The sequence below is a fragment of the Carex rostrata genome, chromosome 15, assembly GCF_964058835.1.
Source record: "Carex rostrata chromosome 15, lpCarRost1.2, whole genome shotgun sequence".
In the NCBI taxonomy this organism is placed as follows: domain Eukaryota; kingdom Viridiplantae; phylum Streptophyta; class Magnoliopsida; order Poales; family Cyperaceae; genus Carex; species Carex rostrata.
In genome coordinates this window covers 1,190,241-1,242,194 of record NC_135932.1, presented here as the reverse complement: position 1 = coordinate 1,242,194, position 51,954 = coordinate 1,190,241, and the positions used below count along the sequence as shown (strand labels likewise).

The window sequence follows — 51,954 nt, the reverse complement described above, 5'->3', positions numbered from 1 at the left end:
TCAAATCTGGATCAATTTAAAAAAAAAAAACGTATTTTTTCCATCAAAAATTTATAATTTATAACAGTAGGGCTTATAGTTTAATAGGCATCGTATTAACCCAAATTTATAATTCTAAATTGACTCAAGTTTGACGGCCATTTTTATTAATATCCTTAAAAAAAACTTAATTTTAAAAATAACCCTACATTTAATTTTTTATTAAAAATGTCCCAACCGCCAGGCCCACGGGCGGCCCAAAACACAAGCGGACCGCCCGTGGTTGGGGCGCTCCATACCAACTAGCGGAGCGCCCCATGGTCTTTTTTTTTTTTTTTTTTTTTTTTTTTAGAGATCTTAGTATTTTGATTTGAATAATTTTGTGAAAAAAAAGTTTTCTTATTTAGAGTGTATGCCAAAAAGTAAAATATTTGATATATTTACGAAGTGATGTCGTAAATTTTTATAACTTTGATTATTTTTATTTTTATTTTTTTGGTGAACTTTGATTTTATTTGTCAGTTGGATATCACAAGTCTAAATATAACACTAATAAGGACTTGGCCTTTATTATGGTTTTTATAATATATGTATAATATACACATATACACATACACACATACACACATACACACATTGTATTGGATCCTGAGATAAGGATATAAATTTTATACAAACATTGTATTGGATCCTGAGGAGTATATGTTATGTTTTATTACATGAGATTGCATGTATAAAAGGCTTTGTATATATATATGTTGCATGAATTGTAATCTTCTACCTTTTTTTGTTACTAACTAATATCAAATTATAATTGTAGTATGGACCAAAGCAAAAATGTATGTGTATATGTATACTAATATTATTTGTTAGTTGGATATCACAAGTCTAAATATAACACTAATTAAGGACTTGGCCTTTATTCAAAATAGTAGTTTACAGCTACTAAAATAATATGTGTATATATGTAGCTTTGTATATGTATATGTATATATGTATATGTGTATATGTATATGTATATGTATATGTATATATATATATGTGTATGTGTATGTGTATATGTGTATGTATATGTATATGTATATGTATATGTATATGTGTATATGTGTATGTATATGTATATATATATATGTGGCTAATTTGCTGCCGGCAGCATTTTTGCCGGCGGTGATGCCGGCCTTTTTTTCATTTTTTGATGTCCAAATAACAAATCTAAACCGTTAGATGTTTAATCTATAATATAATCTACATGGAGACAAAATTTTACATTTTTTGAAATTTTTTTACTATTTATTAAGCTAGTTTGAAAACTGCTGATTTCAATGCTGCAGAAATTTACTGAAAACAGCAGTTTTCAAACTAACTTAATAAATAGTAAAAAAATTCCAAAAAATGTAAAATTTGGTCTTCATGTAGATTATAGTATAGATTAAACATCTAACGGTTTGGATTTGTTGTTTGGACATCAGAAAATGAAAAAAAGGCCGGCAGCACCGCCGGCTAAAATGCTGTCGGCAGCAAATTAGCCGGACCCTATATATACATATACATGTATTATATTATATATACATATACATGTATTATATTATATATACATATATTATAAAAAAAAATCCAAATGAAATTTATAAACAAAATACCGATCGTTGTATGCTTACTGTTTGCTCGGAGATAATTGGATTATTTGATTATTGTCGACATATACCATTTGCTCTGAGATAGGCAAACGAATACAATAAATAGTAAATGCATTTTAAAATAATTATATGAATAATTCTTGAATAATCTTTTAGACTTTTGACAAAACAAAATACCGATCATTGTATCTACCGTTGACCGAAATTTATAAAAATAGAAATAAATAGTAAATGCATTTCAAAGTTGCGAAGTAAAATGCGTTTGTACTTCACGCCGTATTTTTATTTTGAAAGTCCAAATGACCGATCCGAACCATTAGATGTGATCTCCATATTGAAATGTGCTTGGAGACCAAATTTTACATTTTTTGGAATTTTTTACTATTTATTAAGCAATTTTGAAAACTGTCGTTTTGCTTTGAACAGTAAAAACAGTAAAAATTTATGGACCATCGGATCAGCGATTTTCAAAATTTCTTAATAAATAGTAAACAAATTCCAAAAAATGTAAAATTTGGTCTCCAAGCACATTTCAATATGAAGATCATGTTGAGCGGTTCGGATCGGTCGTTTGAATTTTCAAATCGCAAAATATGAGTGTGAAGTAAAATAGTCGCTTTACTTCGCAACTCACCGTAGCCCATCTCGTATATATAATATATGTATATGTATATATGTAAATGAGTTTATAAAAAAAATGGGAAATTTCATTTCTGAAATTTTTTTTCCGGTTTTGGGACCAAAAATCGGAAAAAAATTTTCTGGAATTGGAAATCAGAAAATTTTTTTTCCCGTTTTGGGATTGAGTTTCCGGAATTTTTTTTTTCAGTTATTAATGTTGAAACCGGAAATTTTTTTTTCCGGTTTGGGTAGTTTGAAAATACGGTCAGGGTTTGAATATTTTTTTAAATTTGATTTATTTTTTGGATATAATAAAAAAATCAGAGTAAATTAAGTCAGGGATAGACATTTGTCAACCTTTCACCAATTTTGTTTTAAAAATATATAATTATATTTATCGAGCCTTTATAAAAAAACATAATAAAATTACAATTGAACTCTCTTACAAAAGTTAACAAGAAAAATCAGAATAAAAAAAAAAAAAGCAGAACTAGGATTTTCTGCACTTAGATCAGTAGATATATATTGAGCCTGGAGGATTTTCTATGCTCGTGCTCAGATTAATAGATTGTGAGTCTCCATAATTTATCGTCATTAGCGCACAATAGTGTTGTTGTAATCAAAGCAAAACTGGGGTATCCAGGAAAGCCTTCGTACTCAGATGAAATTTGTGTCTGAATTATTTAAAAAAAACACATAAGAAGAAAATAGGAAGAAAGGAGAAGAATAAAGAGAGGAGAAGAAAGAGGAGGAAAGACATCAACGTTAGCGCATTATCATTATTATCAACCATAACGTATCTTATTTATACATAGATATAATAGACATACAGTAGAGTTAAAACAAATTTACTACACCTTCATCCGAATCTGAAGAGTTGAGATGAAACAAAGAGCAATGAGACAGAGCGACGAACAATAATCAGATTCGTTAAATGGAGGCATCTACTTAGAATATGCTTCTATTTCTGTATTTTTCTCAGATTTTTATTTTATTTTATAAAACTAGACTTAATATTTAAAATAATGACAAAATTAGATCTCATCCTTTTAATTATTCTGACTACCCCTGAATTCACCTATTATGATATTTTATTTCTTTCATAAAACTTATCTATTACGTTCATGTTCATTCAATCTTTTTTTTTATGGTTCGCGGCGAAATGTTCATTCAAACCTTTACTGCGCTACTATAAATTCTCAGGCATAATTCCTTTTTGTTAAAATATTTGCCAAATCTAAGTACGACACTTGTTCTAATAAGCAAAAATATTGTTCTTAGCTTATGTGCTTAATCATGTTTGCTTCTAAAGAGGGTGTCGTACATACAAGAAATAATGTGATCTATAAAAAAGATTATGCACTTGCATGTGTTAAAAAAAAAGGGAACTAAAAGAACTTGATAGGTGCCATTTCATTATGAAAGGGTTCTTATATTGGGTCCATTGGGATCGATGGTGGCCCACCACTTAGGTTGCATGGTTCTTTTTATAATAAATCGTGTTATTTTTTATTCTTCCTTTTCTGCTAGTGGTTTAGGTCCTTAACAATGAAATTAGGCTCGATTCAACAAACACTAATAAGAAACTGGCGGTGGCGGGTATGAAAAGTTGTCATCTGGCGGCTGTCTTCATTCTTATAAGATTCACAAATTACTAATATTTATGGGGTGTTTGTTGTAAACTAATAATGTAGCAAAATAAAAAGTATGTATTTGAAGACGCATGTATGATAAGTTTTCGGTGTTTCCTCAAATAACTAAAATTTGGATTTTGAGTATAATAAATTACAAGATAAAAGCCCTATTGAAAACATTGTGATTGTGTAATCATAGTCATCATCAATTTATAACGTTCAGAGTGTGTAACACCGTGAAAAAAAAAAAATAATAACATAAAATTTTAAATGCAAATTGAATTAAAAGCCTAAGTGTTAAATTAAATTGTATATATATATGTATATTCTTCTTTTAGTAATATCAAACAAGTGGAGGGTCTATTTTGAAAAATGTCCAAAATGCATGTAAACAATTCAACCCTCTCTTTCTCCCTTCGTTGCTCCCTTGTGTGTTTGCTGCCAAAAGAAAGAGAAGGAGAGATCATCTCTTCTCTCTCAAAAATCCACCAAGAAACCTTGAGAAATTGAAGAAAAGAATGGAAATTGTTGAGAATCTCTCTCTCTAGTGGCCATCTAGCTTTCCCATTAGTACTGCTTTTCTCTCCTCTCTCATCAAAAATCTGAATTTCATCTCCATTGCTAGGGTTTTGCTCAAATATGAAATGTTTGTATAAATGATGAGTAATCTATCTCCATTATGCTTCTAGGTTGTTAATTTAGTGATTCTCTTCTCAATTTTATCTTAACCTTGATTTTCTATCTAGGGTTTGGTTCAAATCCGAAAATTAGAGAAATATTTTGATTTGTCTAGTCTAATCCAACAAACAAAGGTGTTGATTGGTAAGTTCTTCTCTCACTCTCTTAAAATATGAAATCAATTTGGTGTTGATCTCTTTTCTTTGTTCCATCTTTTGTGTATTGTGATAATTAAACAAAGTCATAATATTTTTGATGAAGTGCTAATATTGTCTCTGAAAGGCCTAGTATTTATTGTGTATGGTGATAATTAAACAAAGTCATAATATTTTTGAGGAAGTGTTAATATTGTCTCCGAAAGGCCTAGTATTTATTGTGTATGGTGATAATTAAACAAAGTCATAATATTTTTGAGGAAGTGTTAATATTGTCTCCGAAAGACTTAATATTTATTGAGAAAGGCTTGATCATTTATTCCAAAATGGAGGATACTGATTGAGAAAGTATCTATATTGATTTGAAAAGTCTTCATATTAAATCAAAAGGGATTTTAAATCGGAAGGCTATTAAATAGGTCTCTTTTCTTTGTTCCCTCTTTGGTGTAGGTTGTTGTTCAATTGGAATCCTAAAAGGTGAACTTTGCATATTCTATGATGTCCAACGTATTGAATCAAAATAGCAAGTGTTGATGAACAAACTTGATTTACCATTAAATTTGTGACTGCACAGTGGGCAGATTTTTAGGCTGATTAAGAAGCTAATTTGAATGGGCAATTCTAAATCATTCTGGACAAATGAAGAGTCTATTTGATGCGTCTCGGAGTCTAGTTTCTAGTGGTTCAAGTTTCAAGTTGTTTGGAGTTTCCTATAAAAAGTTATTGCAGCTTTAGTAACCAAGGGTCAGAATTTAGGGCTGCTGTCTATAATTCTGTTTTTCATTTATTTTGTGTTCTTGTTTACTCTTTCTCCAATAGCGCTCTCTATTTTTAACACCAAGAAGGTGGATACAAAGTTATATGGATTATGTTAAGGAAAGTATATATGTTAATATAGGTGTAGGCTTGGTTGAGCAAGATTTTGCGGGATCTTTCGAGACGTCCGAACCATAAGTGCGAGATACGCTCTTCATAATCAGGTGCGGGGGTTCACGGGATCTGTTTTGGATTCTATTACTTAGAATTAAGTAACGGTACATGTATATATATATATAGAGTAAAGCTAGCGTGTGACATGCTCACCAATAAAGTTTGGTGAGCATAACTCCAAAAGTATATCGGATCAACGTCAAATGTCAAATCCAAACCGTTGAAATCCATGTACTTCATGAGTGATGCATATACATGCAAAATTTTGAAAGTTTCGAGTTTATTTGCTACACGGTCAAGTGGTCAAAGAAATGAACATTTTATTATAAGTTATTTTATATATTCAATTTTTATTATTTCTTTGACCACTTGACCGTGTAACAAATAAACTCGAAACTTTCAAAATTTTGCATGTATATGCATCACTCATGAAGTACATGGATTTCAACGGTTTGGATTTGACATTTGACATCGATCCGACATACTTTTGGAGTTATGCTCACCAAATTTTCTTGGTGAGCATGTCACACGCTAGCTTTACTCATATATATATGTGCTTATATATATATACCGATTGAATTGTTAATTGACTTATTGTGCATGACCTCATGTTGGATCTCTATTGTTAGCATTATTTGCAGCATTGCATGAAAATAAGTAATGATATAATTGAATTGATATGATATTGTTGATCTAGCATGTTGGTATTGTTATTCGATTGATTGTTCTATCGTTTTGATAATTGAATGGAACCACATTACTGAAATGTGAAGAGGGCAGAGGATAAGTTAATTGTGAATGAAATGAGTGAATTGTAGGGACAATGTCTAGCTAGCTACTACACTTTGTCTCAGGGCCCATATGCGCATACGGTGAATAAACCTAATTGTGGAGGGTATCGGTAACCAAGGAGAGAGGCAGAGCTAGGTTAACTGATACCAAAAAGGTAGAGTATAGCAGGAGGATTGAAACTGTGGATAATTGATTGTTATTGGTCTCTCTTTGGAAGAGTGACAAACCGTTGCATGATCGGGAGATATGCAATCCTAAATTGGAAATTGACGAATTGATATGGATGTTTGACTATAAACCAGACCAGAGAAATGTTAAGCCAAATGAGATGGATAGTCGATATCTATCAATTGTAACCGGACTTAGCAATTGTATCTGTTATACCAAACCATTCTATGAATTCTTCGATTTCATTTGATTGTGATATGAGTTGGATTTCAATTGCTTCTATAGGTGTTGCATATGCATTTCTTTTATCGAATTGTTGAATTGAAACTCGTTGCGGGTTTATTTAGTTCCGGTAATGGATTTCTTACAAATCCAGTAGCTCTGACTAAATTCCGCACTGAGAAAACGGTTGACAAGTTTTCTCACCCCCTATCTGTCACACCCCGCGGCCACGGATCGTAACAGTCCCCCGCCGTAAGCATACAATGCCGTGTATGCTTACAAGGCAATTAACAATTCAAACCCAACAACAAGCAACAAAAACAAGTTTCTAATATAAAATCAGAGTACACAGTCTGGACAGTAAATAATACAACAAAAGTATCTCATCCGGATACCAACCACGAGGCCTACCCTAAATCTATACCACCAAAACATATCTAGGGTCATATACTGGTAAGCTACTAAGGCCTACTCCTCTCGTGCCTCTCCGGAATCAGTCGCACCAGTACCTGTAAAATAACCGGGAGGGTGGGGGTGAGAATAAATTCTCAGTGCGAAATTTGCCACAGTTTAGATTATTGGACTTGCAATCAAACTCTATATTCAACAATGAAACCCAAACAATAACAATGCAAACAGATATATGTATAATCATAAATAGCAGAATGCCAATACTCGACAACAATTTATCAACCTGAAAACAGTTTACGGAATTTACAAGATGGATTTCAAAACACAACATATATTTTGGCTTAACTCGATTCATAACTCAGTTCATTAGGGCTTGTAGCAATTACAAATGTTCTCTCGAGCTGAACCGTTATCAAACCCACATCTGTAGGGTTACAGACGCCTACAGATGGCCAACCAAGCTGGACCCTTTATCAGACACTCATCTGCAATTGCTGTTTGGCTTAACCATTACCTAAGGTCCGGTTACAAGTCACCAATACAGGTCAACTTGACAAATGCAATCACACGGAATCAAAGTTACCTATACAGGTCAACTTTGTTAAATCTCAAGCAAATATATATATCAAAGCCACACATACAGGTCAGTCTCGCAAAATCATAACAGGTCAAACGCATAAGTCAGCAGCGTCACCCTATCCAGCCACCTAAACAGGTCGGCCTGGCAAATTCTAACAGGTCAAACGCATAAGTCAGCAGCGTCACCCTATCCAGCCACCTAAACAGGTCGGTCTGGCAAATTCTAACAGGTCAAACGCATAAGTCAGCAGCGTCACCCTATCCAGCCACCTAAACAGGTCGGCCTGGCAAATTCATAAACACAGGTCAACGGATAGGTCACCGTTACCTTATCCAGCCACCTAAACAGGTCGGCCTGGCGGATTCATTCACATCAAGAACAATTAATAGAACTAATCAAATAATAACCATACCAACATGCCAAGTAATCTTAACCAAACAATTCAAATCATTCTCAGTTATGCAAGAATCAATCTACAGCATGAATTCCAAAATATGCAACCATTAATCATTCAACATGACAAACGAATAAACAGTTTAATTCCTGAAAATAAAGTATCAAACAAGTCCAAGAATCCCGCACCTGAATAAGACGAGCGTACCGCTTAGCTACGGATCGGGCGTCTCGAATTGCCTCGTTAAGTCTTGCTCGACCGAGCCTACCCCTATATTATACGTATACTTGGTTTAATTCGGGTTCAGTGGTCTATACGTTTACTTAGGGTTTGTACAGTCCTAAATCAATTCTTATGTTTTGGTATCGATTCTTTTCGGTTCCTTCTTTCTTATTAAAAATCTCATATAACGGTGCACAATTGCATCTAGGCCCTCTAGCCATATACCCTTTCACTTTGGTAACCATCAATCACCGTTTCACTACTTTGGTTCTCGGATCAATTCAATTTACCGATTGGTTAAACCCTAATTTGGTCAAAACCTCAAATCAGCCGTTAAACGTTCTAAAAATTCAAGATCAGGAAGCAACCCTACCGATTACAAGTCTAATTGGTCGGGTTAAACAAATCAAATCACGATTATGCCAACTTTCAATTTTGGCACGAAACCCTAGAAATCAGATTTCACAAATCGGAAGAAATAGGGAAAAAGATTGACAAACAAACTAGTAAGGAGTGTAGAGGAACTAGTCCTCGAGCAATTTGAACACAAATCTCGAGTTTAAAACGAGAATCTGAGAAATCGAGAAAATTTGAGGTTTCGAAAGCAAAAAGGAGAGAAAGAAATACCAAATAGAAGGGTTCGGAGAGATCCTCGGCTGCTTTCTGGTTCCAGACTCGATTTCTCGCAACAATCGGGAGTCTGAAAGAAACGGAAACTCACGGGCTCTTTTCCTTCTCTCTTGGACGAAAATAACTTAAAAATGGGGAAATGATGGAGGAGAGAGAGAGAGAAGCTTTGATTTGGATTTTAGGGTTAATTTTACCCTGAATGCGGATGTACCCATCCGCACTGCGGGTGGCTTGATCCGCACTCGAGACTTAGTCGGTTGTCAACAGAATCCAGGAAAACTCCGAGCCTAGTGCGGATGAATCCCACCCGCACTGCGGGTCAACCTCATCCGCACTCACTACTTAGCCGATTTCAGGAAAATTCAGTGCAATACAGAAATTCATGAGTGCGGCTGGACCCATCCGCACTGCGGATCCCTCACCCGCACTCACTACTTAGTCAATTTTAGACACAAGTCCAGAGAAAGTCTGAGCCAACTGCGGATGACTTCCACCCGCACTGCGGGTCCATCCATCCGCACTCAGTACTTAGAAAAATGCAGACCAACATAGAATGGCATGAGTGCGGATGCACCCACCCGCACTGCGGGTCAATCTCATCCGCACTGAGCCTATAAAGTTCCGAAATCTCGAAATTTCGACGCGGTTTCGATTCACACTTAACTTAATTATTTTGGGGAACCTTAATTAAGGTTTAAACTTCTATTTTGTTAACATGATTTATCGATTCCTTCTATTAAATCATTTGAATTTAATTGTAAAAATTTCGTAACGTAACACTATCCCCTCGGGGACTTTTTTTCTTTTGTATGTGTTTGCAGGTAAACGCGAATAGAAGGGATTCGAGTGCTCGACCAGTGAGGTTTAAGCCGCATAGCGATAGGGTATGCCTCACATTGAGTCCATTTTGATGTCGATAGGGTTTTGGTATGGTATTTGTGTATAACCATGTTATCGGACCGTGTCGAGTGGTTTTGTAAACCTAATTGTATATTAAACGTTTACTGTGATTTAATATGAATTTTTTTTATGTTTTAAACTGTGTATAAAATGTTAATGGGAATGGTTTATATTGATTTGGAAATATGGGGATCGATCGATTTGAAATCGGGGAAAAGAAATGGTAACCCTTGCGGGCCGCAAGGAGAAGGCAGACTTTGGGATTTTAATGTGATTCCGGGCCGTAACCAATGGGCTTGCGGGCCGCAAGAGGTGTGCAGAAAGTTGTTGTTTGTTGTTTCAAAGTCTGATTTAAATGGGAATTGATTTGGGATTGTTTAATCTTTCAATTATATAGTTATTGCACGAAGTTATATATACTATTGAGTATACTTTGATAATCTATAAATGTATTTGTATAAACATGATTTTAAATCAAATTAAATGATAAGTGGTGATGTTGTAAACCGATATTATGTTAGGTTTACACCGTAATTGCCTTGTGAATGTATAGTCATTTATATATTCACGGCGTAACTGCACGACCCCTTGTTCCGGGGTGTGACAGAGTGTAACAACTAAGATCGTATTTCTTATATCATTGAATGGATAGATTTTTTTTTTTTTTTTTTTATCAATTTTCATAAAAAGAATAACCATTTTATGTATGATAGGAAAATCATTCAGTCTCGAACTTTTCTTGTGCCCATAATCTTTTTATAAATTACTTGGTACGCATGTCCATACTCATGAATTTGTATCATTTGTGATAATTCGAATTTTAAGTTATTAAAGAAAAAAAAAATCCAAACTGTTTGTTTCGAATTGAAACTTAATTTTAAATTGGTTCGAATTGACCTGAATAATGATTATATGATTCGAAATTAAAAAAATATATGTTACTGCAGACGATACAGACTCTGTATCCACAATTGAGACGATTCGGACTTAATGCTCCAAATATGGAAGCAGATCACCTGCCCCCCGGGGTTCAGGAAAATCCTGCCCCCTCAGTCACTGCGGGGTGGGGCCGGATTTAGGGTTTAGAGGTTTAGGATTTAGGGTTTAGGATTTAGGAGGTCCACCAACAGTGACTCTGGGGCAGGAAATACGATTCAATCCCTCCAAATATAGCGATTCGGAAAGATGAGCAACCAAGGAGCAATTCCGAAATATTAAAATCAATATGGGCTGACAAACAAAATATAAAAGGCCATATGGGCCGATGATAAATTATGTTATTATTTTTTTCCTCCTTTCTGCTAGTGTTTTAGGTCCTAAAATGAAAATTAGGTTTGATTTAACAAACACTAACAAAGTGTTGGGTATAAAATGGTGTCATCCAGCAGCTAACTTCATTCTAATAAAATTCACAAATTACTAATAGTTTATGGGGGTTTGTTGTGAACTAATAATGTAATAAAATAATAAAAGGAATTTATTTTTCATGACGCATATATGAGAAGCTATGTTGTATGGATACAGAAACGGGTATCATATCGCATATGATATGAATATGGATATGACAATTTTCAAAAATCTCGGATCCGATACGTCAATCATATATTTATTTTTATTATTTTTATTATATTATTAATAGCTATGTAAATTAAATATTAAAAATCCTGAATAAAGTATTTTGTATAAGTTAAATATAATAGCTGCTGTATTGTAACAACAAAATTAAGGTGATATAGTGGTTAAGGGGTTGTTGCATTAATCATAATTTTCAGGTTCGAGTTCTGCCGTTGGCACCAATTTTGGCTCAATTCACCTATCTACGTGCGGTTCACAGCTTGCGGTGCATCAAAATTGAAATCGAGAGAACAAGTCTAGTCCACATGGGGCACACAGGTAAAATTTAAAGTGTATGTTGGCGTATCGGCTCCGTATCCAAGCGGTATCAACACATTTCAATGCGGTATCAAAGACTGTATCAAGAGGGTAGGGACACACCAGCTCACCCGATACGTCAACTGACATATTTGATATGTATCATGGACGTGTCGGTGCCCGATACATGTCAGACACGGATACAAGGGAGTATCAGGGTAATATAAATGAGAAATAACGAACATAATGTTCCAAAAGTGTTGAAAACTAGGGGTAACAAAAAGAAATTCTTAACTGGTGAGTCGCTCGAAATGGACCCAGAGAAAGCTTGTAATTAATTAGCATTTGATTCAAGTTCGTTCTGATATGTGTTGAGTTCAAACTTGACTGAGGCTCGCTTGGTTTGTTCCTCAAAGATGCAGCTCTTTTCCAACTCTTTTGCAATCCCCCACGAAAGAATGATTTTTTGTTGCAAGAAGAAATCAGCTCATTCATGGCCCTATTCCAAAAAATAGCCTATTACATAAAAGTAACGAACAGGCCTAAAATATGAAAATCCACATGGGCCGATCACTAAGCTTTTGATTTTCTCTACTAGTTATGATAATTTAACCGATATTTGATGTGAATTAATGGGCTTTGTTATTAAACCTAGAATCAAATCTTACCTTTACTTGTTTATCAGAAATAATTAAAATGAGGAGAATATACTGGTGTTCCCGTCATTTTTATTTATATCTAATATTTAATACATTTTATTAGAAATAACTAATTTTTGAATTTTTTTTAAAAATACCGAAACTGCAGCAGTTTTCTGTAGTTTGAAATTTTTATTCCAAACCGCAAGAAAATATTGTGAATATTGTAGTTTGGGATTTAATTTTTTTTTTTCACTATAAAAACCCCGTTGCACTATATCTCTTTGAATTTTGAAAATAATAATTATTATTATCGTGTAAATGACATATATTGAACAATCATCGATAATTTTAATGATATTTCAATAATAAATGAAACCGTAATCCATTAAAAAAATAAGCAAACACACACAATAAATAGTAAATGCATTTTAAAATAATTATATGGGTAATTCTTGAATAATTTCTTAGGCTTTTGAAAAAAACTAATACCGGTTAAAATAATAAAAGTTATGATCGTTTAGAGAGCATGGATGCGTCACCGATGTTTTGGCAATGGAACATCGATGCACTTCTGCTGTCGTTAAGCCGGGCATAAAGTATCGGTGCATTATCGGTATTTTTGCACGGAAGCATCGTTCTTTTTGAAAAACTTTAAACATCCATAATTTTGGCTAGGAAAGTCAAATTTGCGCGTATGACCCCAATTCGAAAAGTAGGGGATGAGACGGATCTGAATTTTTGCAATTTTTGATTTCGTTAGGTGCCCAGGCACCTAACGGAATCAAAACTGAAAAAAAAACGTAGTTTAGTGCCTCAAAAATTCAGTTTAAGCTTTTTTTATCCACGGTAGACATACAACGACCGGTATTAGTTTTTTTCAAAAGCGTAAGAAATTATTTAAGTACCATATATTTATTTTAAAATACATTTACTATTTATTGTGTGCATTTGGTTATTTTTTTAATGGATTACGGTTTCATTTATTATTCAATGATCATTAAAATTATCTATGATTGTTCAATATATATCCTTATACGGTAATTATTATTATTTTTTAAAAATTGAAAGAGATATAGTGCAACAGAGATTTTATAGTTAAAAAAAAAATTAAATTTCAAACCGCAATATTTTTTTACGGATTGGAATAAAAATTTTAAACTGCAAAAAGTTATTTGCAATTTGGATATTTTAAATATTTTTTAAAAAAAAGTTGATAGTTTCTAATAAAATATATTAAATATTGAATATAAATAAAAATGACGGTCTGGTGCCATGTCCTGCAATACTGTCACGATTGGTCCCTTAATTTTATATTTTTACCCTTTATAAATGCATAAAACGTGGCTTATCCATTTATTATAATCTGTATTGGCCATGTCATATCCAAAGAACTTTTAATGAGTAGAACTTCCTAGAAGAAACAATAAATATTAACTTAAAACAATTCACATATATCCCGCTTTATTTTATTATTTATCATCCTGTAATAATTTTTTTGTTTGAAATCTTCTATGTTAATTATTTAAAATATAAATAATAATATTTAATTGTTATTGACTCGCATGAGTTTCATTTTATCTTAGACGGATTCAGAAAAAGAATATTGAGTATCTCTGTGTAAACGAATTTATGATAAATTGGTCATACGATTCATATATTATCATTTGCCAATTTAGAATCATATTCTTAATTGTTATTGTTTAAAATATGAAAATTAATTTAAAAACATGTTGGTTTTATCTTGATTGATTTTTATAAATACTCCCACTAATAATCTCCTTTTTTTTTTTTTTACAAATTACCAGATCAACAAAATAACCACATAAAACCGAAACAAATTTCATATCCAATCAGCCTGACGATCGGATGATTTCAAAATAAGACCGTATTATATTTAACATATAATTCTTAGCAGATGTGGATATACTATAAGGCATGAATTAGCTCTCGTATCTAGTTAAGTTAGAGGAATAAAATTATAATATCCGCCACATGCTACCAAAAAACAAAGCATTATTTATCAAACATAATTTAGAATACATGATCTCTCAAATACTACAATAATAGTCCGTACATGAATTATAGGAGAAGGAAGAAATGGACTCAGAACGAGCGAGAGATCTAATAACCTCCCAAATGAAGAACCAACAAGGCTACAAACTGCCCATTGATTACTTAATTTAATTTATTTCTCTTCAACTCGGCCATTATTTTTTTACACAAACGAACTCAGGGAACAAAAAGTACCAAATTGACCAATACGTGTCCCACGAACCGACACTATGCATCCACGTGATGCACATGTCCCTTCGATCCCTTCATCCGACGGCTCAGGCGCACCGATCCGGACTCCTCAGACGAGCAGTAATCGCGCACGGCGGTCAGCTCGTAAGGCGATGTGTCGGTGGCGAGCCACTGCTCGACGGTGAACTGCTGCTGAGAGCATCCCATGTGGGGCCCGGTGGTAGTGACCTCGACGTAGTTGCAGTACCAGCCGTGGTGATCCCCCGACCCGTCGGAGGTCAGGTTCATCCAGCACGGTGTAGTTGACAAGCAGGGCCCACGGCCGGAGAAAATGTCGAGATTGCCCCTCTCGAAGTAGTTGTAGCCGCTCCCCATCAGCCCGCCCCACGAGGCTATGTCAGTGATCTGCACGCCGTAGCCATCGGATCCAACCAAGGCCACGTCGATAATGGAATCCGTGCCTCCCTTCCAGATCGAGCCTGTGCGTATGAACAGCGTGTACACGCAGTTGTAGTCGTCGTTATCATCGTTTGAGCCAGGTCCGATCCTCTGTAAAAAGACGCAAAAGGAAAAAAAGGTGAGAAGAGAAAAAGTTGTAAGTGTAATTCAAATGCGCAAAAGGAAAGAAAGGTGAGAAGAGAAAAAGTTCTTACCTTTACGAGCGAAGAGGCGGTGGAGAGGGAGAGGAGGGAGAGGAGCAGGAGAGAGAGGGGTATTTTGGGAATGGTGACCCTCATGGCTACGAGGTGTTTGATGAAATGTTTTAGTGTTATGGATGAGAGGAGTAAGATCCAAGAGGAGCTAAAATAGATAGAACATAGAAGTGGTGCTGGTCAGCTGGTGGGGTCTACAGACTTAATCATGTGTCGAGACTCGACTGCTCGAGAGCCAAGTGAACAATTTCTCTGCGTTTTTAGATCCGCAGTTGATATCATGTGCCAACTGCCAAGTGAACATTTTCTTAATGTTTAGTTGGTTCGTGTAACTGTGTTGATCCGCAGCTTTTCGTGATGTACTCTTTCTCTTTCAACCTGCGGTAGATTTTGAGAACCCATAATCTTAAATGTCATTCAATTTCGTTTCCCTTGTTATCCCATGTAATAATTTAGTTCCAATTCATCTAAGAGAGAACATTTTTCGCTGAGATATTGCTTGGTCAATTATTTGAAAAAAAAATAGAAGAATAAAAAAGTTTCAGACACATGTGTAGTCAATTAAAGAATTAATTAACATGGATGTTAAAAAAGAAAAGAAAATGTGCACTTATGGAATACCTGACCGATAGTAACTAGTAAGTCATGCAGTTTGATTGAAATGATAAGAGTCAAAACTCTAAAAGATGACATGTGGTTATCTAGGATTGGCTAGTTCAGATCATTATCGCAACATGATATTATTTAAGAAAGACATTAGTCTTAAAGCCGATAGTATTATTGTGTCGGCAAAGAGGGACCATTTTTTTAAATGAGAAACTGATGATCGCAATTTTCTAACAGCAAAAATTTATTTGAAAAAAATAAAAATCATTTTTAGGATGTAATCGGAGAATCTTATCATTAATTATAAATTGATTATAATTAATAATAAGAAGATTATAATTAATTATACGTGATATAATTAAATTATAAATGACGTATAGATGACAAGCAAAAATCAATGGTTAATTTATAAGCGTGCACGACACGTTGTATAAAAGTTACCGAAACAATAGTCGCAAGAAATATAATTATTCATAACAATTATATAGATTTGTTTTGGATTTTAAATGTTAATTATGGATTAATATTTTGGGCTTAGAGCCTATTAGAATTAAAGCCTTAATTAAAATTAAAAATCCAAAGTCAAAACCCAAAACAATTCAATACATATTGGACCGAGGGCAAAATGGTCATTTCACCCCCTAGCTGACTTTGTGAGGGGTATTTTGGTCTTTTTGAAACCGACCCTATGGGGTTATAAAAGGGCATGCGATGGAGAGAGAAAAATCACTAATTCACTTGATATCGTGTATGATCGATTCGATAATCTATTTTCTCTCTTTCTCGTTTTCTCTCCCAAATAGTGTTTCGGTTAGAAAAAAAAAGTTATACGTAATCCACGTATAATCTTGCGAGTTGTTGAATAGTGTTTTTGCAGGATTCGTGAATAGTGTTTTTGTGAAGCTTGCGGTGATAGGGCCATGTGCCCAAGGCCCTTATAGAACCAACCTTGGGGTCACAAATGAAAACTTGGGTTGAAAGCCACCTCAATGAGATCAACCCAAGGACAAACAAAAGACCCAAGATGAAATAAATATAGGTGGCCTAGTTACACGGCCCAACCCTAGATGGGAGCATTCCGATCCAAGGCTTGGCCCAGAGTCGGCTTAGGATCCCCTCTGACAGTTCTGACAACGCGAAATGTCAGAGCTAGAGAAGGCTATTTAAGGTGAACAGTTCTATTGAATGGGGGGGGGGGGGGGCACTTTCACTACTTGAGACACGGCATAGGATAAAGTTATAGTGTCTCACAATTATCCTCGGGTTCCAAACTTCGACTTAGACACCCTCGGGTTGCAAACCCCGACTTAGACACCCTCAGGTTCCAAATCTCGACTTAGAAATCCTTGTCTGTCTCCCCGAGACGGGACGTAACACGCCCAGTCACAAAACCCATTACGGACCTCGAGTCTTACTTGGACTTAGGCCGTATCAACCACTGTGGGGTCAAATTCAGGCTAACTCTAAAATTCCTAGATGGTACACAACCCCCCTGTGAATCAGCGATCCGAATAATAGTCTCCTTTTTGGAAGGGTTATAATGAGTACAAGAGTGTAAACGGATCCTAATTATTCACGCTGAAGTCTGAATATTTTGATCGAATTCGGATAATTTTTGGTGATGCTAAATCACAGCGAATATGCAGAACAAATCTTCACGGATACAAATGAACTATCCACTCGCTCTTTTCAATTCTCCAAGCGGAAGCTCCTTGTATATAGCTCTCTCTACTCTCTTGTTCGCACAGAATATATGCTACAAAGTTTCAGTATAGCAAGCTATACCTTTTAAACCTTTGTTACACTCTGTCAAATCAGATAGCAAGTGTACTATCCTATCGATAAGTATGCTCAGGTATCGATCCACAGGGACGGAAGAAAATAACCGGACTTATCCTAAAGTTACTTAAAATTCTAGAAGTGAGAGAAATTGAATTGGTTTAATTCTAACAATTCTAATGATTTATGACAAGTTTAAAAAAGCAATAAAAAGAATTAAAGTTGTTTTCAATTAATAAAAAGGCGTTTCCAGGGTTCAGATTTCATTTCTGTTCAGCCCCGAGGCATACGGCCCGTATGGCTTCCCATACGGCCCGTAGGGGACCCCGAGTTAATGCTGCAGCTACTGTTTTCTGTGTTGATACTAATGTTTAGGGTTTCTATCGACCAGATCTAGATACCTAACCTCAACTTTCGCATTTTGGCCTAGTACCCGATTACCGGACTCAAATACTTCCCTCTTAGATGCGTTAAACCTCAACTTTCGCATTTTCGCCTAATTTATCTAAGTTACTTGTTGGTTTACTAAAAGTATCCAAGGACTTTCGCCTCAAGGAAAGTTTCACCTTTCGGGTACTCCTTGGTTTAACCCTACTTCATATACTTTATTCGGTTGGATTAAATGTCATAGACTTGGCTCCTAACACTTAGATGTGCGCATTCATCTAACGGGATGACTAATCAATTCAAGCAAGCACAAATAAAGCAATCAAAATACTACTCAACAAGGTAAAAACAAAGCATTCAACACAAAATCCAAGTAGCATGCAAACAAAACCAAACTAGAAACTACATCTTAGCCCTAGAAACAAAGTAAATTAGCTACTCATGTTCATAAGATAACACAAATAACAGAAAATAAAAGAGTTCATGACAAAACAGTGGAGAAATCCGAAGATCCGTTGCAAACTCGCGTTTTTCACTTCTCTTCCTCTCCTCCTCCTCTTGTCTTTTGCTCCAAGAAAGCTTGTCCAAGTTCCAGTGGTGAATCTCCCTTTTTTTGGTGAGGAAATATCTCATTTAATGCCCCAGATCGCGTCTCCAGAGGCTTCCTTTTCGGCCTCCTTAAATTAAGCTGATTTCAGATTCCAGCTGGATTTTCCGAATCTGCGCCCTACGGGCCGTATGGGACCCCGTACGGGCCGTATGGGACCCCGTACGGGCCGTATGGGACCCCGTACGGGCCGTATGCCTGTGCTTTGTCTTGGAGACTTTGTGCCTCTGTTGTGGAACCTTCTGTGCAGTTGGGCAGATCTTGTACGGGCCGTACAAAATGTCATACGGGCCGTACGAAAAGTAGTCAGATCCAGTTTTTCGCCCTCTTTTCTGCAAAATACCAAACAAAGCATAGCAGTACCACATTTCATCGAAATATAAGTAAAAAGTCCATATTTATAGGCTTTAAAGCACAGGTTTCAGTGTAAATTAGGGCTGTAATTTAGATATAATATGGAGATATCAAATTCCCCCAAGCTTGAACTTTGCTTGTCCTCAAGCAAAAATCCCAACATGGGTATAGGGTTGATCTTTGGATTACCTAAATGCAGATAAATTCCTAAATGTGAAAATTTACATGAACTGCTCTTATCAAGAATCATGAGAATCTTTTTGGATACAATTTGGATTTTCCTTGATCAATTTTGATTCACCCCACTAATCGATTAATCAAACTTCAAATTCTGAAATGTTTCAATATTTGCAAAGCTAATTACCCGAATTGATCAATATTTCATTCTTTCACTGAAACTATGCCCTCGTTTGTGGTGATTTTTCTTCTTTTAGCCCCCCCAAGCTTGGAACAAGCTTAGGTCAGAAAGTCGCGGACTTCGTGTGTTGATGTATGCAAAAGTTATTTTCTTTTCTAAATTTGGGAGACGAGCTCAAAGGCGCCCAATAGGACTTATTGCCAGTACTCTTATTTTCTCCATCTTTTCATTTATTTCATCACTTTTTTTTTATTATTTTTATTTTCGCATACACCATGAATACACACATCTAATGGTATTTATTCATACCAATGGATATCCCAATCTTTCTTTATTTAAAACTCATTTCCCTATTTAAAAGGCACAGTTCAGCTTCAAAAATGGCTTTTCGATACAATTCAAGTTTTCATCTTTTCAAGTTTTCAAAACATCTATTCCTAATCAGTTCTTTGATCAATTATGGGGTTAGTTCTAAATTTTTTCAAGGTCATCCCAAACACAACCAAAACTTTTCACAAAAGTCCCTAATTCAAGTAATAACGCAAATTTATCACCTAAAAATATAAATTTTTGAAAAATAAACAAAAAAATAAACATGACCTAAATGCAGATACAGTTTTCTTCTATTCCACCCCCCCAAGCTTGAATGAAGCATTGTCCTCAATGCTTGAATTCACACAAGAAAAAGTAAATAGAAGAAAATATGGAAACTAACCAGACATGGAGTGAGGGAAGAGGCAGGGGCGCCTCACCGATTGGTGGAAAGTGGGTCGGGTGGATCTGGGCGAAGTGCCCACTTCTGATGTGTACGGACTGTGTGGATACATGTGGTTGGTTGCGTGCTTGTCAGCTTCTCGATCAAGTCCCCGATCACAGTTTGCTGAGCTTTCATTACAATACCTCGAATCACCATTTGCTGAGCTTTCAAATCCTCCAAGAGTCTGAGGTTGCGAGCCGGGTCGAGGTCTGCATTTAAAATCACATGACAAGATTTATTTGGGTCTGCGAACTCATACCTGAGGTTAGCTGGAAGAGGCTTGAGCTCAGGAATCGGCGGCTCTGTTCGGGCTTTGACGCGGTCCGCGTCAGGTGCACTCGGCCCGCGTGCAGACCTCGCGTCAGCTTCATCCGACCCGCATTCTCTGTTTTCCAAGTCTTCGGACTGTGGCACGCGGCCCGTGTGGGATTCATCCGGTCCGTATTGCTTACGAGATTGTTCCTTGGCCAATTGATCGACCACATCAAGCCAGCAGCATGTTTCTGTTTCGGAGGGGCACTTCGTAGCTCGGTTGAGGTTGAACTGGACTTTCTCATCTCCAATTCGCAGAGTCAAAGTCCCCTTCTCCACGTCAATGAGTGTTCGAGCTGTCTTCAAAAATGGCCTTCCCAGAATGATGGGGATTTCCTTGTCCTCCTCCATCTCCATGACAACGAAATCAACCGGTACATAAAACTTGCCGACCAGAACCGGCACATCCTCCACTACGCCAAGTGGTACCCTGACAGAAGAATCAGCAAGTTGCAGAGTCATGCGCGTGGGCTTGAGCTCGCCTACTCCCATGCGCTCAAAGATGGTGCGTGGCATGAGACTCACGCTGGCCCCTAAGTCACATAGTGCTCGCTTGATGGTAGCCTTCCCAATTTCGCAAGGAATGGAGAATTTGCCAGGATCTTCCAGTTTGGGTGGGAGCTCGTTACTCAAGATTGCGCTGCACTGCTCTGTGAGTTTCACTGTCTCATGCCCCTCCAAGCTTCGCTTGTTCGTGAGGATGTCCTTGAGAAACTTGCCATATGTTGGTATTTGGGTCAAGGCATCGGTGAATGGAATGGTGATGTGTAGTTGCTTGAGCATTTGAAAGAACTTGGCGAATTGACTGTCGGGTCTGCACTCAACTAGCCTCTGAGGAAAAGGAACAGGTGGCCGGTAAGGCGGTGGTTTCTCAGTCACCTTCTTTTTCTGTCTGTCAGCTTCATTCTGTACGGGCCGTACGGGATTGGTACGGACCGTATGGTCTGTCTTCTCATTCACAATTTCAATCGGATCAGGTTCTGACTGCTCGAAAATCACAGGGGGTGTCAATACGGGCCGTATGGGATTCATACGGGCCGTAGGGTCGGCTTCTGGCTCGACATGCATGGCTGGTCCATGGTACTGTGTCCCACTTCGCAAGGTTATGGATTTTACTTCCCATCTGGGGTTGATTTCTGGTTGGCCTGGTAGCATTCCAGGTTGTGGTGGTGCGGTTTGGCCCCCATTTTGAGGTTTGTTTTGGGCAGCCAAATTAGCCAACTGAGCACTGATCGCTTGCATTTGCTCAAAGAGCATTTGATTCATCTTTCCCTGCTCATGCATGAAATCACTCACAGCGGGAGCGATATACGGCTCGGGAGGACCGGATTGAAATGATCGGTTGTTCGAGTTGGGAAAAGAAGCATTCTGGAAGAAGTTACGGTTGTTGTTGTTGCTACCAGAAGGGTTGTTGTTGAGGTATGTGGGATTGTTTTGCTTCCACCTCCAATTCTGTTGTTCAATCGGGTCCTTGGAATAGGTTCGGCTGAAAGGAGGTTTTGGGAAGTAAGAGGGCTCATTGTTAAGAGAATTCACTTGCTCGGGCCCTTCATCCATTTGCGCAAGCGGGCAATTCTCATACTCGTGACCCTCGTCTCCACACATAACACAAGGTTGTGGTTGCTGATTACCAAGCGCTTTTACACTCATCTTGTCAAAAGCCTTCTGCATGGCATCCATCTTGGCGGTGAGAGCTGTGATCTGATCGACCTCAAGTCGGCCTCCTCCAGTTCCTCGAGTGCTCCCTCGGCCAGACCATTGTTGGTTGGTTGCCATATTGTCAATTAAGTTCATTGCCTCGGTAGCCTCTCGATCCATGAGAGCTCCACCTGCAACTGCATCAACTGAAGTACGAGTGGTATCAGTTAAACCAGCATAAAAAGACTGAACAAGTAACCATTCGGGAATACCATGATGTGGACAAGAGTATTGCAATTCCCTAAACCTTTCCCAGGCCTCATTCAGTGGTTCATCAAACCTTTGTCTAAAACTGGTCAGTTGGGTCCTAACCTCGGCAGTTCTTTTATGGGGGAAAAATCTGGTCAAAAACAGTTTGGACAATTCCCTCCAAGTGGTAATTGAATCCCTTGGTAATGACCCTAACCATTTCTTGGCTTTATCCCTAAGAGTGAAAGGAAATAAAGCAAGTCTAATGTAATCAGCTGTTCCGCCATTGATTTTAATGGTGGCACAACACTCAAGAAAGATCTGAACATGGGCATGCGGATCCTCATGATCCATGCCATGGAATGTGTTTTGCTGGACGATGTTGACAATACCCGGATTGAAGTTGGGTTGGTTGCCAGCAATCCTTGGCAATCGGATTGCTCCTCTAACATCTTCAGCTCTCGGGACATTGAACTCTCGCAATGTCCTGGGCGCATAGTCTGCTCCTTCATCATCAGAGAATTGGTCCTGGACGGGAGGGTCCTGGATGGGTGGATCCTGAACGGGTGGATCCTGAACGGGTGGATCAGTGATGGGTGGATTAACTCCGCCGTTATTCATTGCGCCTTGTTCTAGGTCTGTCTGGCCTCTGTTGTCGGTTGGTACGGGTCGTATGAATGTCCTACGGGCCGTACGGAGAGGTGACAGATGTGGTGGTGCTGGAACGAATGTGTTGGAAGTTTGCCCCTTGCTTCTGAGATGGTAGTTGTTCTTGGGCCGTGACTCTTCCAGTATGTTCCTGCAAATATGGAAAAAGAAAAATTAAAATTAAAATCTAGAATCAAGCAAAAATAAGAAAAAGTCCAGAATTTTCGTTGCCGTCCCCGGCAACGGCCCCAAAAACTTGTTCGCACAGAATATATGCTACAAAGTTTCAGTATAGCAAGCTATACCTTTTAAACCTTTGTTACACTCTGTCAAATCAGATAGCAAGTGTACTATCCTATCGATAAGTATGGTCAGGTATCGATCCACAGGGACGGAAGAAAATAACCGGACTTATCCTAAAGTTACTTAAAATTCTAGAAGTGAGAGAAATTGAATTGGTTTAATTCTAACAATTCTAATGATTTATGACAAGTTTAAAAAAGCAATAAAAAGAATTAAAGTTGTTTTCAATTAATAAAAAGGCGTTTCCAGGGTTCAGATTTCATTTCTGTTCCGCCCCAAGGCATACGGCCCGTATGGCTTCCCATACGGCCCGTAGGGGACCCCGAGTTAATGCTGCAGCTACTGTTTTCTGTGTTGATACTAATGTTTAGGGTTTCTATCGACCAGATCTAGATACCTAACCTCAACTTTCGCATTTTGGCCTAGTACCCGATTACCGGACTCAAATACTTCCCTCTTAGATGCGTTAAACCTCAACTTTCGCATTTTGGCCTAATTTATCTAAGTTACTTGTTGGTTTACTAAAAGTATCCAAGGACTTTCGCCTCAAGGAAAGTTTCACCTTTCGGGTACTCCTTGGTTTAACCCTACTTCATATACTTTATTCGGTTGGATTAAATGTCATAGACTTGGCTCCTAACACTTAGATGTGCGCATTCATCTAACGGGATGACTAATCAATTCAAGCAAGCACAAATAAAGCAATCAAAATACTACTCAACAAGGTAAAAACAAAGCATTCAACACAAAATCCAAGTAGCATGCAAACAAAACCAAACTAGAAACTACATCTTAGCCCTAGAAACAAAGTAAATTAGCTACTCATGTTCATAAGATAACACAAATAACAGAAAATAAAAGAGTTCATGACAAAACAGTGGAGAAATCCGAAGATCCGTTGCAAACTCGCGTTTTTCACTTCTCTTCCTCTCCTCCTCCTCTTGTCTTTTGCTCCAAGAAAGCTTGTCCAAGTTCCAGTGGTGAATCTCCCTTTTTTTGGTGAGGAAATATCTCATTTAATGTCCCAGATCGCGTCTCCAGAGGCTTCCTTTTCGGCCTCCTTAAATTAAGCTGATTTCAGATTCCAGCTGGATTTTCCGAATCTGCGCCCTACGGGCCGTAGGGGACCCCGTACGGGCCGTATGGGACCCCGTACGGGCCGTATGCCTGTGCTTTGTCTTGGAGACTTTGTGCCTCTGTTGTGGAACCTTCTGTGCAGTTGGGCAGATCTTGTACGGGCCGTACAAAATGTCATACGGGCCGTACGAAAAGTAGTAAGATCCAGTTTTTCGCCCTCTTTCCTGCAAAATACCAAACAAAGCATAGCAGTACCACATTTCATCGAAATATAAGTAAAAAGTCCACATTTATAGGCTTTAAAGCACAGGTTTCAGTGTAAATTAGGGCTGTAATTTAGATATAATATGGAGATATCATCTCTCCATCTGTTGCGGGATTTATATAAAGCATATATTGTGGGATTCTCCAAATGACTCATTTTTTTTATTTTCAAAGTCCAAATAGTCAATCAAAACCATTAGATGTTCAGTCTATATTAAAATGTGCTTGGAGACCTAATTTTATATTTTTTAGAATTTTTTTACTATTGGTTTGAAAATTGTTATCTTTATTAAAATTCTATACCATTGAAAAATAACAATTTTCAAACCATCTTCATAAATAGTAAAAAAGTTCTCAAAAAATATAATTTGGTTTCCAAGCACATTTTAATATCGATTGAACATCTAACGGTTTCGATCGACTGTTTGAACTTTGAAAATTGAAAAATCGAGTTATTTGTTCCGAGGACTAGAAAAAAATATTTTGAGCTTAGCCATTCTCTCTCTCTACACACACACACACACACACACACACAATCATCTAATGATGAACTTTTATAAATAAAGTTTACTAAATTATTAGATAATAAATACGTAACTATAAAAATTATGATGGTAAATATATAATTTCACAGTTTTTGAGGGGTAAATATGAAATTCTCCCTTTTTTATTTGACACTTGCTGCTAACAAGTAATATCCTCTGAATAAACAAAAGTAATAAGTGCTAACATTACATGTGTAATACTATATATAGAGAGAAAATGACTAAGTTCAAAACGTTTCTAGCTCCGAGAACAAATGATTCGATTTTTCGATTTTCAAAATATAAACAGTCGAGCCAAATTGTTTCAATCTATATTAAAATGTGCTTGGAAACTAAATTTTATATTTTTTGAAACTTTTTTATTATTTATGAAGATGGTTTGAAAATCAATATTGAAATGTGCTTGGAAATCAAAGCTGAGCCATTCCACAAAGATCGTTAGAAAAATAATTATGAGAAAAAAGTAGGTGAAATGATTTCTTTTATTTTTTTAGCTTATAAACAAATTATGAGAAAAACTATTTTATCACTATTAAGACTTGTTAAAAGAATTAAAAGACTTGGTTAAGCAATATTAGAACTTTAGTATTACACTAGTAAGACTTGTTGATTTTTTTTTTAATCTGATCGGTACACATTTTTTTTTAAATACGGTAGACGTTAGAAGTATAATCTTCAAATAGTTTAACCACTACAATCGAAATTTCGTTGGAAAATTATACTTTAGAGACTATTATCACATCTATTTTATTAAATAATCTCATTCATGGCCTAACAAATTTGATATGCCCTCAGTTGACGATCGAATAAGCAGGGTCGGATCCAAAATTTTCATCAGAGGGAGGCAAAAAATTATCGAATCGAGTTTAAATAATTTATCAGATTTAAACCCATTAACTAATTGGGTACTCGATAAAAAAAATAATATTTTGACTTATATTTTTTAATACTCTAACTTATAATTTCTGATTCTATAACTTAATTAATATGACCAATCATAATTCAAGAAATTTATTTTAATTTTAGCACTAAATTTAACCCAAATTACAAATCAAACATTTAGAGGGGGAAAAAAAATTTCAGAGAGGGACAAAGTCGATCGGTATCAATAGATCACCACTAAAACTCGAAATCCAGAGGGGGCGGCTGCCCCCCCTGTGCTATAGTAGACCAGCCCTTGCGAATAAGACCATGTTATATTAACATAAAATTCTTAGCAGACGTGGATCCATGTTAGTTTGTAACATTTACAAGATAATTAGCATGTAAACTTTTAGACTGGAAAATTATTAAATAGGATAATGGGCATGGATTAGTTCTCATATCTAATTAAGTTAAGAATAATTATACTAATCCCCCTATTTCTGTCTCCTCATTTAACTCCGCACTTTCTCTCCAAATTAACTTCCTTAACTGCCTTTTATCCCACCATTAATTCCGCTAAGAATTTTCATTTATCCCCGCATTAATTATACTTTCATTTAATAACAATCCCTGCTAACAATTATTTATCGGTTTATTGATGTTCAAGAAAGTATTTATCATTGTTCTGATAAATATTTATCCTTATGTCTGAGAAGTATTTATCATTGTCCCCGACATGTTAATACTTTGATTTGATTAAACATTACTTATTGACAAGTTCAAGAAAGTATTTATCATTGTTCTGACAAGTATTTACCATTATATCTGAGAAGTATTTATCATTGTCACAGACATTTTATTGTAAGTTGCAATTATGTCTGAGACGTATTTATCCATGTAATATAAAGTATTTATCCATATAACATAAAGTATTTATCATTATGTCTGAGAAGTATTTTATTGTAAGTTACAATTATGTCTGAGAGTATTTATCCATGTAACATAAAGTATTTATCATTATGTCTGAAAAGTATTTATTATTGATGTTTTACTGAAAGTTGCAATTATGTTTGAGAAGTTTTTATTCATGTAACATAAAGTATTTATCCATGTAGCATAAAGTATTTATCATTGGGTGAGGGGATTGTTTATTTAATGGTCCCTAGTTGTGCGAGGATAATCCAAAAAAAAGAAAATTTTGTGTAGGGATAACTGACAAGTATTTATGAGGGGATTGTTTATTTAATTATCCCCAGTTGTGCGGGGAAAATTAAAAAAAAAGAAATTTTCTGCGGGGACAGTTGATGGATTGATTTGTTCAGTCATAAATAGAGATCATTGCATAGAGATTAATACATTGTAAATCCAGGATAAATACTTTGATGCTTCAAGTTAAATACTAACAGTTTCTGCGGAGTATTAATGATTGAGCGGTCCCCCCATGACTTTTTTGGCAATTTGTGCGGGGTTGAGACTGCGGGGATTATTATCAGGGTCCTTAAGTTAACAGAAAAAAAATTATAATATTCGTCTCATCAAACAAAATCATATGCCACCAAAAAGCAAATCATATAACATTATTACCTTAAGCTAAATTAAATTTAGAAAAGAGTTATTTTTTGTATAACCTCGAAGACTTCTCTAATTTCCTATATACCCCTGTACAATTGATTATATCTAATTTAGACGCAAACTTTTACCACTATTTCTTGTTTACCCATATACAATAATTCTGACATTAATTACAGTTAAAACTATGATTAAAATAAAAAAAAAGACAAAGGTACCCTTTTCTCAGAAGACATCTATTTTCTTGTTGAAAAAAAAAATGGTGCTCTCCTGCGCTCTTTTGTTTTTCATCCTTGCCTCTTGTTTCTTCATGCATGCATTGCCTACTCTCTTTTCTCCTCTTCTTGCGCCCTTGTGAGCTTGTTTTTTGGTAAATTTTTTATTGCCCTCTACAGTACATGTAAAGTAAACTCGACCGGATAGGTGAACGAATAACCTTTTTCATTTTCACTGAGAATGGGACTCCTTTAGCGATTTCCTTGCCTATTGCCTATTGCAAAAGATTTGCTTGTCCTCTTTTTGTTTTCACTGAGATTGAACCTGAATTCGAATTCAAAAACTATTTGTACTATAAGCCCAACGGCGTCAGCAGTAAGAATATTAACTTGGTCTTTGTACCGAAATAGTACCAGTTTAGATTCAATTCTCACGATCCATGCTTCCTTAGCCATTACCCAAATTTCTGAAATTGTTCTATAACAACAAACTATTTTATGGTACCAAACTCTTGAAATCAGGATTAGGGAACCAAACAAAAAGAAAACTTATTTAATTAAGAAAAAAAGTTCAATTTGCCAGGAAATATCTCACTACTGCTTGGCACCCACCACACTGATGTAACCTGAATTAAGCAAAAAAGTTCAATCTGAACCATAATCGTTCAAGTGTAGGTCTTTAATCTAATCCATCAGGGACTCACGTGAATCAAGAACAATGATTATCTTCAAATGTCTTTTGGGATAATGAGCATTGTCAGCTTTATCCCTGCAGCTCGCTTTGGAAGAATTGAGATCAAGAATTGGAAAGCGGAGGGTGAGAATAGATGGGAAGCCCTTTCGACATTAGCAGTTGAAAGAGGATTAAACAAGGATGGACAGTGCTAAAGTGAATTGTTAAAATTTGAAAAGAAACACCATTAGAGACCAAGGGCATAGTTGGAATAACAAATTGTTAAGTGTTTGGTTTTAGTCCAAATAATTCAGAGGGCAAATAAGAAAGGTTCCTAAGAGTTAGAGGTTAAATAGGATAATTAAAGTCTTTGAGGGTAAATAAGAAATCTAAGAATTTTCGGAGGGTATATGAAATATTGAATCGGGTTTAAATAGCTTATCGGATTTAAACTCATTAACTAATTGGGTACTCAATAAAAAAATATATATTTTGACTTATATTTTTCAATACCCTGACTTATAATTTATGATCCTATAACTTAATTAATATTACCAATCATAATTCAAGAAATTTATTTTGATTTTAATACTAAATTTAACTCGAATTCCAAATCAAACATTCAGAGGGGGCAAAAAAATTTCCAGAGAGGGACAAAGTTGACCGGTATCAATAGATCACAACTAAAACTCGAAATCCAGGGAGAGACGGTTGCCCCCTGTGCTATAGTAGATTAGCCCCTGTGAATAAGACCATGTTATATTAACAAAAAATTCTTAGCAGACGTAGATCCATGTTAGTTTGCAACATTTACAAGATAATTAGCATGTGAAACTTTTAGACTTGGAAAATATTAAATAGGATAATGGGCGTGGATTAGTTCTCATATCTAATTAAGTTAACAGAAAAAATTATAATATTCGTCTCATCGAACAAAATCATATGCCACCAAAAAGCAAATCATATACAATTATTACCTTAAGCTAAGTTAAATTTAGAAAACATGCTCTGAATAGTGAGCACATGAATTATTGGAGAAAAAAGAAATGGAACTAGAGCACCAACAAGGCCACAAACTACGCACTGATAGCTTAATTTAAAATATCTCTCCTTCGAACACCTTCAATTGGATTGTTTTATTAGGGTTACAACTACACACTTAAGTTGCCCTCTAGAGACACTATTAGAGTGCTGCAAAAACTTTCAATTTGAGTGTTGTATTAGGGTTGCAACTACCCTCTTCTCTAGCCATATAGGGACATTACGAGAGTGCTCCAAACACCTTCAATTGGAGTGTTGTATTGGGGTTATAAATGCCCTATTATGTTGCCACATAGAGACACTACTAGAGTACTCCAAATACCTTCAATTGGAGTTCTAAATGCCCTATTATCTTGCCATCTGGGGATAATACGAGAGTGCTCCAAACACATTCAATTGGAGTGTTGTATTAGGGTTGTAAATACAACATTATCTTGCCATATAGAGAAACTACCAATGTTATAAAATGCGGTTTCTATGCGGTATGCGGAAGGCCACCGCATACCGCATATACGGTATACGGCCGCATATGCGGATTTTTATGCGGATTTATATATGCGGATTAAAAAGAGTGATAAAATAAAATATAACATAATATCTCATAATATTATAGATATAATAGAAAATACAAAAATATATAAGCCTGTAAATGTGAAATTATACGAAATCCTTGAAGTATTTTATTTGAGTGAAGTGCTCTGTTAGCTTTATGTGAAAAACACTCAAAATTATTAGTGGGGTATTTTGAAGTTTGGCCCAAAAATTTATTAAATCAAATAGAATTGCATTGGTTGGCCCAAAATACTAATATGTGTCCTCTTGGGCCTGACGTCACTAAGCAAAAAAGCAACACAGGCACAGCCACGTGAAAGAAAGAAAAAAGCGCATCCGGTACACTTATAATCAATGAATACATTAGTCCCAACTCTCTGAAACAAGAAAAATAAAGCGCTCTATAGCCTATTAATAGATGGGAACAGCTTGCAACATTACTTAACTGGTCAGCCCGGATCCGATTTTATATGGGGTTGGTTTTGGTGAATACTGAAACCTATAAAATCCGCATATTGAAACTGCATAGCCGGATTTTATGCGGTTCTGGACTGCATACGCATATGCGGCCGCATATGCGCCGCATAGGTCCGCATTTTATTACACTGGAAACTACTATAGTGCTCCCAACACATTCAATTGGAGTGTTGTATTAGGGTTGTAAATACCCTCTTCTCTTGCCATATAGAGGCATTACTGGAGTGCTCAAAGCACCTTCAATTGGAGTATTTTATTAGGGTTACAACTACCCTCTTATGCCTTATAGGGACACTATTAGAGTGCTGCAAACACATTCAATTGGAGTGTTGTATTAGGGTTGTAAATGCCCTATTATCTTGCCATCTGGGGACACTACTCGAGTGCTCCAAACACCTTCAATTGGAGTGTTGTATTAGGTTTGTAAATGCCCCATTATCTTGCCTTATAGAGACGCTATTACAGTTCTCCAAACACCTTCAATTGGAGTGTTGTATTAGGGTTGCAATCGCCCTATTATCTTGCCATCTGGAGACACTAATAGAGTGCTCCGAGCACCTTCAATTTGGAAGTTCTCTTAGGGTTGTAAATGACCTATTATCTTTTCATCTGGAGACACTACTAAAGTGCTCCAAATACCATCAATTGGAGTATTGTATTAGGGTTGTAAATGCCATATTATCTTGCCATCTGGGGACACTATTAGACTGCTCCAAACACCTTTAATTGGAGTGTTGTATTCGGGTTGTAAATGCCCTATTATCTTGCTATATATAGACAGTACTAGAGTGCTCCAAACACTTTCTATAGGAGTGTTGTATTAAGGTTGAAAATGCTCTATTATCTTGACATTTGGAGACACTACTAAAGTGCTCCAAGTACCTTCAATTGGAGTACCGTATTAGGGTTGTAAATGTCCTATTATCTTGTCATCTGGACACACAACTAGAGCGCTCAAAACACCTTAAATTGGATTGTTTTATTAGGCTTACAACTATCCCCTTATGTTGCCATCTAGAGACACTACTAGAGTGCTGCAAAAACATTCAATTTGAGTGTTATATTAGGGTTGCAACCACCATCTTCTCTTGCCATAATAACTAGAGTGCTCCAAACACCTTCAATTGGAGTGTTGTATTGGGGTTGTAAATGCCCGCTTATCTTGCCAGATAGAGACACTAGTAGAGTGCTCCAAACACCTTCAATTGGAGTTCTAAATGCCCGATTATCTTGCCATCAGTTGACACAACTAGAGTGCTCCAAACACATTCTATTGGAGTGTTGTATTAGGGTTGTAAATGCCCTCTTATCTTGCCATATAGAGACACTACTGGAGTTCTCCAAACACCTTCAATTGAAGTGTTGTATTAGGATTGTAAATGCCCTATTATATGGCAATATAGGGACAATACTAGAGTGCTCCAAACACCTTCAATTGGAGTGTTGTATGAGGGTTGTAAATGCCCCCATTATCTTGCCATTTCGAGACACTACTAGAGTGCTACAGACAACGTCAATTAGAGTGTTGTATTAGGGCTTTAAAAGTCCTATAATCATACCTTATAGGGACACTATTAGAGTGCGGCAAACACATTGAATTGGAGTGTTGTATTAGGGATGTAAATGCCCTATTATCTTGCCATCTGGAGACACTACTATAGTGCTGCAAACACCTTCAATTGGAGTGGTTTATTAGGGTTACAACTACCCTCTTATGTTGCCATCTGGAGACAATACTAGAGTACTCGAAACACCTTCAATTGGAGTGTTGCATTAGGGTTGTAAATTCCCTATTATCTTGCCATATGGAGACACTACTAAAGTGCTCCAAGCTCCTTTAATTGTAGTGTTGTATTTGGGTGGTAAATGCCCTACTATCTTGCCATCGGGAGACACTACTAGAGTGCTACATACACCTTCAATTGGAGTGTTGTAATAGGGTTGTAAATGTCCTATTATCTTGCCATACAGAGAGACACTACTAGACTGCTCCAAACACCTTCAATTGGAGTGTTCTATTAGTATTGTAAATGCCCTATTATCTGGCCATATAGGGGCACTAGAGTGCTCAAAACACCCTAAATTGGAGTGTTGTATTGGGGTTGTAAATGCCCTATTATCTTGTAATCTGGGGACACTACTAGACTGCTCCAAACTCCTTCAGTTGGAGTGTTGTATTAGGGTTGTAAATGCAATATTATCTTGCCATATGGAGACACTACTAGAGTGCTCCAAACAACTTCAATTGGAGTGTTGTATTAGTGTTGTAAATACCCTCTTCTCTTGCCATATAGAGGCATGACTAGAGTGCTCCAAGCACCTTCAATTGGAGTGTTTTATTGGTTACAACTACCCTCTTATGCTGACATCTTGAGACACTACTACAGTGCTGCAAAGACTTTCAATTGGAGTGTTGTACTAGGGTTGTAGATGCCCTATTATCTTGCCATCTGGGACACTACTCGAGTGCTCAAAACAACTTGAATTGGAGTGTTGTATTAGGTTTGTAAATGCCCTATTATCTTGCCTTATAGAGACGCTATTATAGTTCACCAAACACCTTCAATTGGAGTGTTGTATTAGGGTTGCAATTGCCCAATTATCTTGCCATCAGGAGACACTAATAGAGTGCTTCGAGCACCTTCAATTGGGGTGCTCTTAGGGTTGTAAATGACCTATTATGTTTTCATCTAGAGACACTACTAAAGTGCTCCAAATAACTTCAATTGGAGTGTTGTATTAGGGTTGTAAAAGCCATATTATCTTGCCATCTGGGGACACTATTGGAGTGCTCGAAACACCTTTAATTGAAGTGTTTTATTCGGGTTGTAAATACCCTATTATCTTGCTGTATATAGAAACTACTATAGTGCTCCAAACACTTTTTATAGGCGTGTTGTATTAAGGTTGAAAATGCTCTATTATCTTGTCATTTGGAGGCACTACTAAAGTGCTCCAAGTACCTTCAATTGGAGTAGCGTATTAGACTTTTAAATGCCCTATTATCTTGTCATCTACACACAACTAGAGTGCTCAAAACACCTTAAATTGGATTGTTTTATTAGGCTTACAACTACCCCCTAATGTTGCCATCTAGAGACACTACTAGAGTGCTGCAAAAACGTTCAATTTGAGTGTTGTGTTAGGGTTGCAACTACCATCTTCTCTTGCCATAATAACTAGAGTGCTCCAAACACCTTCCATTGGAGTTTTAAATGCCCGATTATCTTGCCATTAGTTGACACAACTAGAGTGCTCCAAACACCTTCCATTGGAGTGTTGTATTAGGGTTGTAAATGCCCTCTTATCTTGCCATATAGAGACACTAATAGAGTTCTCCAAACACCTTCACTTGGAGTGTTGTATTTAGGATTGTAAATGCCCTATTATATCGCAATATAGGGACAATATTAGAGTGCTCCAAACACCTTCAATTGGAGTGTTTTATCAGGGTTGTAAATGCCCCATTATCTGGCCATCTCGAGACACTACTAGAGTGCTACGAACAACGTCAATTGGAGTGTTGTATTAGGGTTTTAAAAGCCCTATAATCCTGCCTTATAGGGACACTATTAGAGTGCTGCAAACACCTTCAATTGGAGTGGTTTCTTAGGGTTACAACAACCCTCTTATATTGCCATCTGGAGACACTACTAGAGTACTCGAAACACCTTCAATTGGAGTGTTGTATTAGGGTTGTAAATTCCCTATTATCTTGCTATATGGAGACACTTCTAAAGTGCTCCAAGCACCTTTAATTGTAGTGTTGTATTTGGCTTGTAAATGCCCTATTATCTTGTCATATGGAGACACTACTAAAGTGCTCCAAGCACCTTTAATTGTAGTATTGTATTTGGCTTGTAAATGCCCTATTATCTTGTCATATGGAGACACTACTAAAGTGCTCCAAGCACCTTTAATTGTAGTGTTGTATTTGGGTTGTAATTGCCCTACTATCTTGCCATCGTGAGACACTACTAGAGTGCTCCATTCACCTTCAATTGGAGTGTTGTATTAGGGTAGTAGATGTCCTTTCATCTTGCCATATAGAGACACCACTAGAGTGCTCCAAACAGCTTCAATTAAAGTGTTCTATTTGGGTTGTGAATGCCCCATTATCTTCCCATCGGGAGACACTATTAGAGTGCTCCAAACAGCTTCAATTCGAGTGTTGTATTAGGGTTGTAAATGCCCTATTATCTTGCCATATCGAGACACTACTAGAGTTCTCCAAATACCTTCAATTGGAGTGTTGTATTAGTATTGTAAATGCCCTATTATCTGGCCATATAGGGGCACTAGAGTGCTCTAAAGAACTTCAATTGGAGTGTTGTATTGGGGTTGTAAATGCCCTATTATCTTGTAATCTGGGGACACTACTAGACTGCTCCAAACTTCTTCCGTTGGAGTGTTGTATTAGGGTTGTAAATGCAATATTATCTTGCCATATAGAGGACACTACTGGAGTACTCCAAGCACCTTCAATTGGAGTGTTTTATTAGGGTTACAACTACCCTCTTACGCTGACATCTTGTGACACTACTAGAGTGCTGCAAAGACTTTCAATTGGAGTGTTGTACTAGAGTTGTAAATGCCCTATTATCTTTCCATCTGGGGACAGTACTCGAGTGCTCCAAACACCTTCAATTGGAGTGTTGTATTAGGTTTGTAAATGCCCTATTATCTTGCCTTATAGAGACTCTACTAGTGTGTTGGAAAGATCTTTAAATGGAGTGTTCTATTAAGGTTACAACTACCCTCTTCTCTTGCGATCTAGAGACCCTACTAGAGGGGTGCAATGATATTTAATTGGAGTGTTGTATGAGGGTTGCAATTGCCTAATTATCTTGCCATCTGGAGACACTAATAGAGTGCTTCGAGCACCTTCAATTGGGGTGTTCTCTTAGGGTTGTAAATAACCTATTATCTTTTCATCTGGAGACACTACTAAAGTGCTCCAAATACCTTCAATTGGAGTGTTGTATTAGGTTTGTAAATGCCATATTATCTTGCCATCTGGGGACACTATTGGAGTGCTCCAAACACCTTTAATTGGAGTGTTGTATTCGGGTTGTAAATGCCCTATTATCTTGCTGTATATAGACACTACTAGAGTGCTCCAAACACTTTCTATAGGCATGTTGTATTAAGGTTGAAAATGCTCTATTATCTGGCCATTTGGAGACACTACTAAAGTGCTCCAAGTACCTTCAATTGGAGTACCGTATTAGGGTTGTAAATGCCCTATTATGTTGTCATCTGGACACACAACTAGAGTGCTCAAAACACATTTAATTGGATTGTTTTATTAGGCTTATAACTACCCCCTAATGTTGCCATCTAGAGACACTACTAGAGTGCTTCAAAAACTTTCAATTTGAGTGTTGTATTAAGGTTGCAACTACCATCTTCTCTTGCCATAATAACTAGAGTGCTCCAAACACCTTCAATTGGAGTGTTGTATTGGGGTTACAAATGCCTGCTTTTCTTTCCAGATAGAGACACTACTAGAGTTCTCCAAACACCTTCAATTGGAGTGTTGTATTTGGATTGTAAATGCCCTATTATATGGCAATGTAGGGACAATACTAGAGTGCTCCAAACACCTTCAATGGGAGTGTTGCATGAGGGTTGTAAATGCCCCATTATCTTGCCATCTCGGGACACTACTATAGTACTATGAACAACGTCAATTGGAGTGTTGTATTAGGGTTTTAAAAGCCCTATATTCCTGCCTTATAGGGACACTATTAGAGTGCTGCAAACACATTCAATTGGAGTGTTGTATTAGGGTTGTAAATGCCCTATTATCTTGCCATCTGGAGACACTACTACTGTGATTCAAACACCTTCAATTGGAGTAGTTTATTAGGGTTACACCTACCCTCTTATGTTGCCATCTGGAGACACTACTAGTGTACTCGAAAGACCTTCAATTGGAGTGTTGCATTGGGGTTGTAAATTCCCTATTATCTTGCCATATGGAGACACTACTAAAGTGCTCCAAGCACATTTAATTGTAGCATTGTATTTGAGTTGTAAATGCCCTATTATCTTGCCATATGGAGACACTACTAAAGTGCTCCAAGCACCTTTAATGGTAGTGTTGTATTTGAGTTGTAAATGCCCTACTATCTTTGCCATCGGGAGACACTACTGGAGGGCTCCATACACCTTGAATTGGAGTGTTGTATTAGGGTTGTAAATGTCCTATTATCTTGCCATATAGAGACACCACTAGAGTGCTCCAAACACCTTCAATTGAAGTGTTGTATTTGGGTTGTAAATGCCTTATTATCTTGCCGTATAGAGACAGTACTAGAGTGCGCCATACACCTTCAATTGGATTGTTGTATTAGGATTGTAAATGTCCTATTATCTTGCTATATAGAAACACTACTAGAGTGCTCCAAACACCTTCAATTGCAGTGTTCTATTTGGGTTGTAAATGCCCCACTATCTGGCCATTGGGAGACACTCCTAGAGTGCTCCAAACACCTTCCATTGGAGTGTTGTATTATGGTTGTAAATGCCCTATTATCTTGCCATATCGAGACACTACTAGAGTTCTCCAAATACCTTCAATTGGAGCGTTGTATTAGTATTGTAAATGCCCTATTATCAGACACTACTAGAGTGCTACAAACAACGTCAATTGGAGTGTTGTATTAGGGCTTTAAAAGCCCTATAATCCTACCTTTTAGGGACACTATTAGAGTGCTGCAAACACATTCAATTGGATTGTAGTATTAGGGTTGTAAATGCCTTATTATCTTGCCATATGGAGACACTACTAGAGTGCTCCAAACACCTTCAATTGGAGTGTTCTATTTGGGTTGTAAATGTCCTATTATCTTGCCATATAGAGACACTACTAGAGTGCTCCATACACCTTCAATTGGAGTGTTGTATTAGGGTTGTAAATGTCCTATTAGCTTGCTATATAGAGACACTACTGGAGTGCTCCAAACACCTTCAATTGAAGTGTTGTATTTGGGTTGTAAATGCCTTATTATCTTGCCGTATAGAGACACTACTAGAGTGCGCCATACACTTTCAATTGGATTGTTGTATTAGGATTGTAAATGTCCTATTATCTTGCTATATAGAGACACTACTAGAGTGCTCCAAACACCTTCAATTGCAGTGTTCTATTTGGGTTGTAAATGCCCCATTATCTGGCCATTGGGAGACACTACTAGAGTGCTCCAAACACCTTCCATTGGAGTGTTGTATTATGGTTGTAAATGCCCTATTATCTTGCCATATCGAGACACTACTAGAGTTCTCCAAATACCTTCAATTGGAGTGTTGTATTAGTATTGTAAATGCCCTATTATCAGACACTACTAGAGTGCTACAAACAACGTCAATTGGAGTGTTTTCTTTTGGCTTTAAAAGCCCTATAATCCTGCCTTATAGGGACACTATTAGAGTGCTGCAAACACATTCAATTGGATTGTTGTATTAGGGTTGTAAATGCCTTATTATCTTGCCATATGGAAACACTACTAGAGTGCTCCAAACACCTTCAATTGGAGTGTTCTATTTGGGTTGTAAATGTCCTATTATCTTGCCATATAGAGACACTACTAGAGTGCTCCATACACCTTCAATTGGAGTGTTGTATTAGGGTTGTAAATAACCTATTATCTTTTCATCTGGAGACACTACTAAAGTGCTCCAAATACCTTCAATTGGAGTGTTGTATTAGGTTTGTAAATGCCATATTATCTTGCCATCTGGGGACACTATTGGAGTGCTCCAAACACCTTTAATTGGAGTGTTGTATTCGGGTTGTAAATGCCCTATTATCTTGCTGTATATAGACACTACTAGAGTGCTCCAAACACTTTCTATAGGCATGTTGTATTAAGGTTGAAAATGCTCTATTATCTGGCCATTTGGAGACACTACTAAAGTGCTCCAAGTACCTTCAATTGGAGTACCGTATTAGGGTTGTAAATGCCCTATTATGTTGTCATCTGGACACACAACTAGAGTGCTCAAAACACATTTAATTGGATTGTTTTATTAGGCTTATAACTACCCCCTAATGTTGCTATCTAGAGACACTACTAGAGTGCTTCAAAAACTTTCAATTTGAGTGTTGTATTAAGGTTGCAACTACCATCTTCTCTTGCCATAATAACTAGAGTGCTCCAAACACCTTCAATTGGAGTGTTGTATTGGGGTTACAAATGCCTGCTTTTCTTTCCAGATAGAGACACTACTAGAGTTCTCCAAACACCTTCAATTGGAGTGTTGTATTTGGATTGTAAATGCCCTATTATATGGCATTGTAGGGACAATACTAGAGTGCTCCAAACACCTTCAATGGGAGTGTTGCATGAGGGTTGTAAATGCCCCATTATCTTGCCATCTCGGGACACTACTATAGTACTATGAACAACGTCAATTGGAGTGTTGTATTAGGGTTTTAAAAGCCCTATATTCCTGCCTTATAGGGACACTATTAGAGTGCTGCAAACACATTCAATTGGAGTGTTGTATTAGGGTTGTAAATGCCCTATTATCTTGCCATCTGGAGACACTACTACTGTGATTCAAACACCTTCAATTGGAGTAGTTTATTAGGGTTACACCTACCCTCTTATGTTGCCATCTGGAGACACTTCTAGTGTACTCGAAAGACCTTCAATTGGAGTGTTGCATTGGGGTTGTAAATTCCCTATTATCTTGCCATATGGAGACACTACTAAAGTGCTCCAAGCACATTTAATTGTAGCATTGTATTTGAGTTGTAAATGCCCTATTATCTTGCCATATGGAGACACTACTAAAGTGCTCCAAGCACCTTTAATGGTAGTGTTGTATTTGAGTTGTAAATGCCCTACTATCTTTGCCATCGGGAGACACTACTGGAGGGCTCCATACACCTTGAATTGGAGTGTTGTATTAGGGTTGTAAATGTTCTATTATCTTGCCATATAGAGACACCACTAGAGTGCTCCAAACACCTTCAATTGAAGTGTTGTATTTGGGTTGTAAATGCCTTATTATCTTGCCGTATAGAGACAGTACTAGAGTGCGCCATACACCTTCAATTGGATTGTTGTATTAGGATTGTAAATGTCCTATTATCTTGCTATATAGAAACACTACTAGAGTGCTCCAAACACCTTCAATTGCAGTGTTCTATTTGGGTTGTAAATGCCCCACTATCTGGCCATTGGGAGACACTCCTAGAGTGCTCCAAACACCTTCCATTGGAGTGTTGTATTATGGTTGTAAATGCCCTATTATCTTGCCATATCGAGACACTACTAGAGTTCTCCAAATACCTTCAATTGGAGCGTTGTATTAGTATTGTAAATGCCCTATTATCAGACACTACTAGAGTGCTACAAACAACGTCAATTGGAGTGTTGTATTAGGGCTTTAAAAGCCCTATAATCCTACCTTTTAGGGACACTATTAGAGTGCTGCAAACACATTCAATTGGATTGTAGTATTAGGGTTGTAAATGCCTTATTATCTTGCCATATGGAGACACTACTAGAGTGCTCCAAACACCTTCAATTGGAGTGTTCTATTTGGGTTGTAAATGTCCTATTATCTTGCCATATAGAGACACTACTAGAGTGCTCCATACACCTTCAATTGGAGTGTTGTATTAGGGTTGTAAATGTCCTATTAGCTTGCTATATAGAGACACTACTGGAGTGCTCCAAACACCTTCAATTGAAGTGTTGTATTTGGGTTGTAAATGCCTTATTATCTTGCCGTATAGAGACACTACTAGAGTGCGCCATACACTTTCAATTGGATTGTTGTATTAGGATTGTAAATGTCCTATTATCTTGCTATATAGAGACACTACTAGAGTGCTCCAAACACCTTCAATTGCAGTGTTCTATTTGGGTTGTAAATGCCCCATTATCTGGCCATTGGGAGACACTACTAGAGTGCTCCAAACACCTTCCATTGGAGTGTTGTATTATGGTTGTAAATGCCCTATTATCTTGCCATATCGAGACACTACTAGAGTTCTCCAAATACCTTCAATTGGAGTGTTGTATTAGTATTGTAAATGCCCTATTATCAGACACTACTAGAGTGCTACAAACAACGTCAATTGGAGTGTTTTCTTTTGGCTTTAAAAGCCCTATAATCCTGCCTTATAGGGACACTATTAGAGTGCTGCAAACACATTCAATTGGATTGTTGTATTAGGGTTGTAAATGCCTTATTATCTTGCCATATGGAAACACTACTAGAGTGCTCCAAACACCTTCAATTGGAGTGTTCTATTTGGGTTGTAAATGTCCTATTATCTTGCCATATAGAGACACTACTAGAGTGCTCCATACACCTTCAATTGGAGTGTTGTATTAGGGTTGTAAATAACCTATTATCTTTTCATCTGGAGACACTACTAAAGTGCTCCAAATACCTTCAATTGGAGTGTTGTATTAGGTTTGTAAATGCCATATTATCTTGCCATCTGGGGACACTATTGGAGTGCTCCAAACACCTTTAATTGGAGTGTTGTATTCGGGTTGTAAATGCCCTATTATCTTGCTGTATATAGACACTACTAGAGTGCTCCAAACACTTTCTATAGGCATGTTGTATTAAGGTTGAAAATGCTCTATTATCTGGCCATTTGGAGACACTACTAAAGTGCTCCAAGTACCTTCAATTGGAGTACCGTATTAGGGTTGTAAATGCCCTATTATGTTGTCATCTGGACACACAACTAGAGTGCTCAAAACACATTTAATTGGATTGTTTTATTAGGCTTATAACTACCCCCTAATGTTGCTATCTAGAGACACTACTAGAGTGCTTCAAAAACTTTCAATTTGAGTGTTGTATTAAGGTTGCAACTACCATCTTCTCTTGCCATAATAACTAGAGTGCTCCAAACACCTTCAATTGGAGTGTTGTATTGGGGTTACAAATGCCTGCTTTTCTTTCCAGATAGAGACACTACTAGAGTTCTCCAAACACCTTCAATTGGAGTGTTGTATTTGGATTGTAAATGCCCTATTATATGGCATTGTAGGGACAATACTAGAGTGCTCCAAACACCTTCAATGGGAGTGTTGCATGAGGGTTGTAAATGCCCCATTATCTTGCCATCTCGGGACACTACTATAGTACTATGAACAACGTCAATTGGAGTGTTGTATTAGGGTTTTAAAAGCCCTATATTCCTGCCTTATAGGGACACTATTAGAGTGCTGCAAACACATTCAATTGGAGTGTTGTATTAGGGTTGTAAATGCCCTATTATCTTGCCATCTGGAGACACTACTACTGTGATTCAAACACCTTCAATTGGAGTAGTTTATTAGGGTTACACCTACCCTCTTATGTTGCCATCTGGAGACACTTCTAGTGTACTCGAAAGACCTTCAATTGGAGTGTTGCATTGGGGTTGTAAATTCCCTATTATCTTGCCATATGGAGACACTACTAAAGTGCTCCAAGCACATTTAATTGTAGCATTGTATTTGAGTTGTAAATGCCCTATTATCTTGCCATATGGAGACACTACTAAAGTGCTCCAAGCACCTTTAATGGTAGTGTTGTATTTGAGTTGTAAATGCCCTACTATCTTTGCCATCGGGAGACACTACTGGAGGGCTCCATACACCTTGAATTGGAGTGTTGTATTAGGGTTGTAAATGTCCTATTATCTTGCCATATAGAGACACCACTAGAGTGCTCCAAACACCTTCAATTGAAGTGTTGTATTTGGGTTGTAAATGCCTTATTATCTTGCCGTATAGAGACAGTACTAGAGTGCGCCATACACCTTCAATTGGATTGTTGTATTAGGATTGTAAATGTCCTATTATCTTGCTATATAGAAACACTACTAGAGTGCTCCAAACACCTTCAATTGCAGTGTTCTATTTGGGTTGTAAATGCCCCACTATCTGGCCATTGGGAGACACTCCTAGAGTGCTCCAAACACCTTCCATTGGAGTGTTGTATTATGGTTGTAAATGCCCTATTATCTTGCCATATCGAGACACTACTAGAGTTCTCCAAATACCTTCAATTGGAGCGTTGTATTAGTATTGTAAATGCCCTATTATCAGACACTACTAGAGTGCTACAAACAACGTCAATTGGAGTGTTGTATTAGGGCTTTAAAAGCCCTATAATCCTACCTTTTAGGGACACTATTAGAGTGCTGCAAACACATTCAATTGGATTGTAGTATTAGGGTTGTAAATGCCTTATTATCTTGCCATATGGAGACACTACTAGAGTGCTCCAAACACCTTCAATTGGAGTGTTCTATTTGGGTTGTAAATGTCCTATTATCTTGCCATATAGAGACACTACTAGAGTGCTCCATACACCTTCAATTGGAGTGTTGTATTAGGGTTGTAAATGTCCTATTAGCTTGCTATATAGAGACACTACTGGAGTGCTCCAAACACCTTCAATTGAAGTGTTGTATTTGGGTTGTAAATGCCTTATTATCTTGCCGTATAGAGACACTACTAGAGTGCGCCATACACTTTCAATTGGATTGTTGTATTAGGATTGTAAATGTCCTATTATCTTGCTATATAGAGACACTACTAGAGTGCTCCAAACACCTTCAATTGCAGTGTTCTATTTGGGTTGTAAATGCCCCATTATCTGGCCATTGGGAGACACTACTAGAGTGCTCCAAACACCTTCCATTGGAGTGTTGTATTATGGTTGTAAATGCCCTATTATCTTGCCATATCGAGACACTACTAGAGTTCTCCAAATACCTTCAATTGGAGTGTTGTATTAGTATTGTAAATGCCCTATTATCAGACACTACTAGAGTGCTACAAACAACGTCAATTGGAGTGTTTTCTTTTGGCTTTAAAAGCCCTATAATCCTGCCTTATAGGGACACTATTAGAGTGCTGCAAACACATTCAATTGGATTGTTGTATTAGGGTTGTAAATGCCTTATTATCTTGCCATATGGAAACACTACTAGAGTGCTCCAAACACCTTCAATTGGAGTGTTCTATTTGGGTTGTAAATGTCCTATTATCTTGCCATATAGAGACACTACTAGAGTGCTCCATACACCTTCAATTGGAGTGTTGTATTAGGGTTGTAAATAACCTATTATCTTTTCATCTGGAGACACTACTAAAGTGCTCCAAATACCTTCAATTGGAGTGTTGTATTAGGTTTGTAAATGCCATATTATCTTGCCATCTGGGGACACTATTGGAGTGCTCCAAACACCTTTAATTGGAGTGTTGTATTCGGGTTGTAAATGCCCTATTATCTTGCTGTATATAGACACTACTAGAGTGCTCCAAACACTTTCTATAGGCATGTTGTATTAAGGTTGAAAATGCTCTATTATCTGGCCATTTGGAGACACTACTAAAGTGCTCCAAGTACCTTCAATTGGAGTACCGTATTAGGGTTGTAAATGCCCTATTATGTTGTCATCTGGACACACAACTAGAGTGCTCAAAACACATTTAATTGGATTGTTTTATTAGGCTTATAACTACCCCCTAATGTTGCTATCTAGAGACACTACTAGAGTGCTTCAAAAACTTTCAATTTGAGTGTTGTATTAAGGTTGCAACTACCATCTTCTCTTGCCATAATAACTAGAGTGCTCCAAACACCTTCAATTGGAGTGTTGTATTGGGGTTACAAATGCCTGCTTTTCTTTCCAGATAGAGACACTACTAGAGTTCTCCAAACACCTTCAATTGGAGTGTTGTATTTGGATTGTAAATGCCCTATTATATGGCATTGTAGGGACAATACTAGAGTGCTCCAAACACCTTCAATGGGAGTGTTGCATGAGGGTTGTAAATGCCCCATTATCTTGCCATCTCGGGACACTACTATAGTACTATGAACAACGTCAATTGGAGTGTTGTATTAGGGTTTTAAAAGCCCTATATTCCTGCCTTATAGGGACACTATTAGAGTGCTGCAAACACATTCAATTGGAGTGTTGTATTAGGGTTGTAAATGCCCTATTATCTTGCCATCTGGAGACACTACTACTGTGATTCAAACACCTTCAATTGGAGTAGTTTATTAGGGTTACACCTACCCTCTTATGTTGCCATCTGGAGACACTTCTAGTGTACTCGAAAGACCTTCAATTGGAGTGTTGCATTGGGGTTGTAAATTCCCTATTATCTTGCCATATGGAGACACTACTAAAGTGCTCCAAGCACATTTAATTGTAGCATTGTATTTGAGTTGTAAATGCCCTATTATCTTGCCATATGGAGACACTACTAAAGTGCTCCAAGCACCTTTAATGGTAGTGTTGTATTTGAGTTGTAAATGCCCTACTATCTTTGCCATCGGGAGACACTACTGGAGGGCTCCATACACCTTGAATTGGAGTGTTGTATTAGGGTTGTAAATGTCCTATTATCTTGCCATATAGAGACACCACTAGAGTGCTCCAAACACCTTCAATTGAAGTGTTGTATTTGGGTTGTAAATGCCTTATTATCTTGCCGTATAGAGACAGTACTAGAGTGCGCCATACACCTTCAATTGGATTGTTGTATTAGGATTGTAAATGTCCTATTATCTTGCTATATAGAAACACTACTAGAGTGCTCCAAACACCTTCAATTGCAGTGTTCTATTTGGGTTGTAAATGCCCCACTATCTGGCCATTGGGAGACACTCCTAGAGTGCTCCAAACACCTTCCATTGGAGTGTTGTATTATGGTTGTAAATGCCCTATTATCTTGCCATATCGAGACACTACTAGAGTTCTCCAAATACCTTCAATTGGAGCGTTGTATTAGTATTGTAAATGCCCTATTATCAGACACTACTAGAGTGCTACAAACAACGTCAATTGGAGTGTTGTATTAGGGCTTTAAAAGCCCTATAATCCTACCTTTTAGGGACACTATTAGAGTGCTGCAAACACATTCAATTGGATTGTAGTATTAGGGTTGTAAATGCCTTATTATCTTGCCATATGGAGACACTACTAGAGTGCTCCAAACACCTTCAATTGGAGTGTTCTATTTGGGTTGTAAATGTCCTATTATCTTGCCATATAGAGACACTACTAGAGTGCTCCATACACCTTCAATTGGAGTGTTGTATTAGGGTTGTAAATGTCCTATTAGCTTGCTATATAGAGACACTACTGGAGTGCTCCAAACACCTTCAATTGAAGTGTTGTATTTGGGTTGTAAATGCCTTATTATCTTGCCGTATAGAGACACTACTAGAGTGCGCCATACACTTTCAATTGGATTGTTGTATTAGGATTGTAAATGTCCTATTATCTTGCTATATAGAGACACTACTAGAGTGCTCCAAACACCTTCAATTGCAGTGTTCTATTTGGGTTGTAAATGCCCCATTATCTGGCCATTGGGAGACACTACTAGAGTGCTCCAAACACCTTCCATTGGAGTGTTGTATTATGGTTGTAAATGCCCTATTATCTTGCCATATCGAGACACTACTAGAGTTCTCCAAATACCTTCAATTGGAGTGTTGTATTAGTATTGTAAATGCCCTATTATCAGACACTACTAGAGTGCTACAAACAACGTCAATTGGAGTGTTTTCTTTTGGCTTTAAAAGCCCTATAATCCTGCCTTATAGGGACACTATTAGAGTGCTGCAAACACATTCAATTGGATTGTTGTATTAGGGTTGTAAATGCCTTATTATCTTGCCATATGGAAACACTACTAGAGTGCTCCAAACACCTTCAATTGGAGTGTTCTATTTGGGTTGTAAATGTCCTATTATCTTGCCATATAGAGACACTACTAGAGTGCTCCATACACCTTCAATTGGAGTGTTGTATTAGGGTTGTAAATGTCCTATTATCTTGCTATATAGAGACACTACTAGACTGCTCCAAACTTCTTGTAATCTGGGGACACTACTAGACTGCTCCAAACTTCTTCAGTTGGAGTGTTGTATTAGGGTTGTAAATGCAATATTATCTTGCCATATAGAGGACACTACTGGAGTGCTCCAAACACCTTCAATTGCAGTGTTCTATTTGGGTTGTAAATGCCCCGTTATCTTGCCATTGGGAGACACTACCAGAGTGCTCCAAACACCTTCCATTGGAGTGTTGTATTAGGGTTGTAAATGACCTATTATCTTTTCATCTTGAGACACTACTAAAGTGCTCCAAATACCTTCAATTGGAGTGTTGTATTAGGGTTGTAAATGCCATATTATCATTCCATCTGGGACACTACTAGAGTACTCCAAACACTTTCTATAGGAGTGTTGTATTAAGGATGAAAATGCTCTATTACCTTGCCATTTGGAGACACTACTAAAGTGCTTCATGTACCATCAATTGGAGTACCCAATTAGGGTTGTAAATCCCCTATTATCTTGTCATCTAGACACATAACAAGAGTGCTCCAAACACCTTAAATTGGATTGTTTTATTAGGCTGACAACTACCCCCCTATGTTGCCATCTAGAGACACTACTAGAATGCTGCAAAAACATTCAATTTGAGTGTTGTATTAGGGTTGCAACCACCATCTTCTCTTGCCATAATAACTAGAGTGCTCCAAACACCTTCAATTGGAGTGTTGTATTGGGGTTGTAAATGCCCGCTTATCTTGCCAGATAGAGACACTACTAGAGTGCTCTAAACACCTTCAATTGGAGTTCTAAATGCCCGGTTATATTGCCATCAGTTGACACAAGTAGAGTGCTCCAAACACCTTCCATTGGAGTGTTGTATTAGGGTTGTAAATGCCCTATTATATGGCAATATAGGGACAATACTAGAGTGCTCCAAACACCTTCAATGGGAGTGTTGTATGAGGGTTGTAAATGCCCCATTATCTTGCCATCTCGAGACACTACTAGAGTGCTACAAACAACGTCAATTGGAGTGTTGTATTAGGGTTTTAAAAGCCTTATAATCATGCCTTATAGAGACACTATTAGAGTGCTCCAAACACATTCAAATGGAGTGTTGGTTGTAAATGCCCTATTATCTTGCCATCTAGAGACACTACTACAGTGCTTCAAACACCCTCAATTGGAGTAGTTTATTAGGGTTACAACTACCCTCTTATGGTGCCATCTGGAGACACTACTAGAGTACTCGAAACACCATCAATTGGAGTGTTGCATTAGGATTGAAAATTCTCTATTATCTTGCCATCGGGAGACACTACTAGAGTCGTCCATACACCTTCAATTGGAGTGTTGTATTAGGGTTGTTATTGTCCTATTATCTTGCCATTTAGAGACACTAATATTGTGCTCCAAACACCTTCAATTGGAGTGTTATGTTTGGGTTGTAAATGCCCCATTATCTTGCTATTGGGAGACACTACTAGAGTGCTCCAAAGACCTTCCATTGGAGTGTTGTATTTGGGTTGTAAATTCCCTATTATCTTGCTATCTGGAGACACTACTACAGTGCTTCAAACAGCTTCAATTGGAGTGGTTTATTAGGGTTATAACTACCCTCTTATGTTGTCATCTAGAGACACTACTAGAGTACTCGAAACACTTTCAACTGGAGTGTTGCATTAGGGTTGTAAATTTCCTATTATCTTGCCATATGGAGACACTACTAAAGTGCTCCAAGCACCTTTAATTGTAGTGTTGTATTGGGGTTGTAAATGCCCTATTATCTTGCCATCGGGAGACACTACTAGAGTCGTCCATACACCTTCAATTGGAGTGTTGTATTAGGGTTGTTATTATCCTATTATCTTGCCATTTAGAGACACTACTAGACTGCTCCAAACACCTTCAATTGGAGTGTTCTGTTTGGGTTATAAATGCCTCATTATCTTACCATAAGGAGACACTACTAGAGTACTCCAAACACCTTCCATTGGAGTGTTGTATTAGGGTTGTAAATGACCTATTATCTTGCCATATCGAGAAACTACTAGAGTTCTCCAAATACCTTCAATTGGAGTCTTGTATTAGTATTGTAAATGCCTTATTACCTAGCCATATAGGGGCAATACTAGAGTGCTCTAAACAACTTCAATTGGAGTGTTGTATTGGGGTTGTAAATGCCCTATTATCTTGTAATCTGGGGACACTACTAGACTGCTCCAAACTCCTTCAGTTGGAGTGTTGTATTAGGGTTGTAAATGCATCTTGCCATATAGAGACACTACTAGAGTGCTCCAAACAACTCCAATTGGAGTGTTGTATTAGGGTTGTAAATACCGTCTTCTCTTGCCATATAGTGGCATTACTAGAGTGCTCCAAGCACCTTCAATTGGAGTGTTTTATTAGGGTTACAACTACCCTCTTATGCTGAAATCTTGAGGCATTACTAGAGTGCTGCAAAGACTTTCAATTGGAGTGTTGTATGAGGGTTGTAAATGCCCTATTATCTTGCCATATGTGGACACTACTCGGGTGCTCCACACACCTTCAAATGGATTGTTGTATTAGGTTTGTAAATGGCCTATTATCTTCCCTTATAGAGACGCTATTACAGTTCTCCAAACACCTTCAATTGGAGTGTTGTATTAGGGTTGTAATTGCCCTATTATCTTGCCATCTTGAGACACTAATAGAGTGCTCCGAGCGCCTTCAATTGGGGTGTTCTCTTAGGGTTGTAAATGACCCATTATCTTTTCATCTGGGGACAGTTCTAAGGTGCTCCAAATATCTTCAATTTGAGTGTTGTATTAGGGTTGTAAATGCCATATTATCTTTCCATCTGGGGACACTATTGGAGTGGTCCAAACACCTTTCATTGGAGTGTTGTATTCGAGTTGTAAATGCCCTACTATCTTCCGATATAGAGACACTACAAGAGTGCACCAAACACTTTCAATTGGAGTGTTGTATTAGGGTTGTAAATGTCCTGTTATCTTGCCATATAGAGACACTACTAGAATGCTCCAAACACCTTAAATTGGAGTGTTCTATTTGGTTTGTAAATGCCCCATTATCTTGCCATTGGGAGACACTACTAGAGTGCTCCAAAGACCTTCCATTGGAGTGTTGTATTAGGGTTGTAAATGCCCTATTATCTTGCCATGTGGAGACACTACTACAGTGCTTCAAACACCTTCAATTGGAGTGGTTTATTAGGGTTACAACTACCCTTTTATGTTGTCATCTGGAGACACTGCTAGAGTACTCGAAATACCTTCAATTGGAGTGTTGCATTAGGGTTGTAAATTCCCTATTATCTTGCCATATGGTGACACTACTAAAGTGTTCCAAGCACCTTTAATTGTAGTGTTGTATTGGGGTTGTAAATGCCCAACTATCTTGCCATCGGGAGACACTACTAGAGTGCTCCATACACCTTCAATTGGAGTGTTGTATTAGGGTTGTAAATGTCCTATTATCTTGCCATTTAAAGACACTACTAGAGTGCTCCAAACACCTTCAATTGGAGTGTTCTATTTGGTTTGTAAATCCTCCATTATCGTGCCATAAGGAGACACTAGTAGAGTGCTCCAAACACCTTCCATTGGAGTGTTGTATTAGGGTTGTAAATGTCTTATTATCTTGCCATATCGAGACACTACTAGAGTTCTCCAAATACCTTCAATTGGAGTGTTTTATTAGAATTGTAAATGCCCTATTATCTAGCAATATAGAGGCAATACTAGAGTGCTCTAAACAACTTCAATAGTAGTGTTGTACTGGGGTTGTAAATGCCCTATTATCTTATAATCTGTGGACACTACTAGACTGCTCCAAACTCCTTCAGTTGGAGTGTAGTATTAGGGTTGTAAATGCAATACTATCTTGCCATATGGAGGCATTACTAGAGTGCTCCAAACACCTTCAATTGGAGTGTTTTATTAGGGTTACAACTACCCTCTTATGCTGACATCTTGAGACACTACTAGAGTGCTGCAAAGACTTTCAATTGGAGTGTTGTATGAGGGTTGTAAATGCCCTATTATCTTGCCATCCGGGGACACGACTCGAGTGCTCCAAACACCTTCAATTGGAGTGTTGTATTAGGTTTGTAAATGCCCTATTATCTTGCCTTATAGAGATGCTATTACAGTTCTCCAAACACCTACAATTGGAGTGTTGTATTAGGGTTGCAATTGCGTTAGTATCTTGCCATCTGGAGACACTAATAGAGTGCTCCGAGCACCTTCCATTGGGGTGTTCTCTTAGGGTTGTAAATGACCTATTATCTTTTCATCTGGGGACACTACTAAAGTGCTTCAAATATCTTCAATTGGAGTGTTGTATTTGTGTTGTAAATGCCATATTATCTTGCCATCTGGGAATGCTATTGAAGTGGTCCAAACACCTTTAATTGGAGTGTTGTATTCGAGTTGTAATTGCCCTATTATCTTGCCATATAGAGACACTACAAGAGTGCACCAAACACTTTCAATTGGAGTGTTGTATTAGGGTTGTAAATGTCCTATTATCTTACCTTATGGAGACACTAGTATGGTGCATCAAAAACCTTCAATTAGAGTGTTATATTAGGGTTGCAATCACCCTATTCTCTTGTCATATGGAGATACCACTAGAATTCTAGTGAGACCTCCATTTGGAGTGTTGTATTAGGGTTGCAGCTACCCTATTATCTTGCTATATGGAGACAATACTAGTGTGCTGCAAAGACCGTGCATTGGAGTGTTGTATTTGGACTAAAGCTACCATTTTCTTTTGCCATTTGGAGACACTACCATAGTGCTAAAAAGACTTTCAATTGGAGGGTTGTATTACGGTTGCAATTACCCTATTTTCTTGCCATATAAAGACATTACCGGAGTGCTACAATAACCTTCAGTTGGAGTGTTGTATTAGGGTTGCAACTACCTTGTTCTCTTACCACATGGAGACTATGATGTGGAAAAAGGTTAGAGTGAGTCTATGGTACTATGCATATTACGATTTGGCACCATGCTACGGCTCTATATTCGAGTTTTCAAATCCTAACGGTCGATCCGAACCGTTCATCTTGTTCTCCATATTAATATGTATTTGGAGACCAAATTTTATATTTTTTTAATTTTTTTTACTATTTTTTTAGATATTTAGAAAATCACTTGATCTGAAAATTCTGGACCATCCAAAAACAATGATTTTCAATAAATTTAAAAAAATAGTAAAAAAATTTCAAAAAATGTAAAATTTGGTCTCCAAACACATATTAATATGGAGAACAAGATGAACGGTTCGGATCGACCGTTAGGATTTGAAAAGTCAAATATAAAGCCGTAGCACGGTGCCAAATCGTAATATGCATAGTACCATAGACTCACTCAAAGGGTATATATTTATTGTGGTCTATTTCTAACTTTTAGCTTTTAAATTTATAAAAACCCCAAGATACACAAAGTAAGATTATTTCAAGCGCACAATC

At 37.3% G+C, this 51,954-nt stretch overlaps 1 protein-coding gene and 1 non-coding gene across 4 annotated transcripts; one reads left to right on the top strand and one right to left on the bottom strand.

The window, feature by feature from the left end:
- Positions 1 to 14,459: 14,459 nt before the first annotated feature.
- Positions 14,460 to 15,520, bottom strand: LOC144566250 (PLAT domain-containing protein 3-like). 3 transcript variants are annotated; one of them, XR_013515166.1, is made up of 3 exons: positions 15,364 to 15,520; positions 14,686 to 15,259; positions 14,460 to 14,587 (listed from the first exon to the last, which is right to left on the bottom strand). XR_013515166.1 is itself a non-coding variant. In XM_078316222.1 (2 exons), the coding sequence occupies exons 1-2, from the start codon at positions 15,445 to 15,447 to the stop codon at positions 14,747 to 14,749; spliced, it is 597 nt and encodes a 198-aa protein (XP_078172348.1). In that variant the 5' UTR covers positions 15,448 to 15,520; the 3' UTR covers positions 14,460 to 14,746. The 3 variants fall into 3 exon arrangements, 1 of the variants encoding a protein (XP_078172348.1); XR_013515167.1 differs by having other exon boundaries at positions 14,460 to 14,568; XM_078316222.1 differs by having other exon boundaries at positions 14,460 to 15,259.
- Positions 15,521 to 22,429: 6,909 nt separating this feature from the next.
- On the top strand, positions 22,430 to 22,536 carry LOC144566946 (small nucleolar RNA R71). Its single transcript, XR_013515320.1, has one exon. It is a non-coding gene; the product is annotated as a small nucleolar RNA R71 (small nucleolar RNA).
- The last annotated feature ends 29,418 nt before the right edge of the window (positions 22,537 to 51,954 follow it).

Excerpts from the sequence above, each read along its gene's own strand:
- LOC144566250 (XM_078316222.1), bottom strand. The coding sequence starts at position 15,447 with ATGAGGGTCACCATTCCCAAAATACCCCTCTCTCTCCTGCTCCTCTCC. Across the intron at positions 15,260-15,363 it reads CCGCCTCTTCGCTCGTAAAG|AGGATCGGACCTGGCTCAAA; the intron begins GTAAGAACTTTT and ends GTCTTTTTACAG.